Source organism: Caretta caretta, chromosome 1 (genome assembly GCF_965140235.1).
Source record: "Caretta caretta isolate rCarCar2 chromosome 1, rCarCar1.hap1, whole genome shotgun sequence".
Lineage (NCBI taxonomy): Eukaryota > Metazoa > Chordata > Testudines > Cheloniidae > Caretta > Caretta caretta.
This window is the reverse complement of record NC_134206.1, coordinates 125,748,418-125,809,365: the sequence shown is the minus strand read 5'-3', so window position 1 is coordinate 125,809,365 and position 60,948 is coordinate 125,748,418. Positions and strand designations below refer to the sequence as shown.

The following is a 60,948-nucleotide window of genomic DNA, read 5'->3' as shown; positions in this document are numbered from 1 at the left end:
TGCCATATATTTCATGTTATGGCAGTCTCGGACGATGACCCAGCGTATGTTGTTCGATTTAAGAACACTTTCACTGCAGATTTGACAAAACGCAAAGAATGTACCAATGTGAGATTTCTAAAGCTAACTACAGGACTCAACCCAAGTTTAATAATCTGAAAAGCCTTCCAAAATCCGAGAGGGACGAGGTGTGGAACATGCTGTCAGAAGTCTTAAAAGAACAACTTTCCAAAAGTACAGAACCAGAACCACCAAAAAAGAAAATCAACCTTCTGCTGGTGGCATCTGACTTAGATGATGAAAATGAACGTGTGTCAGTTCACATTGCTTTAGATCATTATTGAGCAGAACCCGTCATCAGCATGAAAGCAGTTTAATCTCCCTCCTTTAGAATGGTACATTTAAGTCTAACCAGTGTTTTTAATACTCTGAGAATATCCTCTTTCAATGTCCTCTTTTATTATTTTATTTATTTTGTTCCGCTCTTGAAGGCATTTGAATTTGACTTTCTCCCTGTCTTGTCATGTCCCATTGCTGTGCTAAATGTTGTTCTTATGCTAATTTGGCATATTTAGAATATTTAAACTGCTTTCATTATTTTCATTTCTCCACTGAATTAGAAAGGAGGATTTTAGCTATTAATCAACAGTATGCAGATGACGCTTGGAGTAGACAGGAATCTGTTTCTTCAGAATTGTTAGTTTTACAAATACTTCAGAAAGGCCGGGAAACCCAGGGACTTTCTAGCTATTGTACTCATGTGGATAGTGAAGTCACATGATTATATATTAAGTGAATTTTTCACTTATTCGTTCTCTTTTGTCTGGCTGTGTGTGTGTGTGTGTGGTGGGGGGAGTCTTTCTTATTCTCATCCCCCAGATTAAGGAGATCTAGTCATATCTCCCTGTGAAAGTTGTTTACCATGGTGCTGAGTCAAACAGAGAAACTTGCTTAAGAGCAATATAAAGGCACTTACTGCCCCTTTTCCTGGGGGTCTAGGAAACTTGACTCTGTTAATCTATTTCATGCGTAACTTCTTAGGATTTTTAGAACCATCCTTTTCCCTAGCCAAAGAGGTCAGAAGAATGAGGGTAATTAAATGCAGTTCTATTTCAGTGCAGTATGAGATGGACAAAGTAAAATGTGCTGACAGTGGGATGGATATAGCCTTCAGCTCTAACCCTTTTGGAGCACTTTAATAGGTTTGCTTGAAGGAACCACTCCAAGAGTTATCTGAGACAAGCAGCATGGTCTAGTACAGCAGTAGGTAATCTGCAGCCTGTGGGGATGTGCTGGCCGCTGCTTCCTGCAGCTTCCATTGGCCAGGAACAGCGAACTGCAGCCACTGGAAGCTGCGGGGGGCCATGCCTGCAGACAGTCAATGTAAACAAAATGTCTCGTGGCCCGCAAGTAGATTACCCTGATGGGCCACAGGTTGCCCACCACTGAAGTAGATCGATGAATAGACTGAGAGTCAGGAGACCTAGGTTATGCTCTCCACTCAGCTACAGAATGACCTTTGTCAAGTCATTTTAGCCATTTAGGACCTGATTTTCAGAGGTGTTGAGCATATAAACTTCAATTGTCATCAGTCATTGAAACTCAGTAAAAACAAAAACAGCAGCAAGCAAAATTAAAACAATTAATTATGGAGGAGAAGCTGCCAAATAACTTCAGCAGAGTTCAGGAAAAGAAAATCATAGAAGGAAAATAAGCCCAGTCCAGTAGGAAATCCAAAAACACCTGGAGGAAATGAGATTCAACAAGGACAAATGCAGAGTCGTGCACTTAGGAAGGAAGAATCCCATGCACTGCTACAGGCTGGGGACTGCCTGGCTAAGCAGCAGTTCTGCAGAAAAGCACCCGGGGATTACAGTGGACAAGAAGCTGGATATGACTCAGCAGTGTGCCCTTGTTGCCAAGAAGGCCAATGGCATATTGGGCTGTATTAGTAGGAGCATTGCCAGCAGATTGAGGGAAGTGATTATTCCCTTCTATTTGGCACTGGTGAGGCCACACCTGGAGTATTGTGTCCAGTTTTGGTCCCCCCACTACAGAAGGGATGTGGACAAATGGGAGAGAGTCCAGTGGAGGGCAAAGAAAGTGATTAGGGGGCTGGAGCACATGGCTTACGAGGAGAGGCTGAGGGAACTGGGGTTACTGAGTCTGCAGAAGAGAAGAGTGAGGGGGGATTTGATAGCAGCCTTCAACTACCTGAAGAGGGGGTTCCAAAGAGGATGGAGCTCAGCTGTTCTCAGTGGTGGCAGATAACAGAACAAGGAGTAATGGTCTCAAGTTGCAGTGTGGGAGGTTCAGGTTTGATATTAGGAAACACTATTTTACTAGGAGGGTAGTGAAGCACTGGCATGGGTTACTTAGGGAGGTGGTGGAATCTCCATCTTTAGAGGTTTTTAAGGCTCGGCTTGACAAAGCTCTGGCTGGGATGATTATGTTGGTGCTGGTCGTGCTTTGAGCAGTGGATTAGACTAGATGACCTCCTGAAGTCCCTTCCTACCCTAATCTTCTATGATTCTATTATATTTTTCTCATTTCCCACTCTGGAAGAAGCTGGGATGTTTGGGGGCTGGGATTAGCACAAGCCACTTCCGAATTGTATGTCTATACTACAGATGGGAGCGAGCCCCCCGACCCAGGAGACAGACTTGTGTTAGTGAGGCTTGCACTAGCTCACTAAAAATTGCTGTGTGGACCATGCAGCACCAGTAGAGGCTCAGGCCAGACACCCAAGTTCAGACCCACCGTATCTCCTGGGAAGCTGCAATGTCCATACAGCTAGCTCTAGCATGCTAGCGTGAGTGCCACTAACACAAGTCTATCTACCTGGGTCAGGAGGCTCTCTCCATCCGCAGGGTAGACATACCCTTCCTGTACAAATCTTAGGACTTCTTGTTGCAGACAGAGAAAACGTTTGAGACACACCGTGTCTTTTTCCTGATTATGCAGTGACAACGGATGGAAAAAGGCCCACCACCTACAATTGCTTTATTTAGTTATTTATTTTTGACTGAGTGTGGAGGGTTGGGTTTGATCATCCTGAGCAACTGGAGTTTGTGGGTGAATGTCAGAGGGCTGGGAAATGCAGCCAAAAGAGATGGATTTATCAGGGGGGGTTGAATTTTTCTCCCGGTTCTGCTGAGATGACTGTGTGTCAGATTAGCAAAAGACCAGTGCGAGTGCCTTCGGAACACAATATAGCACCATTTTTATTGCACACTTCCTGTCAAGGCCCTTACATGATTTATGAGATGAACAATTTAGCTTGGGGATCCGGAAAGGTAGCCCAGTAAATAAATCCCTGGAACTGAGAGTAGGAAACAGCCTTTTAAAACTAGCTTCCCGTGAATCAATAGCAGCATTAACGGAGTCTGGCCTGGGGTTTTATAGAACCACTGTGAGAATTAAGGCCTGAGGTTTTAAAGATTTCATAAGGTGAAAGGATTTACGAGCCAGTTAAAAGGATACATTGCTGTATACCAAATGAAAGCTAACATATAACGAAGCTATTTTGAAAGAATACCCACTGAAGCAATAGTAGGAATTAAGTGTAAAGTAAAAGAGAATGGTGTCCTGTCAAAGGAAGAGATTTGCTAAATGAATAAATGATCTTTCTTCAGAATCCAATTGTTCACAGCGGGCCCATTCCTAAATATCTTACTCTGTAAAGTAACAGGGAGTTTTGACTGCGTTAGGACTTCAGGTAAGGGACGTGTATGATAATACAGAGAAAAAACTGAACATACCATAAAAACTTTCCTTGTTCTCCTACACTGCCCAATTATATTCCTTCATTCCTTGGTCATATTTATTCTAACCAGATTAAGTGCTACAGCGGTAGAAGAAACGTCTAACCATAAGCTACTTGTTACCCTGAAGAGAGGAAGGAGGGTCTTGTGGCTAGATAATGGCTTAGGAGATCTGGATTTAATTCCTGGCTATGCCATAGATGTTCTATGAGTCTGTCTACACTGCAGCTGGAGTTGTGATTACAGCACAGGTCGGCATTCCCTTGCTAGCGTTAATCTAGCTAGCATGACTCAAAAAGAGCAGTGAAGATGCAGCAGCATGGACAGTGTGGGGTAGGAACAGGAATAAGACCCGAGGCTCCAGGCAGGCTTGTACAGTCCATGCTGCTGCATCCTGCCGCTATTTTTAGCTGCACAAGTTTGGACAAAGCTAGCAGGAGACTGCCTACCTGTGCTGTAATCACACCTCCAACTGCAGTGTAGACAGACCCTGCATGACCTTGGGCAACTCACTTAATCTCCCTGCTTCAGTTCCTCACCACTAAAATGGGGATAATAGCATGCTATTTCTCCCGCTTTTTTTTCTTTCTTGTCTAGTTAAATTATAAACTGTTTAGGGCAGGGATGCTTTTACTATGCATGTATACAATGCCTAGTCCATTGGGGCCCCAATTTTAGCTGGGACCTGTTGGTGCATTTGCAATATTAATAATAATAGCAATAATACTGAGCTGGCATTGCTTACCAGCCTTTCAGTGGGTCCACCAAATTATCCCACAATCTGCAGAGGAGCTCAGGCAGCTATACGTCGTGATGTATCCTCTGTCTCCATTCCTCATTCCTCATCTAACCCTGCAGAGTATCTGCACTCCCAGAATTCTGTCCCCACTCTCCTTTTTGGGGAAGCTGAGCCTTTTTGGTCAAAGAGGTGGTGGCAGAATTTACTTCAAGTGCTCAGAAAAGCCAACAGACATTCTCAACTAACCTAAAGTTATGAGATGACAGGCATGGGAGGTAATTGTGCCACCAGTCGGCACTGGTGAGGCCTCAGCTAGAGTATTGTATTCCGTTTTGGGCACCACACTTTAAGGAAGATGTGAACAAATTGCAAAAAGGTCAAAAGAGAGCAAACAAAAATATAAGGAATGTTTAAAAAACATGACCTATGACTAAGGTTGAAAGAACTGTGCAAGTTTAGTCTAGAGAAGAGAAGGTAGACGGGGGACATGGTAACAATCTTCAAATCAGTTCAAGGTTATAAACAAAATGGTGATAAATTGTTCTCCACATCCACTAAGGGTAGGACAAGAATTAACAGGCTTAGCTCACAGCAAGGGAGATTTAGGTTGGATATTAGGAAAATGTTCTAACTATAACAGGAAGTCTACATGTAAAAAGCTGCACATTTTGAATGAAGACGCTACTACGTTGAGGATAGAGCTTCTCCTCTCCCCTCAGCGTGGTTAACACTCCTCTGGGAGAGGTGGTAGCTATGTTGATGGGAGAAACTCTCCCGCCAACAGAGCACTGTCTACACCAGGAGTTAGGGCCGTATAACTATGTCGCTCAGCGTGTGTGGATGTTTTATTACATTAGTTATACCAATGTGCGTTCGTAGTGTAGACTGGCTTTAGAATAGTTAAGCACTAGAACAGTTAGGTAGGGGAGGATGTGGAACAGGTTAGACAAACACCAGAGATGTTCTAGGTATGCTTGGTCCTGCAGAGGGATGGACTAGATGATCTCGTGAGGTCTCTTCTAGCTCTACATTTCTGATTCTATAACTATTCTGTAATGTATGATTCTATAATGGATAAGGAAGTCTGGTTTCCCTTCGCTGCGCAGTAACATGCTGTAGGAGAACAAATCAAATAGCCACACCCATGGAGTTCCTTTATATAAAACAAACACATACCCAAACTTCCCCTTTCCGGGGCTTTCCATTCCTAGTGCTGAAGCTAGCATAGCGTCCTCCCACAAGGTTTTACTTTGAAGTCCTTTTAAGCCTCTCTTTCTGGTGGAAGAAGGCAGAATTTATATAGCCCCTTGTCAAACATACTTTACCTTAACCTAGGACTCCCATAGGCTGCTAGGAAACGATATTTCTCAGCAATCTCTCATCACTGAGGCAAGAGAGGAGTTCCAGCCCACTTTACCGTGGGTATTCTAGTCTTAGGACTTTATTAATAGAGTTGGGTTTCTCTCCAAAATGGCATACAGACACTCCAAGGTGTCATCTTCTCTCTCAGGAATTGTGTTCTACTCCACAAGGATCAGTGACATTGTTGCTATGCTGTAACCTGGACTATGTAACCTGCACTACCATAGCTGACCTGCCTGGAGAAAAAGGCTAGATACTGTGGTTGAAAATTTGGGGAAGGAGAGTGATGCATAATTTCCAAGAAATAGCTTTGTGTAGTTTCTTGCCCTTCTCTAGCACATACACTCTTCGGGAAGTAGTTCAATAGTAAACCACAGAAAGGGTAAACAAATATGTTTTGAAGTCACACTGGATTCTTTCTAGAGACCCAGTATGTAACTTGGGAAACATGCCCAGGTTCCCCAACGCCCTGCTGAGTGGACTGAAGAAATGGAATAAATGGGTGCCTGTCAGTGCCCTCTGTTTTTGTCTCAGCTCTATCTGACTGGACTCAACCTGAGTTTTCCAGTCCAACCCAATTCCCATTAAATCAATGGCAAAACTCTCACTGATTAAATTTGGAGAAGAATTGGACTCTATGGACCTGATCAAACTCTGCTTTAAGCCATTGGGAGTCTTTCCATTGGCTTTAACGGGAATTGGATTGGGCTGTAAAACCCCACTTTTTCTTGCTCACTCCTCTCCCCCACACTCACTCTGTGGTTGTTTAAAGAAATTCATTCTTGTAGGCCTCTGGGGTTAGTGAGGAGTAGATGGAGCAAGGGAGAGCCCACATCTGAGTTGCTGCACAACCAGCGAGGCAGAGGAGAAAAAAAGGTTCCTGATTTAGGTTTCTAAACTGCTACCTTGTGAAAAATCAAGTTGTTATTTTTGGAGCGGGAAATGTATTCATATGTGATTATTTATTACTTTATTATTTTTCTGTCCATGATCACAGCATCTGATTGCATTGTGTGGATTCAATTACATGGCACAGAGAAGACAGCATAAACAGCACCACTCCTTATATTGCCTGAGTCAGGAGAAAAATGTCCCCAGTGATGATCCATAGTCAGGTGATTGGCCAAAAAGATCTGTCTGCCCCCCAACCTTTGACGCCACCTGGGGAAGCTAATTCCCCACTCATGGACCCTCCATCAAAAGGGTTCTTCCCTCAGTCTCCAAGAGTTCAAGTCTAGGAGTAAGAGGCTGCCTCAGCCATCACAGTGATGCATGCAGGAAAAAACTCTCTCTTACCAGATGTCTGTCCTGCAGCCATGGAGTGTGATTGCATCTCATGCAGACATGCCCGAAAGAGATTAGTCTAGCTCAGTGGTTCCCAGAGATTTGTACTGGTGACCCCTTTCACACAGCAAGCCTCTGAGTGTATAAATTAAAAACACTTTTAAAATTAAATAAATTAAAAACACACATCAATTAAAAACACTTTTTTATATATTTAACACTATTATAAATACTGAAGGCAAAGCAGGGTTTGGAGTGGAGGCTGACAATTCGTGACCCCCATGTAATCACCTCGTGACCCCCTGAGGGGTCCTGACCCCCAGTTTGAGAACCCCTGGTCTAGCTCACTCGGGTACCAAAACAGTGAAGCTGAAGCAGCAAGCGCTTCAGCATGGGTCTTACAATTACTAGGTAATAACTGAGGTGGCCAGCCTGCACTGAACTGCCCGCTGTCATGGCGTCATTCCTTCGGTACTCAAGCCAGCTATGTCTGCATGCGCTGCAATATAGACCTACCCTTCGGTAGTCAGGTCTGAGACAACGTAGATGAAGTCCAAGTTGATAGCTACTGGAAACGGAGAAGCCATGAAGTGCGCAGAGCACCAGTGAATAATACCTAGCTCTTAATTTTTCATCCATAGACCTTTAAGCACTTTGCAAAAGAGGTCAGAATCATTATTTCCTTTTTACAGATGGGGAAACTGACGCACAGAGAGATTAAATGAGTTGCCTGAGGTCACCCAGCAGGCCAGTAGCGGAGCTGAGAATGGAACCCAGCTCTTCTGAGTCTTACCCCAGTGCCCTATTGACTAGGCTGGGGTGGACAAACTATGGCCCACAGGCCAGATCCGGCCCTTCAGGGCTTTGGATCTGGCCCACGGGATTGCCACCCCTGTGGCGCCATGGCCCCACACGACTCCCGGAAGTGGCCAGCACCACATCCCTGTGGCCCCTGTGGACGGGGGTGGGGGCAGCAGAGGGCTCCGTGAGCTGCCCTCGCCTGCAGGCACTGCCCCCCGCAGCTCCCATTTCCCGGGAACGGGGACCTGCAGCCAATGGGAACTTCTGGGGTGGTACCCACAGGTGAGGGCAGCGTGTGGCAGAGCTTCCTGCTTCACCCCACCCCCATGAGTCACTGCTGCACATGCTTGCCACTTCTGGGAGTGGCACGGGGCCAGGGAAGGCAGGGAGCCTGCCTTAGCCCTGTTGCGCACCGCTGCCATCCCAGCGCCGCTCGAGGTGAGTGGTGCCGAGTCGGAGCCCACACCCCAAACCCCTGCCTTGAGCCCCCTGCCACACCCCAACACCCTTCCCTGAGCCACTAACCCCCTACCCTGAGCCCCCTGCCACACCCCGCACCCTAACCCCCTGCCCTGAGCCCCCTCCTCCACCCCGCACCCCTCCTCTGCCCCAACCCCCTGCCCTGAGCCCCTTCCTGCACACCGCACCCCCTCCCACACCCTGCACTCCAACCCCCTGCCCCAGCCCTGCATGCAATTTCCCCACCCAGATGTGCCCTCGGGCCAAAAAGTTTGCCCACCCCTGGACTAGGCCACACTGTAATAGGCGCTCACCCACCCAATTCACTGGGAAGGTGGATTGCTGCTTTCCTCACTAGCAGCAGCTTCTGAGTTGTCTTTAAGGGTAGCCCCAACCTGAACGTGTTGCAGCAGTCCAACCTAGAAGAGCTAGTATAGTATCTACCTAGCTGAATTCACACTAGGGATTTACTAAATGCTATCAATCTAATGGCTGCCAGGAACTCCCTGTCTATGGAAAGCTGTCAATGCAGCTTAGTAGTAAATGCGTTTATTTTTTAAAAAGTCAGAATTAATATTTCCCAAATAAGTTTTGAAAATTAAGTTGAGGATCCAAATTCAACACGTTGTTGAGATAGACACAGAGAGCATTTCTCCTAAAAGCAGATGCTGTGTCGGTTTCTGTAAAACACTTCAAATCTGGGGTGTAGTGGAAAGGTTAAGTTAGGCCGTAATTTAGATTCCATGCATACAGCAGTACAGCGAGCAATCAGTATCCACTTCCTCTCCTGCCTTTCCTGCACTGCTGTCTTTAGAACTCGACTAGCTGTGCCGCAGCAGTGAAACATTTCATTTTCAACCGTTTGGACCGTTGTAATTTCATTTTCACTCCAATAAAACTTTAAGGATGTGATTTTCCCATCTTACTCTGCTGATGTAAACAGAAGCGAAACAAAGAAAGACACCCCTTCTCCCACAAATTTACATTAGGACAAGAAACAGATCCAGGAGAAAATGGTATGTCAGAAACATCACACCCGGTTTCTCTTTCTCCTACTGGAAGTGATGTGAACTGGAACTTTGCAGTGCTTAGGGTTTGTCTGCACTGCAGCTACGTTACTGTAGTGTAGACGACTTGCTACAGTGACAGAAAGGGGTTTTCCATCGCTGTAATAAATCCACCCCTTTGAGAGGAGGTGTCTATACTTGACCTTCGGTTGCCTTAACTACGTCTCTTAAGGTGTGAATTTTTCACACCCCTGAGCAACATAGCTCAGTCAACCTAAATTTTAGGTTTAGAGCAGGCCTTAGTTTCCTACCGCTGTTCATTGAATTACAACTTATGAACTGCACAGTACCAGTAAGTGCCTCATTAGCTCACTGGGTATCATTAGTTATACAAGTCCTGAATCAGCAAGGTATTTATGTGTCAACCTGAAGCGCACGAGTAGTTCCACTGAAGTACCTTGCTGAACTGGATACGTATTTCTGTTCAAAATGATGGTATATTAAGGATGGAAGACAGAACAATTTCAAATTACTATGGCTCTTGTGTTGCTGGAAAAGTTGTCACTTTGTGAACTCCTGGTCAAATACATAAGTATCTCCAGTAAACATAAGTTTCATTTCCTTATTTTGAAAATATTTGAAGAAAAAGAAACTCCCTGAGAGAAAAATTGTTTGAAATGGCTGTCTGGGTGATCAGCAATGATAACACTGAGCGGTTGCAGAGAAGACAGAAAGGAAAGTAATACAAACATTCATACACAGCTTTTAATTCAATGTACAATTAATGTTTTGTGATGTATTGAAAAATATATAACAATCATAGGATGTCATTTTAAATTTCACACATTTTTCTTGGTCCAGCTTCCAGGCTAGGCACGGTCTGTGGTGATGCATGCGATGTGGACCTAGAAGCAGTCAGTCTGCACCCAGATAGCCTAGAGTAAAGTTAGTTTTGCCTTGCTGTTTTTAAGGAGAAGACTGTTTTCTCTCTCTCTAATTTTGTATTCTTGTGTGTTATTATTCTAAGAAATGTGTTAAGTTGCAACCTTCCTGCAAGAGTATTTCATGTTTTTATCAACTTTCCATCTTTGTGCTGTGAACATAACATGTTTAAATCCTACAAAACGGTTCATTTTTCTAATAAATGAAAGAGACTTATAAGAAAATTTTGCCGTGTGTCTAACAGAGAAAACACTGAACCTATGCTTAAATTTACATTATTAGTACTTGATCTACGATTATGGGCCATATTCTCAGTTAAACACATGCAGTTCCATTGACCTAAATGGGGCTGCACAGCTGTAATCGAATTTACCCTTATGAGTCTGTTCCACTGAATATAACTGTTAAATGATGCACACTAGAAAGAAATTATTTTTGAGTGTCTGGATCCATGCATCCTGCCTAAGTCCATGGCCTGCACTGGAAACAAAATTCTTTAGTGAAGCAATTAGAATCACGGTGCCATGAGAAAAAGACCTCAATGTCAACCTCAGCCCCACACATTTAATTGTACTCTGTGCATGTGACCATAAATACATTTAGCTCAGGGTACTTTCTTTTTTGGAGACTATGGTAAAGTATTGAATCATATACATTACAATAGTGGGTGTTACTCAGCCATTGTAGCACCCATCAGCAGAAAAATCGAAATATGGTATTGTTCTTTTAAAAGTAAGTCTGAAATACAGACAAAGTAGCAGTAGGTGCATAGAACAAAACTGCTTCTGATCCTACATTCTTGTTAAGGTTGCAAAGTCAAGCACTTGAAAGATAGGAAATGCCAGTATTAAGCTTAACTTTGACCTTTTGTGCATATACATTGTGTCACTATAATTTATTATGTGATCACATAATGTGTTTTTAACAAGCCTCTCTGCTTCATTCAGTGCACCATGTGGACAGTGTTCACTGAGCAGGTAGGATATGTTCTATCCTCATCATTCAATCTGTAGCCTCATGTACTATTTATTTGACATCATCCACACCATGCACTGAATACAAAATTACTAAATTCCTCACAAGATTTTCCATGGGTCTCTTATCGTCATCACTTATTTTTTTACATACATAAATGAATTTATTACACAACACCCCTGTCAGGGGAGGAGACATTATCCCCATTTTACAGGTGGGGAACTGAGGCACAGAGAGATTAAGATAAAAAAGTATACACTCATTTTGGGTGCCCAATTTGCGACACAGAGCACGTGATTTTTCAGAGTACTTTGCATTCCGGAGCACTTTATATGTTCAAGCATGGCTCCCACTGACTTCAGTTACAGCTGCGAGTGCTCAGCACTTCTGCATATTAGACCCCCCACATTATTAAGCTGGGCACCCAGAAAAATGAGGAAGACACAGTTCGTGTCCACCATTGAAAAGTTGGTTTAAGTGACTTGCTCAGCATCACACAGGGACTGTGGCAGAGACAGGGAAAGAATCCAACTCTCCAGGGCAGCATTCAACTGCTTCAACTAGGCATCTTTTCTCTTCCTCCATGTCTCTGCCGCATTCACTACACAAATGTCTTCAGCAAATGAAGCAGGGGGTACTACAGACAACAGCCTCCTTCTCTGCACAATCCAGATTCATCCTCAGAGGAGCTGCAGCATATGTACTGAATGAGGCAGGGGTCCTGTGGGAAAATACAATGTGATCATGTAATTAAAGACTGTGTCATAAGGAATGTGCACAAGGTGGTGAATCAAGAATACACAGGCAACCTTAATTCTGGCATTTCCTAACTTTTCAGTACTTGACTTCGCAACCTAACATTCTGTAATGTAGATTTTAAATATAGTTTCCTACATTTTCAAAAAGCTAAAAAGAAAAAAAACTCAAAAATTTCCTCATGTGGAACTGTACAGACCTCTGACATGGTTCCTCAGCAGGGTTGAGATCTTTAGCTCCATAGCACAGTCCTCTACCATTTCCGCTAATGAAGTAACTAGCTGCAAGAGAAGGCTGTATTTGTGTATGTGGCCCTGCCACTAGAGGGGAATGGAGACACATACTTTGCCAGTAGTTTTCACAGCTATTTACTAGACAACACAGGAATGTTGAGACCAGGTGAAAATGCCCTTCCCCTCCTTGCTCCTATCTTCCCCCAGTCTCTGGCTCCTGTCATCTTAAACTGCCCTTTGTTCCTATCCCCACGCCTGTATTTTTGGCACCCACCTACCCCTGCTCCTATGCCCACTCCCAGCTCCTGCTCCTAACCTCGCTCCCCCACATGCTCCTATTTCCTCTTCCCCACCCTGCGTCTCTTCATGCAATCCCCCCACCCCCATTACTTACCCCTCTACCTTTGAGTTGGACACCTTCCTCCTTTCCCTGCACCCTGGGCTCCGGCAGGGGGAGCATTGCAAACACAGGCAGGCAGGCTCCCTGCTCTCATTTCTGGCACTTGGCACCACAGTTGCTCCCTAGCAGCCAGGAGCTGCAATTGCAGAGAAAGCTGGCTTGGCCCTTGCAGCACTGTGAATCTTTGGCAAATTTAGCTGCCAAACTCGGACAAGTCTCCACTGAGCATGTGTAAACTGAGATTTTGCAGACGCTTATAATTTACCAAAATTGGGAAATTTTTCACAGAAGTGGCAAAAGGCACATTCCTGATATCAGGTCAACCCCCGTCTCCCCCAATCAAATTTTAAATCCCTACTCCAAAACATGGAGGTGTTAGAGATTCTCATGAAACAGATAAGGAGTACTTGCGGCACCTTAGAGACTAACCAATTTATTTGAGCATAAGCTTTCGTGAGTTACAGCTCACTTCATTGGATGCATACTGTGGAAAGTGTAGAAGATCTTTTTAGACACACAAAGCATGAAAAAATACCTCCCCCCACCCCACTCTCCTGCTGGTAATAGCTTATCTAAAGTGATCACTCTCCTTACAATGTGTATGATAATCAAGTTGGGCCATTTCCAGCACAAATCCAGGTTCTCCCCCCCACACACACAAACCCACTCTCCTGCTGGTAAATGGACACAAATCAGATGTCAAGAATTATAACATTCATAAACCAGTCAGAGAACACTTCAATCTCTCTGGTCATGCGATTACAGACATGAAAGTTGCGATATTACAACAAAAAAACTTCAAATCCAGACTCCAGCGAGAGACTGTTGAATTGGAATTCATTTGCAAATTGGATACAATTAACTTAGGCTTGAATAGAGACTGGGAGTGGCTAAGTCATTATGCAAGGTAACCTATTTCCCCTTGTTTTTTCCTACCCCTACCCCCCTCCTCAGACGTTCTTGTTAAACCCTGGATTTGTGCTGGAAATGGCCCACCCTGATTGTCATACACATTGTAAGGAGAGGTTTCAGAGTAACAGCCGTGTTAGTCTGTATTCGCAAAAAGAAAAGGAGTACTTGTGGCACCTTAGAGACTAACCAATTTATTTGAGCATAAGGTTTCGTGAGCTACAGCTCACTTCATCGGATGCATCCGATGAAGTGAGCTGTAGCTAACGAAAGCTTATGCTCAAATAAATTGGTTAGTCTCTAAGGTGCCACAAGTACTCCTTTTCTTTTTGCGAATACAGACTAACACGGCTGTTACTCTGAAACCTGTCATTATGCAAGGCACTGCATTTAGCCGTATGGAGTGGAAATCTATCAACTGCATGAAAAAACTTGTACAGATACAGACAGACATCATCTTCCTTTCCAAATGCAAACAGATGGACATCGTACCAAAAGGATTGAAGGTAAAAAATCCATTACAATCTACACACCAAACAGACTATGCTGACAGCTTGTGCCACACGCTCTCAAAGAAACTGCGGAACCACCTGATCAACATCCTCTACAGCAAACAGGGAAAGATGAAGAATGAGCTCTCAAAAATGGATATTCTCATAAAAAACCAACCTTCCACACAAACTTCCTCGTGGCTGGACTTTACTAAAACCAGACAAGCCATTTACAACACACACTTTGCTTCTCTACAAAAGAAAAAGGACACTAAATTTTCTAAACTACTACATGCCACAAGGGGCCACAGCAATGGTTCCCTCAACCCACCCAGCAATATTGTTAACCTATTCAACTATACTCTTAGCCCAGCAGAACCAGCTGTCCTGTCTTGGGGCCTCTCCTTCTGCCCCTCCACCCCCACGAACATGATACAGTTCTGTGGTGACCTAGAATCCTATTTTCGATGTCTCCGACTCAAGGAATATTTCCAACATATCTCTGAACAACATACTAATCCACAGAAACCTCCCTACCAACACTACAAAAAGGAGGATTCTAGGTGGTCTCCTCCCGAAGGTCGAGACAGCATACTGGACTTCTACACAGAGTGCTTCCACCGACGTGCATGGGCTGAAATTGTGGAAAAGCAGCATCACTTGCCCCATAACCTCAGCCGTGCGGAACACAGTGCCATCCACAGCCTCAGAAACAACTCTGACATCATAATAAAAAAGGCTGACAAAGGAGGTGCTGTTGTCATCATGAATAGGTCAGAATATGAACAAGAGGCTGCTCGGCAGCTCTCCAACACCACTTTCTACAAGCCATTACCCTCTGATCCCACTGAGAGTTACCAAAAGAAACTACAGAATTTCCTCAAGAAACTCCCTGAAAAAGCACAAGATCAAATCTGCACAGACACACCCCTGGAACCCCGACCTGGGATATTCTATCTACTACCCAAGATCCATAAACCTGGAAATCCTGGGCACCCCATCATCTCAGGCATTGGCACCCTGACAGCAGGACTGTCTGGCTATGTAGACTCCCTCCTCAGGCCCTACGCTACCAGCACTCCCAGCTACCTTCGAGACACCACTGAGTTCCTGAGGAAACTACAATCCATGGGTGATCTTCCTGATAACACCATCCTGGCCACTATGGATGTAGAAGCCCTCTACACCAACATTCCACACAAAGATGGACTACAAGCCGTCAAGAACACTATCCCCGATAATGTCACGGCTAACCTGGTACTGAACTTTGTGACTTTGTCCTTACCCATAACTATTTTACATTTGGGGACAATGTATACCTTCAGATCAGCGGCACTGCTATGGGTACCTGCATGGCCCCACAGTATGCCAACATTTTTATGGCTGACTTAGAACAACGCTTCCTCAGCTCTCGTCCCCTAATGCCCCTACTCTACTTGCGCTATATTGATGACATCTTCATCATCTGGACCCATGGAAAAGAAGCCCTTGAGGAATTCCACCATGATTTCAACAATTTCCATCCCACCATCAACCTCAGCCTGGTCCAGTCCACACAAGAAATCCACTTCCTGGACACTACAGTGCTAATAAACAATGGTCACATAAACACCACCCTATACCGGAAACCTACTGACAGCTATTCCTACCTACATGCCTCCAGCTTTCACCCTGACCACACCACATGATCCATTGTCTACAGCCAAGCTCTGCGATACAACCGCATTTGCTCCAACCCCTCAGACAGAGACAAACACCTACAAGATCTCTATCAAGCATTCTTACAACTACAATACCCACCTGCGGAAGTGAAGAAACAGATTGATAGAGCCAGAAGAGTTCCCAGAAGTCACCTACAGGACAGGCCTAACAAAGAAAATAACAGAATGCCACTAGCCGTCACCTTCAGCCCCCAACTAAAACCCCTCCAATGCATTATTAAGGATCTACAACCTATCCTGAAGGATGACCCAACATTCTCACAAATCTTGGGAGACAGGCCAGTCCTTGCCTACAGAGAGCCCCCCAACTTGAAGCAAATACTCATCAGCAACCACATACCACACAACAGAACTACTAACCCAGGAACCTATCCTTGCAACAAAGCCCGTTGCCAACTGTGCCCACATATCTATTCAGGGGACACCATCACAGGGCCTAATAACACTATCAGAGGCTCCTTCACCTGCTCATCCACCAATGTGATATATGCCATCATGTGCCAGCAATGCCCCTCTGCCATGTACATTGGTCAAACTGGACAGTCTGTACGTAAAAGAATAAATGGACACAAATCAGATGTCAAGAGTTATAACATTCATAAACCAGTCGGAGAACATGTCAATCTCTCTGGTCATGCGATTACAGACATGAAAGTTGCGATATTACAACAAAAAAACTTCAAATCCAGACTCCAGCAAGAGATTGTTGAACTGGAATCCATTTGCAAATTGGATACAATTAACTTAGGCTTGAATAGAGACTGGGAGTGGCTAAGTCATTATGCAAGGTAACCTATTTCCCCTTGTTTTTTCCTACCCCCCCTACCCCGCCCCCTGACATTCTTGTTAAACCCTGGATTTGTGCTGGAAAAGGCCCAACTTGATTATCATACACATTGTAAGGAGAGTGATCACTTTAGATAAGCTATTACCAGCAGGAGAGTGGGGTGGGGGGAGGTATTTTTTCATGCTTTGTGTGTCTAAAAAGATCTTCTACACTTTCCACAGTATACATCCAATGAAGTGAGCTGTAGCTCACGAAAGCTTATGCTCAAATAAATTGGTTAGTCTCTAAGGTGCCACAAGTACTCCTTTTCTTTTTGCGAATACAGACTAACACGGCTGTTACTCTGAAACCTGTCATGAAACAGATGTAAGCACTTTTTAAATATGGGAAAAACAATCTATTTTCCCTTAATCTGATATTCAGACACATGCAAACCATTTTAGCTGAACCTTTTCCCCAATATACCAGACACTCGGGATGGAAAATATCAGCTTGAACAGTTAAAGTTTGACAATATTATAAACCACTACCCACGCAGCCTGTAACCAGGCCTCTGGAGAGGAAGTCCTGAACAATCACTAATCAGAGGTCAGTATTCTCACACAATTTAATTACAATTTTAAAAATATTTTTAAAAATATAATTAACAGAATAAACAAGATGAAAGCTGGATAATTCCAGGAACTAAGTTAGGTAGATCTGATATCAAAAGTGAAATTGGTAGGAAAAGTCAAGTTCCTTTTGTCAAGATGAGGCGGGTCATTCTTTCCCCATCCGGTAGGGCTGGAGCTCTTTTGCTGATCTGTTTCCTTGTTATTTGTTGCATACAGCAAGACGCATGAGGCTGTAGTAAGTGCTGTACAATCTTTCCTAGGATTAGAGTTTTTATTTTTGAAACTACAGTTGGTGTTGATTAATTTAATTTTATTTAAGGCCTGGATGTTTCTTTAAAGACAAGAGCTGATAGCAAGATACAGAGTGGTTTGAAAACTTTCTCTTCCAATGAAGTCAAGGGAAGAGATGGTAACGACTGTGACTATTGGGGTCTCAAAGAAGATGAAACTCAAAGCAGTCTGATAAAGTTCTGGTATGTATCCACACTCCCAAGTCTTTAGGGATTGGTTTTGAATTTGATCCCATGCAAGTAGTGACAGGTTGTAATCATTGACATCTGCAGTTTTGTCTTGAGAAGAGGGGAGTCTCTTACATTAATTCCTCAGACTGTCAAAACATGACCTCTCTAGGACTGGGGTATCTTATGGAGGTGCTTGGGCCAAATCCCAAGTGATAAGCAGGCTCCCAGGCTGGAAAATGTCCTGCCACAATGTCAAGTATAACTTTGAAAATACACGTGACTAAGAGTTGCTATTTTAAATCGTATGAGCCCACATCTTAAAACTGTAACGTTATCTATGTTGGTTATTTAATTGTTCCTAAATATTTCAGAACATTACATAGCATAATATGATATCACTGCAAGTAGTGTTAGAAAAACCTTTGTCCTCAACCTTAAATACAGTGCAAGTTCTAGTCATGTTCTAATTCTGCAGATGTTGGTAGTGACGCCGCAATTTAAATGGCTTTGAGCTTTGCCTTTAAAGAAGTAATAAAATCTCCATGTTTCACCTTTTAAGGATTGAATTTAGTTCCCAGATTTGGCACTTGACATGTCCAGGTTATTTCTGTAGTGAAATACTCACTTTTTCAGAGAAAACATTTAAAAATGCTGCTGTTTAAAATGTTATCCTCTTTTCCTAATTTCTGTGTGTCCTCCAGCAAAATAATCAGAGTTCCCACACAGAGTAAACTGTCTCTCTCACACACACATAGTTTAAGAGACTATCTTAATATGGTCTCTTGAATAACTGCTTTAAACCATATAGCTGTCAGAACTCCTGAGATCCGTTACTTTCATATTCCGACACAGACTGCCTGCTTCCTTGTTTCACCAGATGTGCTCTGCACGAACCCAGAAAACCTCAGAGCTGCTCTAACTTGCGCTGGGCACTGGTTCAGCCCTTGGTAGCCCTGAGGATCAGCAGGTGTTGAACACGGGTGGCATACAATGGCTTGCCTCTCCCCACTACCACCACCACTTGCACTAAATAGAGCTCAAACAGACCTGAGAATTGGGAGTGTTATTTCTTTTACAACAAAGTTCAGAATGACATTTTGTATTCGTGGTTTATGTCTATTTAAGAAACCACTTAAAGTGTTAAAAGTCTTTTTTCCACAGCTTGAAAATAACGGTCATGTCCTAACTGTCTTTTCAGCCTCAAACAGAACTGAAGCATTTCTAAGGGCACATGCTACAATTACTCCTTCAATCATGCTTCTGCTTAGCCTTACCTGGTATGAGATGATTTCTGTTAGCCTGGCAAATGGAGAACCAGCAATAACTGGTAAGTTTTGTGACATTTAAAATGATACAAAGAAGATGAAATTGAAAGCAGTCTGATAAAGTTCTGGTATGTATCCACACTCCCAAGTCTTTAGGGATTGGTTTTGAATTTGATCCCATGCAAGTAGTGACAGGTTGCAATCACTGACATCTGCAGTTTTGTTTTGAGAAGAGGGGAGTCTCTTACATTAATGTTTCACCTTTTAAGGATTGAATTTAGTTCCCAAATTTGGCACTTTACATGTCCAGGTTATTTCTGTAGTGAAATGCTCACTTTTTCAGAGAAAACATTTTAAAATGCTGTTGTCGGATAGGATGTGGTTGGATAGGAAAGGTGCACTGAAAGTGGCAGGGGTCCTATGGGAAAAATAATATGTGATCATATAATTAAAGGTTGTATCACAATGCATACACACAATGGGTCTTAATCTAGGTGTGATAAATGAAGGGGGCGGAGGGATCTCCTTTTTATGGACACCCAGCCAGCCAGTTAGCTATAAAATCCCTGTTAGTATTTGTTCTCTACTTGCTTTACCTGTAAAGGATTAAAAAAAAGTCCACAGGTAAAGGAAGGAAGTGGGCACCTGACCAAAAGAGCCAATGGGAAGGCTAGAACTTTTTAAAATTGGGGAAAAACTTTCCCTTTGTGTCTGTTGTTCTCTGGGGAAGAGGGGAACAGGGCAGCAGTTATGCTGTGAGAAGCTGAAGGCCAGGTATGAAAATCATCAGAATCATACCTAGAAATTGCATATTTGGAAACCCAGATATGTAAGTAGATCAGAAATGTCTAGAAAGACGCGATTAGGTTAATTTCTTTTATTTTGTAAAGCTTGTGGATTCCTCTGTGCTAGCCCCAAATGCTTCTGTTTTGCTTGTAATCTTTAAGCTGGACCTCAAGAAGGTTATTTTTGATGTTTAATTTTTGTAAGTGGGATTTTTAAATATAGTAAAAGCCTAAGACCCAGATGTATTTTCTTTCTTTTTGTTTTTAATACAATTTACATTTTTAAAAAACAGGATTGGATTTTTGGTGTCCTAAAAGGTTTGTGCCCATGTTTTTTTAATTAGCTGGTGGCAACAGCTGGTTTCTTTCTCAGCTCTTCCCTGGGTTGGGGGTGTGTGTGAAAGGGCTTGAGGGTACCCCAAACAAAGGAATTCTCAAGTGCGCCTTCCTGGATTCCAATGGGTTTTGCATTTAGGTGGTGGCAGCATCTACACAGCCAAGGTCAGAGAAAAACTGTAACCTTGGGAGTTTAATACAAGCCTGGAGTGGCAAATATTAGTTTTTAGAGTACTTGCAGGCCCCCACCTTCTGCACTTGAAATGCCAGAGTGGGGAATCAGCCTTGACAATAGGCAGCCTCAATTGTGCCATTTCCTAATTTCCCCTGTGGGTCCGGGGACAGAATAGGTCTTCTGCATGTCCTCCTGCATGTCCTGAAACTAAAAGGGGGCTGCCTGGAGAGGGATGGACTCTGCCAGGTTAGAAATTTGCCCAAGACACACCATATGATGAGCAAGTCAACCATGTCTATACCAGATTGATCACAGACTGGGTTAATAATGACCGCGCCATCCACCAGAGCGGACGCAACAAGTATACTACTGGTGTAACCCCAACAAAGAGAATCCCTGGAAGAGATAACATCACCATAGCCACATGGAATGTAAGGACATTGAGACAAATAGTGAAGTTGGAAGAACTTATGTATGAAATGGAATAATACACCTGGCACCTCCTAGGAATCTCTGAGGTCAGATGGAAGAACTTTGGAGAGGTACTAACGGAAGAAGGCCATGTACTCTATTAGAGTGGAGAGGACAAACATGTAAGCGGCATAGGATTTCTTGTGCATAAAGATATCAAGAATTCAGTATTAGGATTCCGTCCAATGTCCAGCAGGTTTATTTCCATCCGTCTAAAGGCAGTACCATTTAATATCACAGTGGTACGAGTCTACAGCCCGACAACAGACTATGATGATGAGCAAATTGAAGATTTTTCAATCAGCTCCAAGCATCACTGATAAGGTAGACAAGAAAGATATCCTGATTGTATAGGGAGATTGGAATGGTAAAGTGGGTATCATAGGTGCCGACTCCCTGGCTGCTGCCGGGCTGGAGCACCCAAGGGAGAAAAATTAGCAGCTGCTCCGCACCCACTGGGAGCCAAGCTCCCCCCACCCCCACCTCCTCCTCCCCCAAGCCCGCTGTGTGCCTGCTCCTCCCCCTCCCAGCACTTCCAGCCCGCTGCCTAACAGCTATTTGGCGGTGCTTAGGACTTTCCAGGAGGGAGGGGGAGGAGTGGGGACGTGGCGCTCTCCAGGGAGGAGGCGGTAAAGGGGAGGGGCAGGGGCAGGAACTTGGGGAAAGGGGGTGGAATTGGGGCAGGGTGAGGGGGGGAAGGGGCGGGGCCAGGGGTGGGGGAGTGTCAAGCACCCCCATGGCAGAGGGGAAGTTGGCGCCTATGGTGGGTTCTGACGCACAGGCAAATTAGCGAGATTATTGTGGCCCTTTCTGTAATGCAGTAACCAATGAGAGAGGATTGAGACTTTTGCAGTTTACCAGCTATAACAATCTGGTTCTTGCAAACACATTAGGAGCACATAAAGCAGTCAGACGATCAACGTGGTACACACCTAATGGTCTACATCACAGCCAGTTTGACTACATCATGGTGCAAAACCGATTTAGTTCTGGGATTAACAGAGCTAAAACAAGGAGTTTCCCCGGTACTGATATTGGAAGTGATCATGACCTTGTGATGCTAAATTTTTGGCTGCGGCTAAGGAAAATCGTCAGGCCAAAGTTCACCAGAACCAAGTTTGACTTAGCAAGACTCAGAGACCAGAACATTGCAGAGTCATTCCAAGCAATGGTCAGTGGAAAATTTGCCCCACTGCTTGCTTTAGAGGAAGACATAGAAACAATCACCAACAATTTCAATGCTGTAATGCAGTGGTTCCCAAACTTGTTCCGCCGCTTGTGCAGGGAAAGCCCCTGGCAGGCCGGGCCAGTTTGTTTACCTTCCATGTTTGCAGGTTCGGCCGTTTGTGGCTCCCACTGGCCATGGTTCGCTGCTCCAGGCCAATGGGGGCTGCGGGAAGTGGCGGCTGGTACGTCCCTCAGCCCGCAGCCCCCATTGGCCTGCAGTGGCGAACCGCGGCCAGTGGGAGCCGCCATCAGCCGAACCTGCGGGCGCAGCAGGTAAACACACCGGCCCGGTCCGCCAGGGGCTTTCCCTGAGTAAGCGGCGTCCCAAGTTTGGGAACCACTGCTCTAATGAATGAAGCAGCAATGGACATCCTTGGGAAACATTGTAAGACGACAAAACCATGGGTCACAAATGAAATATTACAAATGTGCAACATTAGAAGAGAACTTAAGAGAAACAAAAACAGCACTAAGGGAGCTGATAAATACAGAGCAATTGGCAGAAAGATCAAGAAAGGAATGAAGGTGGCCAAGGAGATATGGATTGAAAAAGAATGCTCTAAAATTGAAGAGCGTATCAATAATAAAAATAGCAAACGAGCCTTCCAGATTGTAAAAGATCTGATGAAGGAAAGAGGGACCAAAGCTAATGCAATTCAAGACAAAGAATGAAACAGTCTTACAGAAGAAAGGGACATCATCAATAGGTGGACAAAGTACCACTCTGATCTATGCAACTGCCAGACAAATGGAAATCCTATTGTCTTAGACAGCCCAGATTCTTACCATTAAACAACTGTAGGCCAAGGCCAGCAGTGCAGTTCTCGTCAATAGCATAACAGGAGAGTGATTTTGCACCACTGTTGGAGTCTAGGAAGGCTGCCTTTTTTCACCCACACTATTCAACATCTTCTTGGAGTGCATAATGACTGATACCGTAGAAGATCACATATGCACATTCAGAATTGGGTGGTGGTCAATCTCAAATCTTCAGTTTGCTGATGACACTGACGGCCTGGCAGGCAGTAAGGATGAACTTACCAACCTTGTGAAACGATTGGATGAAACCTCTGCAAAATATGGCATGGAAATCAGTGCAGATGAAACCAAGCTGCTGACAAACAAACGTGACAGGATCAGCTCACATATCACTGTCAGTGGACAAGAGAGGGAGACAGTGAAACAGTTCAAGTATTTGGGGGCAACCATCATTGATGAAGGATCCAAGACAGAAATTCTGTCAAGAACTGTGCAAACAACAGCAGCAGTGGCAAAGCTAAAGCCAATTTGGAGGAATAAGAACATCTCCCTGGAATCCAAACTGAAACTGCTGCACACATTGGTCATCTCCATTTTTCTGTATGCGTGGGAGACATGGACCCTTATGTCAGAACTTGAACAGAAAATACAGGAAGTAGAGGTAAGACACGTCCGTAAAATCCTGGGCATCTCCTACTTCGACCATGTCACTAATGAAGAGGTCTGCAACATCATCACCCAATGCGCTGGGTCATATGAAGACCTCCTGACGACTGTGAAAAAGCACAAGCTGAAGTGGTATGGCCATGTAACAAGATCATCTGGCTTATCCAAGATCATCCTCTAAGGGACAGTACAGGGGAAGAGAAGAAGAGGTAGACAGAAGAAGAGATGGATTGACAGCATAGAAGAGTTGACAGGAATGGACTTCGCGGAGACTCAAGCACTGACACACTATCGTTAGGGGTGGAGACAATCGGTTGATTGCTCATCAGTGATGGTGGCCCAACAACCAATGTGGTTATGGGAGTGATGATGATGATGTTGATGATGAATTTTGGAGTGCTTTTCCTTGCATCCTTAATAATGTTCTTTTTAATGTAGGTTTTTGTCTGTTATTAATATTGGTGGGGTTTATAGCATTGCCTATGATTAAGTTTGCCGCCTGCACATCCACTTCCAATTTCCTCTCCCAACAGCTCCAAGAGTTAGTCTTCTAGCTCAGGAATCCCAGTCACCCCCAACTCTAACTTCCAGTCCCAGTTTTCCTCTTCCCCACCACGAGCCTTTAGTCCAAGTCTGCTGCCCCCTTACAAGATCCTTGTCCAAATCTATTCTGCCGTGCTACCTTCCACCCAGAGGTTTGGCTCTCATCCAGGGGCATAGCCCTGGGTGGGCCTGAGTGGCTGCAGATCACACACTTAGCATCCAGGCCTTCCCAAATTGGGACCAGAGCCCCCGAAATCTACAGGCTGGGACTCCCGACCCTGGCTCAGTGTCTGCGAGCCTGGCCGCTTCCCCATCCTGCCGGCACTGCACACTGCTGCCCTGGTTTCTGGCCCCAGCGCTAGCCCCGCGGGCATTGTGCCTCATGGGGGCAGGTCTGGGCAGGGCTAGCATTGAGCACTGGGGCCGGAGACCAGGGCAGCTGTGCACGCACAGGCAGGAGGGGCACAAGGCTGGGCTGACGGACACTGAGCCGGGGTTGGGAGGGGTTGGCAGACTCAAGCCCCAGTGGGACCCTCCTCTACCCTATGGGCATGCTCTGCAGCTTGTCTGCCCTGGGTGCCTGCTGAGCAGTAAGCGGGGATGGGGAGAAGTGGGCCTCCCATCCCTCCTTCCTTCCTTGCCCCATTCCCCAGGGCATCTGTGCCCCTGATCCTTCCTGACCCCCCCTACCAGGGCCCCAATCCCTCCTGTCCCTCTCCCCTCACCCCCCATCGTTGCTTGCCCACCCGAAAGCTGGGGCCCACCCAGTTTTCCTATCTTAGCTATACCACTGCTCTCATCCCATCTGAATTTGATTCAGACAGCTTTCTCCTCCAGGCTACTTGGGCCCAGCAGATGGGGCATTGAGAGCACAGGAGAGACAAGCTCTCTTCTCTCAGTTCTAGTGTCCAGACCTTGCACAGCCTGCAGCAGTCTAGCGCCGAAATTGCACAGGGCTGGAGCTTGCTCAGTGTGGAAAGAATCTTTGGGTACTTTAGCAGCTAAAATCTAAGAACGCTCAACTGAACCTTTGCAAACTGCAGTTTTTCAAAAGGCTTATAAATTGTCTAGATTTGGGTGGATTTTCATGAGGACAGCAAAAGGCAAATCTGACACAAAGGCCACCCCGCCTGCCAAATGTCAGGTCCCTGTTCCAAAGCATCAGCACTCAATAGTATTTCAAATAAAAGGTCTCAAGACTGTTTAATGCAGATCATACAATGAATTCTTTGCTAGCCTTGTTCTCAGAAATGGCAGAACACTTCAGCTTTAGGCAAACACTGGACATGAAAAATTTCAATGTACGCAGTTCAATTCTGGTAAAGTTAGAAGCAACTGAAAACAGGGTCTTAGAATAAGAAGTGTTGGGCAACGCAAGAATGGGCTGTACCATCAGCCCCACCTATTATACAGTAATAATTATCATTCATCTTACTGTATTTACAGCTTCTATTATGGCACCCAGTGATCTGCACATTGTTAAACATGAGTTTGGAGTTATTCTCTCCTGGAACAGTAACATTACAGAAGAAATGGAGACATATTATGTGAAATATATTTTGATTTATAAGTTCAATACAGCTAAGGAAATAACAGTAAGTCACAACACACTTTACACATGATTTTGGTAAAATAAGATAATGCCCCTTATTTATTGGCTGTCATTTGCAGACCTTTCCTCTAATATTACTACTAATTGGCTATTGCATAGAACTCTTCATTATAATGCAGTTCCATGTTTTCTTCTTCCAGGAAAGACTTGGAGAAAAGGAAAAGATGATAAGACTTGGGTTACACTCTGGTTTCCATGCTAAAGTTAAAACACAGCTTTTTTCAAAAGAAACAGAAGACATTATAAAGGAGAGTAACTGGACTGAATTTACTTACAAGGCACCTCCAGGTCAGCTACTTTTCTGCATAGTGTTAGGATATTAAAAATGTCTGATAAAAAAGTTAGAGATGCACCAGTTCTGAAGTCCTGGCTAATAGCACTTTCTTGTGCTGGCTATTTTTTGGTATGCATTTCTAAGGAAGGATAATGACAGAGGTCTATAAAATCATGATTGGTGTAAATAGGGAAGTGTTATTCACCCCTTCACATAACATAAGAATCAGCAGTCACCCAATAAAATGAATAGGCAGCAGGTTTAAAACAAACAAAAGGAAGCACTTCTTCACACGATGCACAGTCAACCTGTGGAATTCGTTGCCAGGGGATGTAGTGAAGGCCAAAAATATAACTGGGTTAATAAAAAAGTTAGATAAGTTCATAGAATATCAGGGTTGGAAGGAACCTCAGGAGATCATCTAGTCCAACCCCCTGCTCAAAGCAGGACCAATCCCTAATTTTTGCCTCAGATCCCTAAATGGCCCCCTTAAGGATTGAACTCATAACCCTGGGTTTCGCAGGCCAATGCTCAAACTGCTGAGATATCCCTCCCCTCCATCAATAGCTCACAGCCAAGATAGTCAGGGATACAACCCCATGCTATAGGCATTATGGGAGAGATGGGTGGAAGCAAACTACAGTTACAAAATGACCACCTCTACTCTATTGACTCAGACATAGAAGCACCCCTCGATCCTCTTGGACTTCCCTAGCAACTGAATGGATTATGGAAGTCCCATAGCACATGGTTGCTGGGGAATCCCAGGTGGGCTCCTTAAGCGACTGCAATAGGAATTTTTGAGTGTTTCTGCAAATGTCTCCAAAGGGACCTCTGGCAATAGGAATAGAAATGTTCCCAATGTCCTATAAGGCAAAGGGAGACACATCCTTTAACTCAGTTCTAAAAACGTGGATCCCTCTCTGTCTCTCTCCTGGATATGTACTGGCACCAGTCACTTCAAGGATCAATGTAAAGCAAGCAACATGCTAATATCCTTCTCTTTTCTTTCTTGCTTTCTTTTTTGGTTGCAGTATATATCCAAAATCTCTCATGCATCATATATAACATTTCCCATTTAAATTGTACCTGGGACATTAAAACAGAAGCTCCTGAGGATGCTCAGTATTTTCTTTCCTACAGGTAAGGATCCTGTTAAAACAAGCACAAAATAATATTAAAAAATCACCAGAGCTTTATATTACTTCTGTTTGCTTCCTACAGGCACAGCAGAGAAGAGTTTCAATGCCAACTCTATTTAACAAACACAAAGAACAAAAACATTGGATGTCACATGAAAGAAGTGTATTTTAATCACGCTAATAAAATCAGATTTAATATCACGGTAAAGGAACTCAGCAACAGTTCAGAAAACCGTTCCTATTACAAAAAATTTACACCTCAAAGTCTAGGTAGGTGTTTTCATTATTGCCTAGCATTGTGAAATGTTCAATTGCTTGTGATTTCCTGCAGGGGAGAGGGGGAAAAAAGCACAACTCACTGCATTCAAAGGGGTATATTCTGTTTCTATAATGCATTGACATTTGTAGGAGTTTGACATAAAGCTCACAAACCAAAGAATCTCTTATACAAATCACTTTGTAATTCAGGCTGTTCGAAAAATGGTAATGATTGTTTTGTGAAAAAAAAAATCAAATGTTTCAAAATTGTGTGTGTCCTGCACAATTTGAAAAGTAATGATTTGTAGTTTATTTAGAACATGTCATGAAGATTTTTATAGAACATTTGTGTTTTTGAAGTTTTCGTTTCTCCTAATTTCTTCCCCTATCCCCGCTTTCCCCCCATTTTAATCCTTTTTATTTCTTTCCCTCCTTTTTTGCCACCACAAAAGGGGAAATAAAAACAAAAACTAAAAACCAAATCCTCAAAATTTTCATGTTGGTGTTTAGTTAAAAAAGGAAGATTTTAAACTATACTTATTGGCAATATTCATTTTTTAAAATGAATTTTCATTGAAACCTTTTGATGCAAAATGTTTTAGTTGAAGAGTTTCAGTGAGTGCTATTTGTAACTCTGTTGATAATTATGGCTGATCCGATAAATTTCTTATTCATTTACTTCTATGGATTAAACCTGGGGAAGAGGGGGGAAAGCTTCTCATAAAAAGTCTGGGTATTTTCCTAGTTGGTTCTAGTTCACATCTCAGTTACAATAAATACGTAGCCACCCTTTTACATTATGAACCTAAAGGGTTGTAGTCAAACCTCAGTTACACTGCCATAAATCTGGAATAACTCTAGATGATCTGATGGTCCCTCTAGAGGCCTTAAACTCTATGAATTTATTAACTCCATTGATATCCGAGCAACAGAAATATTGTCGCAGGCAGTCCAGATTTACACCACTATAACTTATTTCAGAAGATGGCCCACCATGTTTACTCTCATCTACACTCTGACTCAGATTCTGAATTCATTTACACTGATTTACATCACTGGGATTTACTGGCATCACCTCAGATTTACACGGTAACTGAGATCATTATGTGGACCTTCAAACGTATTTCTGGTGTGAACTCTTTGTTCAGACCCTAGGAAAACTTGTGCAGCACTACATTTTGGTTTAGCTTTAAGCTACACTAGACTATTGCGATTACCTAACCAAAATGCGGACAGCATACTTTGACTGAAACTGCCAAACAGAAGCTGCAGTCTGCCAGTATACTGTATTCCATTCACATGCCTGCTTGTTGAAAGAATGTGAAATAGTCTGTTTTTGTTTATTGTCAGAGAAACTGAACCCTCCAATCAATGTGTCTGTATCACTTGAAAACAGAAGCGTTAAAATTAACTGGAAACCACCACCTACTATTGGTTCAGCAAAAAAAAATTGCTTTACATACCAAGTGAAAATTACAGATCTAAAGGTAATATATGGTAATACTTCTTAACCAATATAACCTCAGCTCTATACTAACTAATTCCCCGCTCAGGTTAAACAGAATCAAGTCTTGGTTGAACTTCTGAGAAATTCCAAGCCCTGCAGCAAATGACCTAGCATTTACCATCCTTTCTTCTCAGTACAGCTGGTCAAAAAGTGAAAACCTATTTTCATGAAGATGTAGAAAGTTTTTTTCATTTTGAAAGGAATCAGGTTTTCATTTGTTTTGTTTTCTTTTTTACTGAAAACACTATAAAACGATTACTGACGTTTTTCGTTTACTAAACAGCAGATTTTTTGGTAAAAGAAAAATGTCAATAGCCATCTCAACATTTTCAATTTTAAAAATATTGGCATTCATTATTTTGTGAAAAATGAAAAAAATAATCAACAATACTGACAAATTTCCATGAGAAATGTCGATTGAAAAGACCAGTTTGACTCTGAATCTTTGTGTTGAAAAATTTTGAGCAGTTCTACTTCTGAGTCATTGCTGATCAAAACTTCCTGAGCAATACTAGGGTGTTAGAGAGGCTGTTTCTGAGATGAAGGCTCACTTGTTATTTAAGAGCTTGTGATATGTTTTGCAAGAGGATGGGTATGTCCTGGTCAAATTAAAGATTTGCTATTTTATTGTACTCCTTTCCTAAATTTCATTTAGAGTTTCAGTATCTCTGAAACTGGTGAATAGAAGTAACAGATCTCCATAGGCATTGGCATAGGCATTTTGAGTACTTGTGTGTATGAGGGGTGTTATATGCATGCAAGTGTTGTCATAATTGCAGTATTTAGTTTAAATTGTGAAAGAGTACATATCCTAAACTCTAGGCCTTATGCTTATCTTCCCTTAAGAATGTCTGCTAAATGTGTTTTTTGTAGTTCTTGCTATAGTTTTAAATTCATATAGATATAGATATGTTTTGAAACAAAAGACACTGGAAGTTAAAAACAGAGAACGGCATCCACAATTCATGCTTCCAAAGCTGAGTGTAGACAGAACTCCATGTGCACAAGAAGCAAGTTGTGGGAATTCTGAATTTTGTCTGTGCTCAGAGTAGAGAGAGCACCCTGCACTGAGCTACTGGTGAGCTGGGTCCAATATAAGCTATAACCTAGGATTAAAATAACATTGGAAAACTCTGGACAATGGACTGGAGTATTTTTGGACACCAAGAAGGAAACATCCTTACTCAGAAAAGCACTTAAAGATGTGTTTAGGTGCTTTCTTGAATTGGGGCCTTAAAGCACAATGTTGCATTTTAATAGGAAATTAGTTGAATATAAAAATTTCAGCATGAATTTAATTACGACTTGCCAACTTTCCATCAGACATTTTTCTCCCTTCAAAATAAAAATATATTGGAAAAATAAAACTAGATATGTAGTTCACTCTCAAAATATGTATTTAGTCCCCAGTCCTGCAAGGATTTACTCATGCACTTAATGTTACACACATTGAACTCAATGGCAGTATTCACCTGCATAAAATACATATGTAGGTCTTTGCAGGACTGAGATTGTAACCTGTGTATTTCAAATGCCATAACTTGTACGTGATGGCAAAATTCCTACAATAAAAGATCCAGTGTTGGTTTTTCATGAGTGCTATGAAGATTTGAAAAAGCTTCCCTATATAGCTCAAGCATCTAAATTAGTTGTACTAATGAATACAGTGTAATATTAATATTTTGTAATATTTATTTTAGAGATGGACCTCATCTGTCTTAGTTTTTTTTTTAAAGCACCTGACACTACAAAATGTAAGCAGCTGAGCTGAAAAGTTATGGTCAATTTATCTGGACAGCTAAATTGTAGGGCTGTCAATTACTTTCAGTTAACTCAAAAAAATTAATTGCGATTATTAATCACAGTTATAACAATAGAATATGAATTGAAATTCATTACATATTTTTGGATGTTTTTCTACATTTCAATATTGATTTCAATTACAACACAGAATACAAAGTGCACAGTGCTCACTTTATATTGTTTTTTTATTACAAATATTTGCACTGTAAAAATGATAAAGAAAAGAAATAGTATTTTTCAATTCACCTCATACAAGTACTGAAGTGCAATCTCTTTATTGTGAAAGTGTAACTTACAAATGAAGATTTTTTTGGTTACATAACTGCACTCAAAAACAAAACAGGGTAAATCTTTAAAGCCTACAAGTCCACTGAGTCCTACATCTTATTCTGCCAGTTGCTAAGACAAACAAGTTTATTTACATTGACAGGAGATACTGCTGCCTGCTTCTTATTTACAATGTCACCTGAAAGTGAGAACAGGTGTTCACATGGCACTTTTGTAGGCGGTGTTGCAAGATATTTACCTGCCAGATAAGCTAAAGATTCATGTGCCCCTTCATGCTTCAGCCACCATTCCAGAGGACATGCTTCCATGCTGATGATGCTTGTTAAAAAAATAATGCATCAATTAAATTTGTGACTGTACTCCTTGGGGGTAGAATTGTATGTCTCCTGCTCTGTTTTACCTGCATTCTGCCATATATTTCATGTTACAGCAGTCTCAGATGAGGACCCAGCACATGTTTGTTTTAAGGACACGTTCACAGTAGATTTGACAAAACGCAAAGAAGGTACCGATGTGAGATTTCTAAAAATAGCTACAATACCCGACCCAAGGTTTAAGAATCTCAAGTGCCTTCCAAAATCTGAGAGGGTCGAGGTGGGGAGCATGCTTTTAGAAGTCTTAAAAGAGCAACACTCTGATGCGGAAACTACAGAATCCAAACCACCAAAAAAGAAAATCAACCTTCTGCTGGCGGCATCTGACTCAGATGATGAAAATGAACATGTGTCAGTCTGTACCACTTTGGATCGTTATCAGGCAGAATCCATCATCAGCATGGAAGCATGTCTTCTGGAATGGTGGTTGAAGCTTGAAGGGACATATGAATTTTTAGCACATCTGGCATGTAAATATCTTGCAATGCCGGCTACAACAGTGCCATGCAAACACCTGTCTCACTTTCAGGTGACAAGAAGCAGGCAGCATTATCTCCTGCAAATTGTAACCAATCTTGTTTGTCTGAGCGATCGGCTGACCAAGAAGTAGGGCTGAGTGGACTTGTAGGCTCTAAAGTTTTACATTGTTTTATTTTTGAATGCAGTTTTTTTTGTACCTAATTCTACATTTGTAAGTTCAAATTTCATGATAAAGAGATTGCACTACAGCACTTGTATGAGGTGAACTGAAAAATATTTTTGTTTGTTTTTTACAGTGCGAATATTGGTAATAAAAATAAATATAAAGTGAGCAGTGTACACTTTGTATTCTGTGTTGTAACTGAAATCAATATATTTGAAAATGTCGAAAACTTCCAAAAATATTTAAATAAATAGTACTCTATTGTTAACAGCACGATTAATCGTGATTAATTTTTTAATCGCTTGACAGCCCTACTAAATTGATATCTACCCATTCTTTGAAAATCACAAGATAAAGTGGAAGTGTGCTAGTTGCATATTGTTGCCTTTGTAACCCACATGCACTATTAGAACTGTACTTTTCCTCTTCAAAATAGACACGTGCATTGCTCAGCATTTTCAAATTCAATGCAAAAAGTTAGGTTTTAGCAAAGTCTGTATTTAGACACTTAAACACAAGGATGCTGAGTGTGTGAAGTGTTGAGCACCTGTAGCCTTTGCTGAAGTCAGCATGTGACTAGCTCTGTGCATAAGGAGGGCTCACACAAAGCACACTGTCAGGATCTAATCTAAGTATCATACAACAAAGGACAACAATGAATAAAGCCTGGAGATGGGGGCAGAGAAGGATGAAGGTCATATCAGTGAAAGGTTGTTACACAGGCTAAGTTTGGTATTTTAGAGGAACATTTGTCAAAGCCCAAAGGACAGTTAGGTGCTTAACTTCCATTCAAAGTCGATGGGAGTTGGTCACCTAAGTGCCGTGTGTGCCTTTGAACATGCCCCGTCCCCCATCCCACCTGAGATGTTTTAGTTGCTTTTATAAAAAGTAGCATATTAACATTTTTGGCATTCCTGGACCGAAGGTTGAGATGGAGGTCAGGAAGGATTTTCAGGAGGAGAGTAAAGTCACATGGTACACAGGTCACACCTATGCTGTGCACCAGCCCATGCCGAGAAGACAGCACGCTAAATCTTTTTAAAGGTGTAGTGTAGCCGGCATCTCACTTGCTTCCCCAGCATAAGAGCATAAGAATGGCCATACTGGGTCAGACCAAAGGTCCATCCAGCCCAGTATCCTGTCTACCGACAGTGGCCAATGCCAGGTGCCCCAGAGGGAGTGAACCTAACAGGTAATGATCAAGTGATCTCTCTCCTGCCATCCATTTCCACCCTCTGACAAACAGGCTAGGGACACCATTCCTTACCCATCCTGGCTAATAGCCATTAATGGACTTAACCTCCATGAATTTATCCAGTTCTCTTTTAAACCCTGTTATAGTCCTAGCCTTCACAACCTCCTCAGGCAAGAAGTTCCACAGGTTGACTGTGCGCTGTGTGAAGAAGAACTTCCTTTTATCTGTTTTAAACCTGCTGCCCACTGATTTCATTTGGTGGCCCCTAGTTCTTATATTATGGGAACAAGTAAATAACTTTTCCTTATTCACTTTCTCCACACCACTCATGATTTTATAGACCTCTATCATAGCCCCCCTTAGTCTCCTTTTTTCCAAGCTGAAGAGTCCTAGCCTCTTTAATCTCTCCTCATATGGGACCTGTTCCAAACCCCTAATCATTTTAGTTGCCCTTTTCTGAAACTTTTCTAACGCCAGTATATCTTTTTTGAGATGAGGAGGCCACATCTGTACGCAGTATTCAAGATGTGGGTGTACCATGGATTTATATAAGGGCAATAAGATATTCTTGGTCACCTAACTGCTGTGCCTTTGAACCCTCCCCTTCTCCTCTCCCCCTCCCCCCCGGAGATGTTTTAGTTGCTTTTATAAAAAGTAGCATATTAACGTTTGGAGTTAACACCACTGGAGTCATTTTGCCTTGCAAAATTATAATGATTCCAGACCTCATTGCTTAGATTATCACAACTTCCCTGCACAGCTCTCTGCCTCTTAGTTTATTCCTTTGTATCTTTCTTCCACTAATGATTCTCCTTGTCAGTAACAGTCCCTTCCCCTCCTTTTTTTCTGCCTCTTGTAAACCATGTATTATTGCACATGTATGATAGTCGGCCTGAATTTTCATAAATGACTAATTATTTTAGGTGCCTCAATTTTTCAGTGTCCAACTTGAGAGACCTTAATGAGCCCTGACTTTCACAAATGCTGAACACCCACTCTGAAGTCCATTTTAAGGTTAGTTACCCCAAAATTGTGGCACCCAGAATTGCTAGTTATTTTTGAAAATGTAAGCTATTTCTTTAGGGAAACAAATACAATTCTGTGACAAAATCAAGCCAAAACAAACACTAACAAAAACAAAAGAGCTTGGCCTTAGTATGGTTTTCAGGCTCACTCTAATTGAAAATCAACAAGGAGTCATTGCTTTTTGTGTATTAAAATTCTCCTGTTCTGTAGCTTCTCATCTTATCAGCTCCCAGGCTTTGCCCTTTTGTTTTGGAATCTGACTTTTCATATACCCCAGCTAGCAATCAGACTGTGATTTACCATAATCACTGTCACTAAAAATATATCTATATTAGGTTTGAAAGAGAGACAATGACATTTGAGATCTCTAGTATTATATGTTTCTGAGTTGTATTGCTAAATCACTAAAACAAAACCTGTGCTAGCCTGTAGATGTGTCTGAAGAGGAATATGTGCATCCAGTTCATGATCCAGCAAAACAATATGTTGTTCAAGTCAGAGCAAAGAAAATAACATGTATAAGTAACAAGATTTGGAGTGAATGGAGTGAACCAGTTTTTATTAATGATGGTAAGTTACCAGACTTCTATGACTCATAATATATAAAAGGGAAGAACTTTAGCTGCCAAAAGGCAATGCCAGAACAAATAGGAATACGGGACCACGTCTTGGGGGTCAGCCAGACTACATGCAGTGCAGGTTGAGAGAAGGGGTGCAAAGATGGAGTGAAATGCCTAGGAGCCCTAGTCATGGACCAGGACCACTTTGTGCTAGGCACTGTACAAACACAGGACAGAAAGACAGTCCTTGCCCCCAAAGATCACACTCCCCTGATCCTGGGGCCACTGTGTGCAGGGCTGTTCTCTTGGCTGGCTGCTACTTGTTCCAAGAGGGAAAACTTCGACTGGGGGTTAGCACAGTATAGGACCATCCCAGACCTGACTCCTTTCCTCCAGTCAAATCCCTTACCCTAAAGCATGGAGCTATCTTAGTGGCCTCTTTATTGGCTGCGCATTACTGGAGAACTTCCTTCTGAACTGGAGTGATCTTTCTGAGAACAGAAGCACTAGCCCGATGAACAAAATCCATCAATGGCACAAATGCAAAGCAGCTATGTTGCCCTCAAAAGAGTTGGCCTAATATATTCAGCCCTGTTAATAGATCATGGGGACAATTTTTCATTCTGGCAGAGCTAGAAATTGGAAGAAGTAGGAAATTAGGTTTGTGCCACCTTTTCATCTCTCCACATTCCGGAGCTGTCCAATTTATACTTCCTTGCCCATGGCCCCCAGGGGACATTGCAACAGCCAAGCAGAACTGGAGCACACGGACACTTGCCTACACCCACTATGCCAGGGTTATGCCACCTCCTTGCCACCCAGGGAAACCCCTATGCTGGGGTATTCCTGATGAGAGAATCTGCTGCCTTTCTGGTATCTTGATGGTGTTAGACTGGTGTAAAGGGGCCACAGAGCAACAGAGCACTTAGCCCTATATGCATATATATGGAAATATATATATTTGTGTGTATGTGTGTACCTGCGCACAAAATCTTACACATATCTAATCATTTCTTCAGAGTGTCCTTCAGAGGATCCTCCTCATCTGCCCTCCAGCTTTCTGTGGGGCTTCTACAGGGCTCTATCCTTGGTCCCCTTTTCTTCTCCATCTTTCCACCTTAGCTCTGCCCAATCTCATCCACAAACACAAATTCAACTACCATCCCTGTGCTGGTGACTCACAGATCTACCTGTGTGCCCCAGACCTGACTCCTGTCCAAATGAAAATCTTTGCCTGTCTTTCTGACATCTTCTCGTGAACATCTAGCCATCAGCTAAAGCTTACCATGGCTAATCTTTCCTCCCAAACCCTTCCTGCTGCCTCCTTGCTTGATCACTATGGACAACATCACCATCCTGCCAGTCACTCAGCCCTGTAACCCAGGCATCGTCTTCAGCTTGACATGAATCAGGGATGGCTCAGGGGATGTAAAATATGTAAACAAGACTTGATCCTTTGAGAAGAGAAAATGGGTTTATTCACCCTCCACCCATAGCCACTAAGAAAAAAGAAACAAAAATTGAATAGGAGAGTTCCCTAATATGAGTAGTCGTTGGTTTCCTGCTCTTCAGATATGAACAAATCTAAAAGAAATTGCAAAGGTGACTGTGTTAAAAGCAGACATGGTTTACCGTAAACTCATGCTACACCCCGGGATGAGCACAGAATCTTAGAATTAACCATATCCAATGACAGTATCCTTGGATATTTGGGGAATATGTTCCACTGCTTCCTCCCCCTCAAAAGCCAGTTCGCCAGATCCCCCTTCCTGCACTCCACCCTGCAAGTACTTCTGGTCCTCTTTTTCCCTTCCTTCCCTCAGGAGTTTGCAAGGTTTGTGTGCTAGGGTGGGGAAATTGCCAGGAGCACAGCCTTCCTTTACCCATCCCTAGATCTCTATTGAGCACAGTACTTAAACACGTGCCTCACCTGAAGCAGTCCCTGACTTCAGCCTGTCTGAGACCTTCCTGAACCAGGGCCCCGGAGGGCAGGGAAATGTCTGCTGTTTTTTTTTTTCCTCAGTCCCCAAAGAGTGTGGTCAGAAGGAGAGTAGACCTGGTGTTTTGGCTGGGGTAAGGAGTGCTCCGAGCTCCTCTTTCTCTCTGGTCTATCTAAGGAGACCTAGAGTTAGCTGAGTCATTCACTCAGCATAAAACTTGCTGCTAAAATGGAAAGCAACAGACCCTGCTCTGAATTTATCTCCGACACACACATTTGAGAAAAATACCTAGTTCATCTTAAGGTGTATAAAGATTTGTTAAAGGCCATTCTTACATTCCACTCTGCCTACCAGTCTGTAAATTGCTTAGCCCTGGTCTACACTAGGATGTTAGGTCGAATTTAGCAGCGTTAAATCAATGTAAACCTGCACCTGTCCACACGATGAAGCCCTTTATTTCGACTTAGAGGGCTCTTAAAATCAATTTCCTTACTCCACCCCTGACAAGTGGATTAGCGCTTAAATCGTCCTTGCCGGGTCGAATTTGGGGTACTGTGGACACAATTCGACGGTATTGGCCTCTGGGAGCTATCCCAGAGTGCTCCATTGTGACTGCTCTGGACAGCACTCTCAGCTCAGATGCATGATTGTTTGCCGTTGCTCTGACGCAGGGAGGGGCGACTGACGACACAGCTTACAGGGTTGGCTTACAGGGAGCTAAAATCAACAAAGGGGGTGGCTTTACATCAAGGAGTATTTCAGGCAGGACTTCACGGAGGGTTCCAATAAGAAATGGTGCACCTAAGTTATTGTTCTTATTGGAACAAGGAGGTTAGTCTGGCCTCTGATTGATACATGGTTAGATTTATCTCGCTGCACCTTCTCTGTGAGTGACTGCAGTGTGACTAGACGAATGAGTCCCCTAGACGTGGGGCGGGTTTGCAAATGAGTACAAATCTGGTCTATTTCTTGTTTTGATACACTCCATCTATCTTTTACATCTTTGGCTGGCAGCAGACGGTGCAGAAGGACTGCATGCCATCTACATCTCATGGCTGCTCGGCAGAAGATGGTATAATAGGACTGCTAGCCATCCTCATCTCTTGCCTGCCTGGCAGAAGATGATGCAATAGGACTGCTAGCAATCTCTATCACCTGCCTGCTCACCATAAGATGGTTCAATAGGACTGACTACAGGACTAAAGAGAATGACTTGATCAAGTCACTCCAAATTTAGTCCCTGCGCCCATGTCTGCCCAGGTGCTCCTGATCGACCTCACACAGGCGACCAGGAGCACCTCGGACATGACGATGACAGCTGCCAGTCCTACTGCACCGTCTGCTGCCACAAGGCAATGGGTTGCTGCTACTGTGTAGCAATGCAGTACCACATCTGCCAGCACCCCGGAGACATACGGTGACAGTGAGCTGAGCAGGCTCCATGCTTGCCGTGGTACGGCGTCTGCACAAATAACTCAGGAAAAAAGGCACAAAATGATTGTCTGCCCTTGCTTTCACGGAGGGAGGGAGGGAACGGCGGCCTGACGATATGTACCCAGAACCACCAACGACAATGTTTTAGCCCCATCAGGCATTGGGATCTCAACCCAGAATTCCAATGGGCAGCGGAGACTGCGGGAACTGTGGGATAGTTACCCACAGTGCAACACTCCGGAAGTCGACTCTAGCCTCGGTATTGTGGAAGCACTCCGCCGAGTCAATGCACTTAATGCACTTAGAGCATTTTCTGTGGGGACACACACACTCGAATATATAAAACCAATTTCTAAAAAACCGACTTCTATAAATTCGACCTAATTTCATAGTGTAGACATACCCTTAGTTTCTCCTGATTTCACAGTAAAACCATATGAAATAGATATGGATAAGTTCAAACTGGAAGCCCATATTGAAGCCCTTCATGCTCTGAAATTGATCTGGGTTGGATCTAAAACCAGTTACACATCTCGCCTGATGGTAGCACAAAATGATGAAAAACTTGAGTGCTAACCTTACCTGGTTTCTGCCATTTTGAGTTACATTCTGTGAAGTGTGTTGTTCAAAGGAATCCAAACCTAAGCTTTGGTTCAGTTTTGAGCCTCAACCCTAATTTAAAACAAATCCACATTCAAATATGGCCTCCTCAGCCCACATCCATGAAATCAGCTAGGCTCCACTCAAAGATGGTTATTATTATTTGTATTGTGGTAGTGCTTAGTGCAATAGGTCTTGTATAAACACACATGAAAACAATTTCTGCCCTAAAGATTTTACAATCTAATCAGAAATGTAATGACACTTTTTGCTGAGTCTGGGACTCAGTTTTGAATGCACAAGGAACCTTGATTCAGGCACGTTTTGCATGGTTTCAGCTTTGAGTGCAAAGAATTGGAACAACTTTATAGTCACAAGGTTAAAATGTACCCAATATAAACCACACTGAATGAACTACATAATGTATGAGCAAATACTGTGCTATAAAACCTGAACCTATAGAATATTTACCTCAAAAGCAGATGCCCCTACCATAATTCTATTGTGCATAGAATAGCAGCATAACAGTAATACTTCTGGAAACTATAATAATTAATAATAATAATAAATTAACAGCTACCTCATATATAGCACATTTCATCTCAAAGATCTCAAAGTGCTTTACAAAAGAGTTCAGTATCATTATCCCCATTTTGCAGATGGAAAAACTGAGGCACAGTGTGGCAAAGTGACTTGCCCAAGGTCACCCAGCCAGTCAGTGGCAGAACTAGGAATACACCCAAGGTTTCCCTCATTCCACTCCAATGCTCTATCCGCTACCTCTCATAAAATCTCAAAGAAGTGTTATCTTTGGACTTGCAGCATTGCAGAAAGGACCATAATATCATTTAATTCAATAATTCATAGAAACGAGGCCATAGAGCAGGGATGGGCAAACTGTGTGCCAGCCATTTTAATCTGGCCCTTGAGCTCCCGCTAGGGAGAAAGGTCTGGGGCTTGCCCCGCTCTGTCGCTCCATCGAGGAGCAGGGTTGGGGGCTGCTCTGCGTGGCTCTTAGAAGCAGCGGCATGTCCCCACTCCGGCTCTAACATAGGGGCAGCCAGAAGACTCCACTCTGCACGCTGCCCCACCCCAAGCGCCACCCCCACAGCTCCCATTGGTTGGGAACTGTGGAGAATGGAATTTGCAGGGGCAGTGCCTGTGGATAGGGCAATGTGCAGCACAGCCACCTGGCTGCACCTCTGCATAGGAGCCAGAGGGGGGACATGCCGCTGCTTCTGGGAGCCGCTTGAGGTAAGCGCCACCTGGAGCCTGCACTCCTGAGCCACCCCCCTGTGCCCCAACCCTCTGCCCCAGCTCTGATCCCCCTCCCGCCCTACCAACCCCTCAGTCCCAGCCCAGAGCACCCTCCTCCACCCCAAACCCCTCATCCCTAGCCCCACCCCAGAGCCCGCACCCCCAGCCAGAACCCTCATCCCTGCATGTCCCAAACCCCTGCCCCAGCCCTGAGGCCCCTTCTGCCCTCCGACCCCTTGGTCTCAGCCCAGAGCACCCTCCTATACCCCAAACCACTCATCCCCAGCTTCATCCCAGAGTCCGCACCCCCAGCTAGAGCCCTCATCTGCCCCGCTGCCCCAGCCCGGAGACCCCTCCCCCATGCTGAACTCCTCATTTCTGGCCCCACCCCAGAGCCCGCACCCCCAGCCAGAGCCCTCACCCCCTCCCACACCTCAACCCCAATTTAGTGAGCATACATGGCCTGTCATACAATTTCCATACCCGGATGTGGCCCTTGGGCCAAAAGGTTTGCCCACCCCTGCCCTAAAGTGTATAATGCAACCATTTATGGTTGTACCTTTTCAGGATTCTATATTCTCTTCACTTTACTAAAACTAACTTTCCCTCTTCTTTTTAAGAATATAAAGATAATAAAATGAACACCTGGAAGCTGCTCATACTAATTTTGTTTCCCTCCATGATCTTCACTGGAGGATTGCTGATATTTCTTTGTAGAAGGTAATATACATTTTTTGGGAGGGGCAGATGGGGAAGGAAAGGGGGAGTTGTCTTTCTGAGGATACACAAACACTTTGATGAATCAGTGTTCTACCAAAAACAGATCTTCCTTTTCATAGGGGGGGTCATTATACTTAGAATAATCAGGTCATTGTGAATTAGGGGCTATAATTCTGAAGACTAATCTGATGAGAGGCTGAGAGCCCATAACAGCTGCTGACTTCTCTGGGGATACTGGGAACATATGTGTACTGTTCCTTAAAAGCTGTAGCAAGAAGCCTGGCTGGAGGGGAACCTGGGAAAGTGCTAGGTAGAAGTTCTCTAGTGAAGTAGAGAGATGCAGGTAGACAAGCTTTTGGGACAATGTTGTTTTTCCTTTGCTAACAGTCACTTGATCAGTGCTAGAAGAAGTTGACCTTTTTCTGTGACCTTTATATCCTTGTTGGATAACAGACAGCATTCAGCATCTTTCAGCAGGCACAGCTGGTAGGATCAAGCCTCCAGTGACTTGCCCAAGGCCACACAGCAGGGCAAGCCACGGACAGAGCCAGGGTTAGAACTTATACATTCCTGATACCTTGTCCTATCCTCAGAGCAATAGACCTTGTTGCCTTTAGACTGATGCTTCCTTTCTGTATATACTGCTGGTTTACTTAACATGTTATTTTACACATGCTCACAAACAAGACAAAAATACCCTGGCATGAACAATCTGCTCCTGCAGACATTTAATAGCAATAACAACCCTGTGTTTTCATCTCTCTCTCTCTTATAGGTATAAATGCATTGATCCTATACGCACACCTATCCCACACCCTTCAGACAGAATCAGAATCTGGTTAGCTTCTGATGCTGCTCTGTGTCAGGTACAGTACATGCTGACCTTTTCCTCCAGTACAGTGCTATGTATGTTGCACATACAGGGTCAGGATGGTATGGCTGAAGAAATTTAGTCAGCTGGGCAAATAATAGCAAAGAAATATTCCGGAGCATTCTTGTGTCTCTAGCCCATGGAGTCGCTGGGATGGAATTTTCCACACCTTTAATTCAGTGTTTGTGTATGTTTGAGCTGGAGAAAAAATTGGGGCAGTCATTTGCATTGGTGCCAGTGCAGAACCCCAGTGCTCCAGAGGAACTCGGAGAGTGATTGTGCCTCCAGGACAATCATGACCATCTCCTAGCTGGGTGGCCGGGTGTATGTGGTATATGGGAGTGTGTACCCCTACCGTTCTCCTTTTGAGATGCTGTTGAAAGAAGATGTTAATATGTGGATCTCCTCCTCCCTATCCACTAATAACACCTGTCCTTGACAACTCCACGGGATCCTCGTTCTTCTATTGGATTCCATTCCATTCCAGATAGGTTCTTATACTACGCCCAGCACTGTAGTATCTGAACACCTTCCAGTAGTGCATTGAGCAAGATGACTAACATCTGTCACATGTTTGTTTTCCATTCCTCTCCCCAGAAGGAGCAGTGTGTGGAGTGGAGCGCTTCATTTGGGATTTTTTTATAAGGTCAAAGAAATGCACCTTGTGCTTACAGCATAAGGTGGTGAGATTTCTGACAGTTTTATACTGATAAAATAAAAACCAGCAGGATCTTATTAAAGGGGAAAAGGCAAAATACCACATTTATTGTCAATACAGAAAGAATCATAGTAAGCAATTAGTTATAGCTATAACATTCCATTCAATTTCATATTTATTTACACATTCATTCATACACACACACACACAGAGGTTCTGCAAGGTTGTTATCATAGCTACCAGCCTTAGAGTTGCTCATGCCAAGCCACTGGCCAGGTGGCCTGGACATAAGGAGGGAGCAGGGCCTTGTTAAATGCTCATCTGATGCTCCTGGAAGTTGGTTTGCAGAATCAGACCCCAAAGTTCTCACTTTCTAGAGTCCATTTTTATAGGAATTTATTCCTTTGCCAGTCTATGGGAATTGCTTCATCATGCTGTTGCTGAATCAATCAGCAGATAGCACATTCCTGACAGCTCCGTGCTGCCAGATGTTATCTTGTTCTTTGGTTCTCCCATCCTTGAGGCTGTAGGGTGGATTCCAGTCTGCCCTCCGGGGGTCCTCAGGTTATTTCCACTTGACACCTTCTTCAGCCGATGGACACTGGATTCTTAGGCTGGCACCTCCCTGATCATTCACATTTATTTGAGCATAAGCTTTCGTGAGCTACAGCTCACTTCATCGGATGCATTCAGTGGAAAATATAGTGGGGAGATTTATATACATAGAGAACATGAAACAATGAGTGTTACCATACACACTGTAACCAGAGTGATCACTTAAGGTGAGCTATTACCAGCAGGAGAGCTGGGGAGGGGGGAACTCTTTGTAGTGATAATCAAGGTGGGCCATTTCCAGCACTTGACAAGAAGGTCTGAGGAACAGTAGTAGTGGTGGTGGTGGGTGGGTGGGTGGGGATAAACAAGGGGAAATAGTTTTATTTTGTGTAATGACCCATCCACTCCCAGTCTCTAACTAAGTTAATTGTATCCACTGATTGCAAACTGGATACAATTAACTTAGGCTTGAATAGAGACTGGGAGTGGATGGGTCATTACACAAATAAAACTATTTCCCCATGTTTATCCCCCACCCCCACTGTTCCTCAGACGTTCTTGTCAACTGCTGGAAATGGCCCACCTTGATTATCACTACAAAAGGTTCTTTTCTCCCCCGCTCTCCTGCTGGTAATAGCTCACCTTAAGTGATCACTCTGGTTACAGTGTGTATGGTAACACCCATTGTTTCATGTTCTCTATGTATATAAATCTCCCCACTGTATTTTCCACTGAATGCATCCGATGAAGTGAGCTGTAGCTCACGAAAGCTTATGCTCAAATAAATTTGTTAGTCTCTAAGGTGCCACAAGTCCTTTTCTTTTTACGACTACAAACTAACATGGCTGCTACTCTGAAACCTGATCATTCAGTTATTATCCACACCAAGCACCCAGCCACATACATCCTCTATCTCTATTTTAATCACAATTTTTAACAAAGCGAGATGACTACAACAAAAGGGCGGGGAGTCTCTGGGTGCTATTTCTGTTGTTACAGAGTATTGCTTTGAGTCTCTCTCTGTGTGAGTAGTTGTTGTTACAAAGAATTGCTTTGAGAACAGACTCTGTCTTAGAATGTGCTAACACACTTAGCAGCTTGCAAGTTTCACACAGAGAGGGAGAGAAACAGTCCCAAAACCCAAAAGACCTCTTAATTAGTAATACCCTGGAATTTAAACTATGGGGAATCAAACTCATTTGTGATTTTAATACAGAACTTCTTTAATATGATCCAACAACAGTCCTTAGTTTCTGTGGGATTTTGATACATAGTCTTGGGCAGCCTCTCAGAAAGCTTTGTCCATTTCGTGGTCCTGAAGAGTAACTGCGAAAAAGGTCACACCACCATCTCTTTCAGGAGATGAAAAACCCAGCCAGAACTCAGGGGAAGATGAGCCTTCTCTCCTTAAGAAACAATATCGGTCTCCACTTCCTTCTGTGATTGGCCAAACTCGTTTGCCACCTTTTCTCAGCCAAAAAGGGCATTGCCTTATTGCTTTCCTCAATAAAACAGTGCAAATTAAACTGATATTTCTGTACAGCAGTTCACTGTGGCTTGCCAAACTGTAAGGACCAACCCATGGTGGTCGTGTCTATGTTAAGCGTGTCCCCTGGCATCTGTAAGAGGTTTTTTTCAGAGGCACAGAGCCTCTTTTTACTTCAGCAACCTTGTTTATTCATTATGTGAATGGAAGATCCAAACAAGCAGTTACTAATGTTGTATATTATTAACACAGCAGGAGTATGGGCTGGTTCCCCAAATTCCCGACATGCTGTTTATCAGCGATCTGAGCACACCTGTCACAGGTAGGTCCAAGGAAACACATGTGTCTACTGACCTGCTGGTGACAACAAATGGCAGGTGAATGTTGATAGTGCTGACAGAAGAGGGAGATTGGTATATGGAATAAAGAGTACTTGGCAGATCCTTTATATGAAATCATGGTTCTGTATAGAGATGAGAGTGGGACACAGAAAAATGACTATTAGTGTCAAGATGCCAAGAGAGACTTGCCCAGACCCAGCCTGTCTCATCCACAAATGAGCCTAACCCCTGAAATAAGATGATATTTATTATCTTGGGGCTAGAGTGTGACTGTGCCACAAGCCCATGTTGCATAGTTACACTGCCCCAGGAGCAGACCACAGACCATATTGGGATTCAGAGAGTGAGTTGGCTGGGGCAAGGAGTGGACTGAGAGTCTAACAATGTAGTCTCTGTTTCCCACTTTGTTCCAGTAATCTATCCCAACCTGCACATGACGTGTGGTTTGCACAAATGTAACAGAATGCAGAATCTGATCACGTTTGCTACACCACTGAGTGAATGCATTTGTGTGTAATACAATTTTACTCAACAGAGCTATGTTTCAACACAAGTGAAGTGAACATGCACGCTGAGATCATATTGGTCCCTCTGGAAAAGAACCAACACAAGGGGATTAACTATTGAAGTTTCTTAAGCATCTGGAAAACAGCCTACATGTATTAGCATATGTATCCTGAAGGATGATAATCCTCATTGCTGTATCAGTGGGTTATCTTTTCTGTGCTGAATTATCTTGTGGAGATACTCTAGCTGAATCCAAATAGGTCTGAGCCAAGAACCAGTCTGAGCCCAGCAATTTGACAGATCTCAAAAAGGTTCTACTAGTGACATCATGAGATTCCTGAAATGTGTATTTGGGTCACAAGAACAGACACCAGAGACAGTTTGTAGTTTGTCTTTTACAACTACTCTTAACCACAACACTATTATAGCTACATAATAGAGGGTTAAAGCCAGTTCAGGTGAAATAACATGAGGTGGTTTTTGGATGCAAATTATGCTAGGATTTGGGATTAGAGTCGAAGGTCAAATCAGTGTTAGTGTTTGGGTTTTCATTTCATAGCACTGTTATCATATGAGATTGTGGCCAGAAGAGCAAGATCAGCTGTTCTTACAAGACCAATGAATAGTTGTTAAATACCTGATTGATTTATGGGCAAGCTAAATTGTGGGTGATGACTGTTTTTTATAACATTCCTGGAGGTAACAGCTCCTAAAGGCTGTATAGAACTTTGAGACATTTATAATCTGAAAACATTGTATCATATTGTTGATAAGCAGACATCAGCAGAGAAATAATAGCCTTGTATAAAGATGTAAGATCCTTTAATGCTAATGTAGAGATGCTTTTGGACATTGTAACTGGGCGGCCTGCCCCTTTAGGAGCCAAAGACCTGGAGCTGGCTAGTTCCAGCTAGTTAGTTTATTGGCCACACATGAGAGAGAGAGAGAAAATGGAGTTCTACCAAGCCTATCTATAAAAGAGCAGCAGGAAGCCATGAGGTCAGAGAGACTCTGAACAAACAGAAAGATTGGACTTCAAAGCTCTCCAGGCAGGGAGAGACCTTGAGCAAGCAGGAGAAGGAGTGTAGGGCTCTCCAGGCAGGGGAGAAGCCCGAGGCCTTACAGAAGAATTTGTTGCTGGAATCCGGAAACTTTTGTGTGGGGGCTCTTACGTTTTGTCAGGGCTCAGAGGGTTGAGCCTTTAACTTGTTTCAACTGTTCCTTTCAGATTGCTTTATTAAATGGAGATATGCTGACATTAATTAGAGAGTTCGGCTTCTTTTTGATGGGGCTGTTAAAGTGACCTCAGTGTTACCTCATCAAAAGAGAAAACTGAGACAGGCTGCAGCAGAGACTTATGTAAGCAGGGTCTGAATGACCTCTCCACTGACAGCTAGCTGGGGACGGGAAAAAATTTCAGGACCAGACTGTATTTAAATGAACACATCCACTCCGCCTAGGTATCCAGTGGACAGGAGTTATGTAGCTTCAAGTGATCAACTTTGGCTGGTGTTAGGTTACAAATCACTTTAGTACTTAATTCAGGGGTAGTGAAATGTTGTTATCAATGTTGTTCTCTTTACTGTATAAGTAAAGGGCAGCAGACCTGTGCTAAGCCTGTCCTGACTGAGGGGTCACCCTCAACTGAAATGAACTCACTAAGTCAGAGGCTCAAATGCTGGACCAGTGTGAAAGTAGGAGGGGGTGGGGATAGGTGTCCTTGCCAGAAGTTGTGGACTGTATTTCAAAGCCCCAGGCAAGTGTAATCTGCCCTTCCCCTATGTTCAAGGATAGAGCTAAGTAAGGCTCCATTAGGAGTCTTTTGTTTTGTTAAGTGATCACTAGAGTTTAAATCACTCCCTGTGGGACAGCATTTCTGCCCAGCTTGCTTCAGCAGCCCCATTAAGAGATGACAATCACTGAGGCGAACCTCAAGAGAGTGACCTGCAGAGAACACAACAGAGAGGTAGGTGGCAGCAGAAGGTGACTGTGTCTAGCGCAGCAGCTGGCAAGGCGGCCAGTGGAGTAGAACTGTGTGCAAAACATCCAAGAACTGCAGCTTGCAAGAAGGTGGCCGGCAGAGCAGCGATGGTGGAGCCGAATGGCAGCTGGTGGGGTGGCCGGTGGAGTGACAGCCGGCCCACGAAGTGGCGTCTGGTGGAGTAGCCAGCATAACAGAGAGCGGCTGGCGGGGCAGCCAGCAGAGCAGTGGTTGGCCAGCAGGGCGGGGAAACCAGAGCAACTGTTCAGATGGTGGAGCAAGCAAGATGCCCTTCAGCCCCCACTCCCGGTGGGAGGTGACCTCACACAGATGCACCTCTGAACTCTGGGTCCACACTGACCAAGGACAACCACTGTGAGTGAGGTGTGGTGAGGGAGCAGAGAGGGGCATGGAAAGGGAACTTTTGGTTGTAGAACTTAAGAACCTGAGACAGAAGATACTGCCCCACGCACTCTGGGGTGGATGTTTTGCTCACAGATTTATGTTTATGAATCCTGCTTGTGGCATTTTCCCTAATTAATATTGGGTGACTTCTGTCCTTTCATTAAAAGTTTGTTTTCTACACTCAGACTCTGTGCTTGCGTGTGGGGAAGTATTGCCTCTCAAAGGCACCCAGGGGTGGTGTTTAATTGTCCCAGGTCACTGGGTGGAGGCTCAAGCCGGTTCTATGTTGTATTGTTGAAAAGGAACCCCTAGATATTGAACCCGCCCCTAGTTGCTGCCGGATCCACCTGGCAGAAGGTTACACATCAAAGCTGCGCAGATTTTGGAGCAAAGAGTTTCTAGTTATAGAATTTTCTGAGGGCATTGCCAGACAAAGTGCTAGCAAAGGGAGACAGCTTTAGGGAGTAAGAGGAGAAAGGAGGATATTTTCTGCTATCGTGTAGGTTATTTTTCAATATTTTTATAACTGAGTGGCAGTTTTGTGCTGTCCAGCTAGGGCTGTTTATTTTTTCCTATCTTTTTAAGAGATTTTTCTCTCCATTTCCATACAATTGCCAGCAGTAAGAGTTTATTCTGAGGAAGACATAGTGAATTGGCTCTCTGAACTGCTAACTGAGGCAGTCACTGGCTGATCCTGGAGAGGGAACAAAGTACCCTGGACTTGCAAAGTTAGGTAATAGCTTGTGTGAACAGTCATCAAGAAGGCTGCAGTCTTTCCCCACAGAGAATACTAAAAATGGGTGCTGACAACCATAAAGCCCAATCCAGTGCCCAATGAAGTCAATAAAAGGCATCCATTGACCTCAGTAAGCACTGGAACAGGCCAGTAGTGACCAAAGGGAGAGCCAAATGATCTACAGCAGTGGTTCTCAAACTAGGGCTGCCGCTTGTTCAGGGAAAGCCCCTGGCAGGCCGGGATGGTTTGTTTACCTGCGGCGTCCGCAGGTTTGGCCGATCGTGGTTCCCACTGGCCGCGGTTCACCGCTGCAGGCCAATGGGGGCTGCAGCAAGGGCGGTCAGCACATCTCTCGGCCCGCTTCCTGCAGCCCCGATTGGCCGGGGGTGGCGAACTGTGTCCAGTGGAAGCCGCGATCGGCCGAACCTGTGGATGCAGCAGGTAAACAAACCAGCCCGGCCCGCCAGGGGCTTTTCCTGAACAAGCAGCGGCCCTAGTTTGAGAACCACTGATCTACAGCACCCTGGCTATTGTTACTTGTCTTTGTGGCCTGGAGTTTTTATGTCAGTGCACCCCCACCTGCAGCTATGATCCTGCACCGTATCACACTATCAAGGGGGAAAATGCTTATTAGTTACTACACATCAAATCCTGTTTCAAACTGTCATTGCAACTCCTTTTGTTTCTTAATTGTGTAACTTTAGCGCCCTCGTGGCCAAGATGGAGTCTGCTCTGCAGGCAGCTCTGGCCAAGAGACGGCGCGCGCAGGAATGCAGCAGGAAAAATTCCTTTCACCTCAGGGGCACCTGTTCCAAACCCCCCAGAGTGAACACCCCCACCCACAGGAAAAGTACAGTGGATATAATAAAGGGAGATATTTATTTACAGAGGGATGAGAGGAGAAAAACAAGAAGGGTAAGTATAGGGGGAGCAGTAGAACAGGGTTGCATCCAAACCAAGGCCCCACAGGCCCAGTGGTAGCACCGTCTGAAAAGGCAGCCACTGAGGAATGCGTCTGCACACACAGTTCAGGAGTTCTGAGCAAGTTTCAGTTCAATGGTGAGTTTTGGGTGCTCCTGCTCATCTTCGGCACCAGTGAACTTTCCCTAACAAACCCCTTCAGTGCCGTTTTTTGCCGCTCTCTGCAAAGCCACACAGAGCAACCACCTCCCCACTTAACTAGCCAGCAGCCTCCCTCCTTATTCCCAGTGCAGAGTTACAAGCCCCAGTACTCACAGCCCCATGCAGGTGATGGGCATGATACTGGGTCCAGCTGCATGATACTGGGTCCAGCTCTGGCCTGTCCTTCTCGGGCAATTCCTCCCTGGCACAGTGCTCCTCCTGGCTCCTGTCCTGGGGTGTCCCCGACTGGCTGCTCTGTCCCTCCCAGGCTTCAGGCAGGTTCTTTCTGCTTCCTTTGTCCAGGGCCTCCAGGCTGCAGCCCTTCTCTCCTGGGGAGCTCCAGAGCCACACCCCCAAGTTTTCCCTCCTTTCTCTCACTGCTCCCCCGCCCCACTAGGAAAAAGATTTAAAGGGGCCATGCTCTCTCAACCCCAAGGAGTTACACTTGTAAACGAAAGGTACCATTACCAACACACTTATCTTTCACTCAGGAGATCAGACACCCAAAGTACTCTATTGGCTGCAGTTCTAGCGATAGCTCGGGAATGTGGCTAACTCTGTGGATCGACATGGCAGCCATTCTACCCTCGCAGTGCTACATGGCATGAGGTGAAGGTATCACTTCTCCAACTCAAACCACCAGAGGAGGCATTTTCGAAAGAAGAGGCCTTAATTCACAGCCTTTGAAGAGGCCTTAATTTACTGCAGTTGAAGATACAGTTCATAAGGTGGAAGTATTAAAATAGCAGGAATGCAGCTGACGTAAACAAATAGTACACAATAACGAAGGACTTCTGGAGTCCAGACTTCAAATGGTGAATCAGGCAACAGTGAGCATGGAATAATATTTTTTGGCCTGAAGGACTCTTAGCCCACAACTGGTGCCGGGATTTAAAGCGACACATGGTGCCTACACAAGTGAAAAGAATGTGTCGTCATTAACGGACAATAAACTGAGCGACCAGTTTGTAAAATAAAAGTTACTCTGACTTTAATCATCTCATTTTAGGCCTCTTTTGTTCACTTCACACAGTCACACACAGTTCAGCCCCAGTGGCAGTTTCCGTTCGAAAGAAGCCTGGGACTGTACTATCAGGTATACTGCAGATGAAGATTAAGGTGCAAAAAGTTGTGTGAGGGAAACATGTAGAGCATCAGCTTGCACTCTGTGAGACATTTACTTAACAAAAACATAGTCACATCAGCACTCTCTATGGCATTCTCAACCCAATAGGCTAGTCCAGGGCTGAGGGACATTGGCAGGACCGTGTGAGGGCTATTTTCCTGCTGCTGTTTCTCTATTCATTGTACCTGTAATTCAGAGAGAGAATTTCAGTTTCTAGCTAGCACATTTAACACACCTTTCAATAACTTTTTCTTAGACGGTTATAAAACAGTATAATTTATTTTGCAAACTAGAAGGCCAATTTATGCATGTATAGTTTAAAAATGTCCATTATATACTCAATAAATCTTTAGTATCTGAAAGTAGTGATTCTGCTATCCATTAAATAGGTATTAATTAGAGATAAGTGAATAATAGATTTTTTTCAGTTTGTTGACCATTTCAAAAAGTAAACAAAGATTTTGGGTTAGATCAAAAACATCAAAACACATAATTTTAATTTATTTATGTATTTATTTATAGTAAATAATAATTAATTAATCTATTATTTTATTTTAATTTAATTATTTTTTTTCAAAATGAACAATTCTGCAAAATTTACATGAGTTTGCAAACTGTTTTGGTGTCACCAAAACTCCATTTTTTGGCCAAAGTATGTATCGACCAAATAATCACATCCAGTTCTAGTATTAATACTCTCTGCACCTAGAAAAATTTCTTCTGAGCTATTGTTATGTTTCAGGGATGTATTTAGCTTTCCATATTATTATAACATATAATTTACTTACAGCATGTGCAACCTTTACTCACATTAGCGAACACTTAGGTACTTGTTTAGTCTCGGTCAAGTCAGTGAGGATGTTCCTGTGACTAAAGTGATTCATGAGTAAGGATTCCAAAATCTAGAGCTCAAGTGACAGGGACTTCTTAAGAGCTTTTGTAGTGCACACGGCATATGAGGATTTATGTTTCCCTCCATTTATGCAGAGACATCAATCCCATTACTGATACTGGGCAGTGGATGCAAAAATTATCTTTAACATTATAAAGCCCTATGAAATATTAGGAATTGTCATGTTCACTTTTTCATCTCTGGGGCCCTGATTCAGGAAAAGACTTAAATATGTGTCTAACTTGGCCCTGGTCTACACTAGGACTTTAGGTCGAATTTCGCAGCGTTAAATCGATGTAAACCTGCACCTGTCCACACGATGAAGCCCTTTATTTCGACTTAAAGGGCTCTTAAAATCGATTTCCTTACTCCACCCCGACAAGCGGATTAGCGCTTAAATCGGCCTTGCCGGGTCGAATTTGGGGTACTGTGCTACGAGCTATCCCAGAGTGCTCCATTGTGACCGCTCTGGACAGCACTCTCAACTCAGATGCACTGGCCAGGTAGACAGGAAAAGAACTGCGAACTTTTGAATCTCATTTCCTGTTTGGCCAGCGTGGCAAGCTGCAGGTGACCATGCAGAGCTCATCAGCAGAGGTGACCATGCAGAGCTCATCAGCAGAGGTGACCATGATTGAGTCCCAGAATCGCAAAAGAGCTCCAGCATGGACTGAACAGGAGGTACGGGATCTGATCGCTGTATGGGGATAGGAATCCGTACTATCAGAACTCCGTTCCAGTTTTCGAAATGCCAAAACCTTTGTCAAAATCTCCCAGGGCATGAAGGACAGAGGCCATAACAGGGATCCGAAGCAGTGCCCCGTGAAACTTAAGGAGCTGAGGCAAGCCTACCAGAAAACCAGAGAGGCGAACGGCCGCTCCGGGTCAGAGCCCCAAACATGCCGCTTCTATGATGAGCTGCATGCCATTTTAGGGGGTTCAGCCACCACTACCCCAGCCGTGTTGTTTGACTCCTTCAATGGAGATGGAGGCAACACGGAAGCAGGTTTTGGGGACGAAGAAGATGATGATGATGATGAGGAGGTTGTAGATAGCTCACAGCAAGCAAGCGGAGAAACCGGTTTTCCCGACAGCCAGGAACTGTTTCTCACCCTGGACCTGGAACCAGTACCCCCCAAACCCACCCAACGCTGCCTCCTGGACCCGGCAGGCAGAGAAGGGACCTCCGGTGAGTGTACCTTTTAAAATACTATACATGGTTTAAAAGCAAGCATGTGAAAGGATTAATTTGCCCTGGCATTCGCGGCTCTCCTGGATGTACTCCCAAAGCCTTTGCAAAAGGTTTCTGGGGAGGGCAGCCTTATTGCATCCTCCATGGTAGGACACTTTACCACTCCAGGCCAGTAACACGTACTCGGGAATCATTGTACAACAAAGCATTGCAGTGTATGTTTGCTGGCGTTCAAACAACATCTGTTCTTTATCTCTCTGTGTTATCCTCAGGAGAGTGAGATATCATTCATGGTCACCTGGTTGAAATAGGGTGCTTTTCTTCAGGGGACACCCAGAGGTGCCCGTTCCTGCTGAGCTGTTTGTATGTGGCTGAACAGAAATGTTCCCTGCTGTTAGCCACGGGGAGGGGGGAGGGTTGAGGGGGTAGCCACGTGGTGGGGGGAGGCAAAATGCGACCTTGTAATGAAAGCACATGTGCTATGTATGTAAGTTAACAGCAAGGTTTACCCTGAAAGAGTGTAGCCACTGTTTTATAAAATGTGTCTTTTTAAATACCGCTGTCCCTTTTTTTTTCTCCACCAGCTGCATGTGTTTCAATGATCACAGGATCTTCTCCTTCCCAGAGGCTAGTGAAGATTAGAAAGAAAGAAAAAATACACTCGTGATGAAATGTTCTCTGAGCTCATGCTGTCTTCCCATGCTGACAGAGCAGAGACGAATGTGTGGAGGCAAATAATGTCAGAGTGCAGGAAAGCACAAAATGACTGGGAGGAGAGGTGGCGGGCTGAAGAGAGTAAGTGGCGGGCTGAAGACAGGGCTGAAGCTCAAATGTGGCGGCAGCGTGATGAGAGGAGGCAGGATTCAATGCTGAGGCTGCTGGAGGACCAAACCAGTATGCTCCAGTGTATGGTTGAGCTGCAGCAAAGGCAGCTGGAGCACAGATTGCCACTACAGCCCCTGTGTAACCAGCCGCCCTCTTCCCAAGTTCCATAGCCTCCTCACCCAGACTCCCAAGAACGCGGTGGGGGGGCCTCCCGCCAACCAGCCACTCCACCACAGAGGATTGCCCAAAAAACAGAAGGCTGGCATTCAATAAATTTTAAAGTTGTAAACTTTTAAAGTGCTGTGTGGTATTTTCCTTCCCTCCTCCACCACGCCTCCTGGGCTACCTTGGTAGTCATCCCCCTATTTGTGTGATGAATGAATAAAGAATGCATGAATGTGAAGCAACAATGACTTTATTGCCTCTGCAAGCGGTGATCGAAGGGAGGAGGGGAGGGTGGTTAGCTTACAGGGAAGTAGAGTGAACCAAGGGGCGGGAGGTTTCATCAAGGAGAAACAAACAGAACTTTAACACCGTAGCCTGGCCAGTCATGAAACTGGTTTTCAAAGCTTCTCTGATGCGTACTGCGCCCTCCTGTGCTCTTCTAACTGCCCTGGTGTCTGGCTGCGCGTAACCAACAGCCAGGCGATTTGCCTCAACCTCCCACCCCTCCATAAACGTCTCCCCCTTACTCTCACAGATATTATGGAGCGCACAGCAAGCAGTAATAACAGTGGGAATATTGGTTTCGCTGAGGTCTAAGTGAGTCAGTAAACTGCGCCAGCGCGCCTTTAAATGTCCAAATGCACATTCTACCACCATTCTGCACTTGCTCAGCCAATAGTTGAACAGTTCCTGACTACTGTCGAGGCTGCCTGTGTATGGCTTCATGAGCCATGGCATTAAGGGGTAGACTGGGTCCCCAAGGATAACTATAGGCATTTCAACGTCCCCAACAGTTATTTTCTGGTCTGGGAATAAAGTCCCTTCCTGCAGCTTTTGAAACAGACCAGAGTTCCTGAAGATGCGAGCGTCATGTACCTTTCCCGGCCATCCCACGTTGGTGTTGGTGAAACGTCCCTTGTGATCCACCAGAGCTTGCAGCACTATTGAAAAGTACCCCTTGCGGTTTATGTACTCGCCAGCTTGGTGCTCCGGTGCCAAGATAGGGATATGGGTTCCGTCTATGGCCCCACCACAGTTAGGGAATCCCATTGCAGCAAAGCCATCCACTATGACCTGCACATTTCCCAGGGTCACTACCCTTGATATCAGCAGATCTTTGATTGCGTGGGCTACTTGCATCACAGCAGCCCCCAAGGTAGATTTGCCCACTCCAAATTGATTCCCAACTGACGGGTTGCTGTCTGGCGTCGCAAGCTTCCACAGGGCTATCGCCACTCGCTTCTCAACTGTGAGGGTCGCTCTCATCTTGGTATTCATGCGCTTCAGGGCAGGGGAAAGCAAGTCACAAAGTTCCATGAAAGAGCCCTTACGCATGCGAAAGTTTCGCAGCTACTGGGAATTGTCCCAGACCTGCAACACTATGCGGTCCCACCAGTCTGTGCTTGTTTCCCAAGCCCAGAATCGGCGTTCCACAGCATGAACCTGCCCCATTAGCACCATGATGCATGCATTGTCAGGGCCCATGCTTTCAGAGAAATCTGTGTCCATGTCCTGATCACTCACGTGACCGCTCTGACGTCGCCTCCTTGCCCGGTATCGCTCTGCCAGGTTCTGGTGCTGCATATACTGCTGGATAATGCGTGTGGTGTTTAATGTGCTCCTAATTGCCAAAGTGAGCTGAGCGGCCTCCATGCTTGCCTTGGTATGGCGTCCGCACAGAAAAAAGGCGCGGAATGATTGTCTGCCGTTGCTCTGATGGAGGGAGGGGCGACTGACGACACAGCTTACAGGGTTGGCTTACAGGGAATTAAAATCAACAAAGGGGGTGGCTTTACATCAAGGAGTATTTCAGGCAGGACTTCACGGAGGGTTCCAATAAGAAATGGTGCACCTAAGTAATTGTTCTTATTGGAACAAGCAGGTTGGTCTGGCCTCTGATTGATACATGGCTAGATTTACCTCGCTGCACCTTCTCTGTGAGTGACTGCAGTGTGACCTAGAGGAATGAGTCCCCTAGGCGGGGGAGAGGGGGAAGCAAATGAGTACAAAACAAATCTGGTCTATTTCTTGTTTTGATCCACTACACCTATCTTTTACATCTTTGGCTGACAGCAGATGGTGCAGAAGGACTGCATGCCATCCACATCTCATGGCTGCTTGGCAGAAGATGGTACAGTAGGACTGCTAGCAATCCGAATCGCCTGCCTGCTCACCATAAGATGGTTCAATAGGACTGACTGCAGGACTAAAGAGAATGACCTGGTCAAGTCACTTCTAATGTAGTCCCTGCACCCATGTCTGCCCAGGCGCTCCTGGCCGATGTGGCCAGGAGCACCTCGAACATGACGATGATGGCTACCAGTCCTACTGCACCATCTGCTGCCAGAAGGCAATGGGTTGCTGCTACTGTGTAGCAATGCAGTACCACGTCTGCCAGCACCTAGGAGACATACGGTGACGATTACCTGAGCGGGCTCCATGCTTGCTGTGGTATGGTGTCTGCACAGGTAACTCAAGAAAAAAGGCGCGAAACGATTGTCTGCTGCTCCTTTCACGGAGTGAGGGAGGGAACGGGGGCCTGACCATATGTACCCAGAACCACCTGCGACAATGTTTTAGCCCCATCAGGCATTGGGATCTCAACCCAGAATTCCAATGGGCAGCGGAGACTGCGGGAACTGTGGGAGCTCTGGAAGTCGACTCTAGCCTCGGTACTGTGGAAGAACTCCGCCGAGTCAATGCACTTAATGCACTTAGAGCATTTTCTGTGGGGACACACACACTCGAATATATAAAACCGATTTCTAAAAAAACGACTTCTATAAATTTGACCTAATTTCGTAGTGTAGACATACCCTTAGAGTTAATACCTAGCTTATGTGCCGTGCTGAATGGGGGCTGTAGTAATATACACCCATCCAGAAAAGCATGGTGCTTGGGGGTACCATGCAGCAAGGTGAAGCTTTACGAGGCACAACAGTTATATCCTTGTGCTCTGATGACTACATAATTGCCTGAAAGTAAGACCGTCTTAGGCACATTCAGTAAAGCAATCCCCAAACCTGAGCATGTACAGAGCTGAACTAGATGGCTTGCAGACGACACTAGTGAGTCACTGCTGCCACCTACTGGACACATGATGTATTCTAACTGATTCAGCTATTTTTAAAGCTTTCATGTTGGCTTAATCAAGGGTCTATCTACACACAAAAGTTATATAGTATTGCAATATACCAGTATAGTTAAAGTGGTACAGCCCCCATCCCCATGTGGATGCATGATATACTTGTATAAATGTGTCTTATACTGGAATAGCTTATTCTCCTTTCTGAAAAGGAATAAACAATTCCAGTATAAGGAACCTTAATGTCAGTATAACTGTCCACATTAGAGGTAGTACAAGTATGACTGTATCAGTACAGAATAACATAGTTATCCCAATATAAAAACAGTGTGTAAGCCAGGACTAAATTTACTTATAAAACTAAATTAATTTTCAGAGTACTTAATCAATTTCTGTGAATTTTTACATTTGTAATGGTTGATAGGCTGGCTGTTCAAAAATTGTAGGATAGCGTATTTAGTTGCAGCTAACAATATTGTGATCACCATTGCTCAAGATACTCTCCTTGAGCGGAGATGGGCTTGAATCGCAATATTTGGGTCCAAAGTTTGACTCTTCCACCAGCTAAGTATACTGGTATTTAGATTCAAGATTCTGGTTCAGGCCCATCTTGACTTCATTTCCTGTGTTAATTTAGTCATTCCAACAAGCAGAGATTTTCAACAAACTGATGTACAGTTTGATATAATGTGACTTCATAATTTCAAATGCATGAAAATACATATTCAGTGATAGCTAAATAAAAAAGAGATGTGTGTGCATGGAATGGTGGTGGGGAAAACACTATTGAAGTCAAAGGTAAAACCCCATAAGACCAGGTTTAAATGCTATACCCTTAGCACAGAGTCCTTTTTCTCTCCATTACTATCATGTGTGATTCCACTCATATCTTTAATTACCCAGTGCTAAGCTGAATCTTGTGTTTAGTAAAACTAGATCTGCTTGCTAGTGAAAGATAAAAAGGAACAGGCTGCCTGTCATAAAAATGCATAATATTGCAAGAAAATATGAAGTCACAAAAAAGCTTTGCGAGGAAAACTTGTACAGCACCAGCTGAACTATGCTAGACACGCTTTTTGGCAACCTTAGCAGAAAGGCCAAGGCCAGGACTTTCAAGGCAAAGCTTTCCTAAAGCCTGCAGCCTTAGTTTTAGTTCTTACAACACCCGACAGTTTGCTGGTCACTAGGTCCCAGTGTTGTGCAAACCGAATTATGCTCTTGTGTCACAAGTATGAGAGCCTGTGATTTCAGTTAAGTTTTACTTTTAACTAGGGGGTTCACTTAGAGCAAAATTAAATAAAACCAGAAAAATGGTAAATACCAGTGAATCAAAGCTATCTATGTTTACAAAGCTCTACAATTATGTCCACCATATAAACTTAAAATAGCTTCCATGTCCCACTCTGTCTACCATTTTTACCTAGGGCACAGCACATCCAAAATACACAATCTTAACAAAAATCATTTGTAAAATAACTACCTTAGAGAAAAGAGAACGTTTGCTATGAAAAACTAGAATCTATAAAGATTCATAGATTTTAAATCCGGCAGGGACTATTCTGGTCATCTAGTCCAAAGCAAACAACTTCACCCAAAATTTCACCCAACCCGTTTTCCAATAATTTCTGCATCAAGCCCATAACACCCATCTGAGCTAATGCTTATCTTTCAGCGAATCATTCAGCATTGATTTAAAGACTGCAAGCGATGGAGAATCCAGGTAAGACTGGACCATCCTGGCAATGGAATTAGTGTTAGCATACAAGAATGAAAAAAATATTACAAGATGCTAAACATGTGTCTGAGGCTGAAGAAAAATATATGCGATTATATTGTATTATTCAAGAAATAGCATATGATTAAAACTATTGTGCGCACAAGTGAAATAGTGTTAAATCTTACATTCCCCTTGTCTCATATCCTGGGACCAACATGGCTACAACACTACAAATAGCAAAGCAACTGTAATTGTTTCAATAAAGTAGGAGGGTTTCTTGCTGTTGTTCTTTCATTCATTTGTTTTTTCAATTACAATTTATTAGCCTGTGGTTCCTTGGAGTGTAGAGATGCTCCTCTGTCTAGTTACTCCTTCAGTGAGTGTGTATTGGGCAGTTTCTGCTGTACCACATTCCTTGTGCACAGACCATTGGGACACATACAATGCTTTTAGGAGCTCCCCAGTGCACGGGGAGCACACCCACTGCACTATGACTTAGGAGGTACTTGGTCCTAGTGCTTCTGGGGTTGCTGACCGGCCTAAAAGGGGCAGGGAGAAATGGGACGGTGGCAGGACAAATCCTCTGTATGCCACTGTCCACCTCAACTCTGTCCAGCAGGGTTAACCAGCCCCAGAGGGAAGCCTGGTGCACTCCTGAGGCACACTCGTTTTTGAGGTTTCCCTGCGGCATCTCCACACTTCCCTTAGGGCCGCGATAGGCTTTACTGGGGCAATGAGGACTTTCTTCATCTACTCCACAGTTCAAGAAGACCTTTCTGACTGTTAGAAAGCATTTTTATCCAGGTGAATGGATTTCAAACACTAGGTGTCAGTCAGCCCCCTCACAAGTACCACTGATTCTCACGGCTCAGACTATTTCTCCATATTAGTTAATTAGTTAGTTGTATAAGTAGGGGCATAGCGAGCAGATCGAGGGACGTGATCGTTCCCCTCTATTCGACATTGGTGAGGCCTCATCTGGAGTACTGTGTCCAGTTTTGGACCCCACACTTCAAGAAGGATGTGGATAAATTGGAGAGAGTCCAGCGAAGGGCAACAAAAATGATTAGGGGTCTGGAACACATGAGTTATGAGGAGAGGCTGAGGGAGCTGGGATTGTTTAGCCTGCAGAAGAGAAGAATGAGGGGGGATTTGATAGCTGCTTTCAACTACCTGAAAGGGGGTTCCAAAGAGGATGGCTCTAGACTGTTCTCAATGGTATCAGATGACAGAACAAGGAGTAATGGTCTCAAGCTGCAGTGGGGGAGGTTTAGATTGGATATTAGGAAAAACTTTTTCACTAAGAGGGTGGTGAAACACTGGAATGCATTACCTAGGGAGGTGGTAGAATCTCCTTCCTTAGAGGTTTTTAAGGTCAGGCTTGACAAAGCCCTGGCTGGGATGATTTAACTGGGAATTGGTCCTGCTTCGAGCAGGGGGTTGGACTAGATGACCTTCTGGTGTCCCTTCCAACCCTTATATTCTATGATTCTATGATTCTAACCCTGTTTTATGAGGCACCGGAGACATAGTCAACAACATACAAATTCATGCCAACTAGTCGAGCTAAGTTATGTCATTAGTAAATGCACTTATCCCAAACCTGGGCCCAGCAGCTTCCGCAGTGCAGACCCCGTGGGAGATTGCAGGCTTCCGGAGTTCTGCAGTCATAGGGGACACGCTAGGTTCTGAAGGAAGGGACATGGGGGACTCTTTTCCTATGGGAACCTTGTATAGGCTATTTGGCTTCCCAACTCCTTTTCAGGGACCGAGTCTGACTCGATTAGCCAGATACAGCAGCCAGGCTCAGGGTAATGACATCAGGGTGCATTGGCTATGAGCAGTACACCCCCCAGTGCCCCAGAAAGGGAATAAATTCTTCCCTGGATGACTCTCAGTCACCCAGACAAGACACTTTAAGGGATGGTACATTCTAAAGGCATCCCTTATGGACAATTCATGCCTGGAACAGAGATGGTGGGATACCGTCTTACCCCTGCAATTAGCTCCATAACGTGTGTGAATGTTATGTATGTACAGCAGCCTCAAAAGGATAGGAACCTACCCCAAACACATCCATCCCTCTCTAGAAATGTTAGGAGGGCTATTGGAACTCCTTCTACGTATACTTCCCTATGAGGGTGACTAGAGTGGGACAATCTCAGTAATGCTAGTCAGATGTACGTGAGTGAAGAATCCTGGTTTGGTGAAGTTTTACACCCATTGTGCACAGATGTAAATGACTACACATAATGTTTAAACCAAACCTTTTCCCAGGACCTTATATGTACATTTTTGCTCATTCTCTTCAGCTACATTTTGATTCAGAAATCTCAATAAACCTTCAAGAATCTCAGATATATACTCCTGGCATATGTTTGGACTCCATGTTTTCCTAGAAGCATACATATACATTTCAATTTCACTGCATATGCTTCTAACGTGATGTGACCATTATATCCAATATTACTTTAGGTGACTCAAATGTGTGAACACAATTTATAATTAAACTATGCACTCTTTTCTCACATGTGTATTTCGTATCACTATCCATGTTCTGTGATTTATGCAGTGAAACACCCTATGACAATGCATATCCACCTGTAGGAACAATCACACTACATTTTCTGGGCCCAGTCTTTAGGTCTGGACAAGCTGTGCTGATCACCTGGTGATTCCCTGATTCCTAGGGGTACCATGAGATGGTCTGGCTCCTGGT

General features: G+C 44.0%; 1 protein-coding gene across 2 annotated transcripts; it reads left to right on the top strand.

The window, feature by feature from the left end:
• Window positions 1-17,417: 17,417 nt before the first annotated feature.
• On the top strand, window positions 17,418-46,245 carry LOC125640734 (interleukin-5 receptor subunit alpha). Of its 2 annotated transcripts, XM_075131041.1 has the most exons (13): window positions 17,418-17,479; window positions 17,564-17,717; window positions 18,904-19,032; window positions 25,379-25,527; window positions 25,685-25,832; window positions 26,853-26,961; window positions 27,043-27,230; window positions 28,569-28,705; window positions 34,480-34,624; window positions 40,466-40,565; window positions 41,341-41,431; window positions 44,388-44,457; window positions 45,012-46,245. In XM_075131041.1, exons 3-13 carry the CDS (start codon window positions 18,960-18,962, stop codon window positions 45,101-45,103), a joined length of 1,302 nt encoding a protein of 433 aa, XP_074987142.1. In that variant the 5' UTR covers window positions 17,418-17,479; window positions 17,564-17,717; window positions 18,904-18,959; the 3' UTR covers window positions 45,104-46,245. The 2 variants fall into 2 exon arrangements, with proteins under 2 accessions (XP_074987142.1, XP_048715547.2); XM_048859590.2 differs by having other exon boundaries at window positions 17,452-17,717.
• Window positions 46,246-60,948: the final 14,703 nt, after the last annotated feature.

Excerpts from the sequence above, each read along its gene's own strand:
- LOC125640734 (XM_075131041.1), top strand. The coding sequence starts at position 18,960 with ATGCTTCTGCTTAGCCTTACCTGGTATGAGATGATTTCTGTTAGCCTG. Across the intron at positions 25,833-26,852 it reads TACTTACAAGGCACCTCCAG|TATATATCCAAAATCTCTCA; the intron begins GTCAGCTACTTT and ends TTTTGGTTGCAG. Across the intron at positions 41,432-44,387 it reads CTGATGCTGCTCTGTGTCAG|CAGGAGTATGGGCTGGTTCC; the intron begins GTACAGTACATG and ends TTATTAACACAG.